The sequence below is a fragment of the Coffea arabica genome, chromosome 6e, assembly GCF_036785885.1.
Source record: "Coffea arabica cultivar ET-39 chromosome 6e, Coffea Arabica ET-39 HiFi, whole genome shotgun sequence".
Lineage (NCBI taxonomy): Eukaryota > Viridiplantae > Streptophyta > Magnoliopsida > Gentianales > Rubiaceae > Coffea > Coffea arabica.
The window spans coordinates 56,140,707-56,212,795 of record NC_092321.1 but is presented as its reverse complement, the minus strand read 5'-3'; the positions used below and the strand labels follow the sequence as shown (position 1 = coordinate 56,212,795).

The 72,089-nt window shown below is 34.9% G+C and overlaps 3 protein-coding genes and 1 long non-coding RNA gene across 15 annotated transcripts; 3 read left to right on the top strand and 1 right to left on the bottom strand.

Moving 5' to 3' along the window:
* The first annotated feature begins 24,117 nt into the window (after positions 1–24,117).
* On the top strand, positions 24,118–33,356 carry LOC113697054 (uncharacterized). Of its 2 annotated transcripts, XM_027216482.2 has the most exons (15): positions 24,119–24,407; positions 25,467–25,594; positions 25,735–25,806; positions 25,871–25,984; positions 26,083–26,151; positions 26,232–26,288; positions 27,637–27,690; positions 27,792–27,854; positions 27,990–28,052; positions 29,027–29,191; positions 29,272–29,427; positions 32,027–32,107; positions 32,216–32,277; positions 32,450–32,575; positions 33,018–33,356. In XM_027216482.2, exons 1-14 carry the CDS (start codon positions 24,239–24,241, stop codon positions 32,547–32,549), a joined length of 1,353 nt encoding a protein of 450 aa, XP_027072283.2. In that variant the 5' UTR covers positions 24,119–24,238; the 3' UTR covers positions 32,550–32,575; positions 33,018–33,356. The 2 variants fall into 2 exon arrangements, with proteins under 2 accessions (XP_027072284.2, XP_027072283.2); XM_027216483.2 differs by lacking the exon at positions 26,232–26,288 and having other exon boundaries at positions 24,118–24,407.
* A 1,078-nt stretch (positions 33,357–34,434) lies between these two features.
* Positions 34,435–56,742, top strand: LOC113697193 (pentatricopeptide repeat-containing protein At5g57250, mitochondrial). Of its 11 annotated transcripts, XM_072055867.1 has the most exons (7): positions 34,435–34,956; positions 35,335–37,888; positions 41,422–41,487; positions 42,841–42,909; positions 45,858–45,992; positions 55,246–55,644; positions 55,851–56,742. In XM_072055867.1, the coding sequence occupies exons 1-2, from the start codon at positions 34,599–34,601 to the stop codon at positions 37,794–37,796; spliced, it is 2,820 nt and encodes a 939-aa protein (XP_071911968.1). In that variant the 5' UTR covers positions 34,435–34,598; the 3' UTR covers positions 37,797–37,888; positions 41,422–41,487; positions 42,841–42,909; positions 45,858–45,992; positions 55,246–55,644; positions 55,851–56,742. The 11 variants fall into 11 exon arrangements, with proteins under 11 accessions (XP_071911968.1, XP_027072495.2, XP_027072496.2 ...); XM_027216694.2 differs by having other exon boundaries at positions 34,435–37,888; positions 42,864–42,909; XM_027216695.2 differs by having other exon boundaries at positions 34,435–37,888; positions 45,867–45,992.
* Positions 56,743–57,172: 430 nt separating this feature from the next.
* Positions 57,173–58,656, top strand: LOC140009540 (uncharacterized). Its single transcript, XR_011816971.1, has 2 exons — positions 57,173–57,437; positions 58,413–58,656. It is a non-coding gene; the product is annotated as an uncharacterized lncRNA (long non-coding RNA).
* Positions 58,657–62,776: 4,120 nt separating this feature from the next.
* On the bottom strand, positions 62,777–70,839 carry LOC113695881 (glycosyltransferase BC10-like). The gene is made up of 10 exons (XM_027215064.2): positions 70,321–70,839; positions 69,089–69,187; positions 67,754–67,854; positions 67,590–67,661; positions 67,278–67,368; positions 66,716–66,796; positions 64,013–64,072; positions 63,769–63,891; positions 63,555–63,593; positions 62,777–63,471 (listed from the first exon to the last, which is right to left on the bottom strand). The coding sequence occupies exons 1-10, from the start codon at positions 70,702–70,704 to the stop codon at positions 63,343–63,345; spliced, it is 1,179 nt and encodes a 392-aa protein (XP_027070865.1). The 5' UTR covers positions 70,705–70,839; the 3' UTR covers positions 62,777–63,342.
* Positions 70,840–72,089: the final 1,250 nt, after the last annotated feature.

Sequence of the window (72,089 nt, the reverse complement as noted above, 5' to 3'; positions counted from 1 at the left end):
CTTGGAATGGAACATTGATAAGAAGCTGACCTCTGTTGTTGTTGATAATGCATCTTCAAATGATTCAATGATTAAATGTTTGAAATCATGGCTATTGGATAAGTCATTGCTCAATTTAGGAGGTGATCTTTTTCATGTTCGATGTAGTGCACATATTCTTAATTTGATTGTGCAAGATGGGTTAGCTATTGTTGGAAAATTGCTTCATAAGATTCGGGAGACCTTAAAGTACTTGAAAAGGTCTACTTCATCTTATCAAAAGTTTGAGAATGCAATTAATCAATGCAAGCTGAAAAATAAAAAAAGAGTGGGTATGGATGTTCAAAATAGATGGAATTCTACATTCTTGATGCTTGAGACAGCTTTGCCTTTGAAGGAAGCTTTTTGTCGTTTAGAACAAATGGACAGAAATTACAAGTTGAATCCTTCAGAAAATGATTGGAAAGTGGCTAGTGTTGTTCATGGTTGTTTGAAAAAATTTTATGAAGCTACATGTCATTTTAGTGGTTCTAATTTTCCCACAGCAAATGTTTTCTTTCCCGATATATGTAATCTTCGTCTTAAGATGAGGCAATGGGAAGTTAGTGAGTATGATTTTATTCGAGAAATGGCTATTCCAATGAAAGCAAAATTTGAGAAATATTGGGAAGAATGTTCTTTGGTGCTAGCTATTGCTGTGGTACTTGATCCTAGATTTAAGTTGGCTCTAGTAGAGTATTATTACAATGAGCTTTATGGAGAAGGTGGTGAAAGATATGTGGATAGAGTTCGTAATGCTATTGCTGATTTGTTTGTTGAATATGGAGGTGACCTTGCTCCTTTTTCGAGTTATGTTGATAATATAGGAGAACGGACTTCTACTTGTGGAAATATAGATGTACAAGATGATGATGATGATAAGTTGTCTGATTTTGACAAATGGTATCAGCAATCATGTTCTTCTACTATTCTTGCTAGCCAAAAATCTGAATTGCAATCATACTTGGACGAGCCTGTATTTCCAAGAAAAGATGATTTTGACATACTAGGTTGGTGGAAGGTAAACAGTCCAAAATTGCCTATTCTTAGCAAGATGGCTCGTGATATTCTTGCAATTCCAGCTACTACTGTAGCATCGGAATCAGCATTTAGCGTTGGCGGAAGGGTAATTGATGAGACTCGTGCTTCTTTGCTTCCTGATGTGGTCGAAGCTTTGATAACAACCGGAGATTGGTTACCTTTGAAAAAGAAAAGAAGTAAGTCCATGTTTATGTTAAAATTTGTTGTTTTTTCTTTTTAAATCCATATTACTCTAGAAAGACTAACTACTTTCTTTCTCTTTGTTTTCTTAGAATTATTTGGAGAAGATTTGGGTGATTCTTCTAAAGTTATCAAGTTAGGGTGATGTATTTGAGTAAGGCCAATTTGATTTTTCTCTTACCTCATTTGTTTTTGTATTAATTAGTAATTAATTTACAAATATATTGTATCCTTGTTTTTGTTGCAGAAAATTGTGAAACTTGAGAGGCATGAAGACTATTGTAATGGACAGAACTTCATTTGTTGGTTGATGTATTTGATATTTATTGTTTGATTGTAATTTGTTAGATGTCATATTGGCTTTGTTGCTAATATATGACTTTGTTGGATTAGATTCAAGAAGCGGACTCAGTTTCTGAGTCCCCCGCCTTTGACACTAGAAGTTTATTGTATTAATGAATAGTTTGCTACATCTTCTATTTTGTTGTTGATGTTACTTTATATTATCTTTTATTTCCTTGTTGGCTGAAATCTTTTAAGTATTTAACTCTTGAGCATTTTGGCTCCTTGAAAATGCATTCTCAGGTGAAATCTGTTGGCTGAAACCTATTTTATATTATCTTTCTAGTCAGTCCTTGAGCATTTTCAGGTGTTATTTGACCAGGTTTTTGACGGGTCTTTCTTTGTTGGCTGAAATCTGTTAAATGTTTAACTCTTGAGCATTTTGAGTCCTTGAAAATGCATTTTCAGGTGAAATCTGTGGGTGAAATCTATTTTATATTATCTTTTAGTCAGTTCTTGAGCATTTGCAGATTTGTTATTTGAACAGATTTTGACGGGTCTCTTTGCCGGGTAGGCCCGGCCCGGACCCGGGACCCGTAGGATACGGGTCTGGTGAAGTATTAAAAGGCCCGTCGGGTATTCGGGCCGAATCCGGAATTAAGGCAGTATGACGGGTCCGGGTCCGGATTTAGTAATTCCGGCCCGGACCCGGCCCGTTGACACCCCTACTCTCCAGTGTCCATTGCCGAGGTACATATAAGACTGTTAACGTGTGGTATCATATCATATGTTCATGTCGAGTCATAATTATGTTCACGTTAAATGAGCCTAAACTCATTCATGGCACATTTGACTTTAGTGTTGTGTCACGTTTTAATCCAATTGACCGATTTAACTTTTTACATGAAAATTATAGGTGAAATATCTCCAAAAAATAAAGCATAGTTCTCTTGCAAGAAAGTATGTAACTTCTCTTAATTTGGAGGACGCCAAAGAGGACAATACGAGATATAATGAAAGATCAGGGAACAAAAATACTAAGCTAAAAATTTGAAGTACTAAAGGAACTTTTTTCCCGAACTTTTTTCCCATCTAAATTAGTTTATTTGCCAACCATTGTAACAACCGGCCAGGGAGATCTTGGTCTAATGTCTAAATTTGAGACTTCAAGATTTAGAAATCCTAGGGTCAAACGCTTGTTTCCTCTTCTCACTTCTCAAATCTTATCTGTCTCTTGCTAAAAAAATGAAAAAAGAAAATTAGTCAAAAATTGAATCCATAGGGACAAGATGTGGTTTCAGTGAAACCTTAGGAATAAAAACGATCCAACTTCCAAATATTAGAGATGAAAAATTGAAAATTGTCATTTAGGACATTTATCATATAACTATGAAATTCCTTATTTGACTCTTAAACCTTGTCCTTTTTCTCATCATTTGCCAAAAGCCTCAACGGAAAAATGAAAGTTAGAAAAAAAAAAAAGGGGCCTAATCCATAAGGGTAAGAGGTCCATCAGCAGTTCCATACTTGCCACCTAAAATCAATTTACTACTTTTCACTGTTCTAAAATTCGAACGGCACCTGCAGGTCCTTCCTGTTGAACAATATTGAACCCTAAAAATCAATCAAACTGGTTAAATTAGTCAAAACCGATAACAAGATGTACTTTTAAACCAGTTCCTACTAATATATTTTTCATTTTTCGTTTATGTTTCAACCTTATCCAAGTTATATTAAAATTAAAAAAATTTTAATCTTTTGGCCCGGGTTTGAATTTGTTGAATCGGAGCTTATCCTATTCACTTACTGATCCAGAATTTAAAATCATTGCTACTTTCTGGACAAGTCGTGAAGTTGAAAAGTGAATAATTTTACACATAAAAAACATTACTCTTTGTTCTTGTACATCAATTTATCATTCTACACCTACATTTGTATGTGAGCATGAACGTGCACTTGTCTATGCAGATTCTATATTCCTTTGAAGAAGATAACAATTATACAGCAGTGTCAACCATTCCAGACCTTTCTTGGGTCCACTAGTTAGCTGACCTCGAATAGAAACCTTTCCTACAGATGATAAGATTTCGTCAAAATTCCCATACTCAGCCATGCAAGTTTTATCCATCTCTCTTTTCTGAGGCATGGCATTCACATGCTTTCCTGACAATTTGTTCCCATTTTTTTTCTTTTGAGAAATGAGAGTGGATAATGATCACATCCCCACTTCCTTTATTTATTTATTTGTTTTTTATCTAATGACAATAATCTACACTACTCCTATACTATAAGAGAGAGAGAATCCAATTGAGTTCGTTTGAAAATTGGAGTGTGAACTTTCAGACAGACAAATGCACTGTCGCATTCTTTGAATTTTCTATATGAAGGAAGCATAATACTTCCTTGTAATGCATTAAGAACCCGTTACCTAATGTATGAAAGAGCTCTAAGGGGCCCTCCCTAGCCATTAGACGAATGCCCAATGTTCCATCCCCACTTCCATATCTCAACTTTGTTAAAGCCTATATATACCTCTTAGAATGACTGCTTTTCGATATCCAAAAGAAGCAAGCATATTTTTTCCATATTTGGAAAGTAGAGTGGCATCCGATTGAGATATTTATCCATGCTAGGCATTTCATGAGAAGGAAGGCAGTCCAATGCAGCCAAGGATGAATTGCCGGCATCAGTTTCATGCTCTATTGTGATAGATACGTACTACTTGAATTCTTTTGTCGGCAATTTGTCTCTTGGCTACATCGGGCTCCCTTCTTTTCATGTTATGCCATTCATGCATATGAAACCACAGCAGAAAGTCGATCAATGAGGTTGAGTTTGAGGTCACTAGCTAGACGGTCACTTGAGCAGCTGAATAATCTATGCTTTCTCATGCTTAGAGAAGTTCTACTTGTGGTTTGGGCTGTTTATAATCAACTGGTTTTTTCTTAGAAAGTGGAATTCCAAGAGCCTAAATAGTGATTTTGTTATTTGTACTTGATCTCCTCATTGAATCAGCTCCTTCTGTTTTGCTGCTTTAAGAGGAAATGTTAATCTTATATGGTAATGCAGAAAGCACTGGCATGGAAAAAAGACTTATCCTAGGTACGTCTCGAAGACAAATTATAGGACTGTCTCCATCCAGGAAGCTTATAGTACTGTCCCCATCCAGGAAGCAATCATACAACTGAATTAACCATCTTCACTTTGTATTATATATACGATGTTACAGGTGTTCATCTACCTCCAATTTCCTTCCTACACTATTGGTCCACAGGTAGAACCAGAAAATTTATTTTTGAGAGGGGCTAATTTTCACACACAAGTGTGTGTGTTTGTGTGTGTGTGTGTGTGTTTGTGTGTGTGTGTGTGTGTGTATACATAAATGTATGTATATGTAGAGTCCCCTAGAGAGTAGGTTAGAACTCTTGGATCGTTTTAAGTTAAAAATAACAAAAATCTCTTGCTTTCCTCTCTCGAAAGTACCCGTCCAAAATGAAAAGGAAAAAAAAAAAGAGACAGATTTATATCCTTCGAATTTAGGAACTTGCTAGTTATTTATGGGGTAGAAATTGAATGAAACTCGTTACAACCAGATCAGAGAAAGTGGCCCGGAAACTGGAAGGAGGGGGGAACTGGTAGAATCCATTGTCATTTAATGAGTTAATTCTTAGACATTTGTTGTTGCCAATTTCTGACTGTTGCCACCCTTGTAACAGGAAAGAAAGGAAAAGAAACAAGAAGGAGTCACCAAGGAAATTAAGAAAGGATTAGGTAATTCGCAATTAGAAAACAAAGAGTGTCAAATGAATAACTAAAAAGCCACCTATATCATCTACAAGATGTCATTCATATGTTTCCTGGTTTCTAGTTGTCCTTAAACATATTCGAGTTTTTGCCCTTGACATTCCAGAATAAATTCCTCTATGTATTTCAATAGCTATGATACTATTTACTGACCAATGTTTATATATTTGACTTGCTTTTACAAATTTGTCTTTATGAGTTTTAACCTCATCCCAAGGAATTAATGCCCGAAATTAATTTTTTTATAAAAAAGTTCCCTTTTTTCTTCCAGCCCTTGGGTGGTTGCTGATGCGGCCAAGTGACGCTGTGACTTTAGAAATTATTCGAGGCTTAACAATCACGGCAAACTCTGGCGATTGAGCATGGGCAATTGAATCTCTCAACTTTTAAAATTATGAATATGAGTAGTAAAAATTGTCGCCGAGCAGGCTCTGATCTAGTGGCTAAGGTTTAGATCCATGAATATAGAGGTTCTGAGTTCTAATTCTTCTACTCATCCCCGCGTTTCTTAAATCTCACCTTCCATTGTTAGAAAAAAAAAAAAAAAAGCAGTAAAAATTGTCAATTTATTAAATTTACCTCACCTTTGTAACCCCTGAATTTTCTAAAATTCTATTTGTTTTATTCATTGTTCCATAAATATTCGTTATTGACGACATGCATTTGTCAAAATGATTGCCCACCTTAACCTCTAACCTCTGGCTTCATCACTATCAATACTAAAGGAGCTGTATATGTGTGTAAAATATTTCCTAGACATTTCTCCAAACTAAATCTGTATTTATTTCTTCAACTTTACAACAGCAATTTCGAGTGCTTGCAGTTTTAGCCCCTAAATCCTGTGGGCCTTCCAGTTTTAGCCTTGATCTCCTTTCACAAATTTAACAATAATCGAATCAAATTTGTTTCATGATTTGCATCACTCCAATATATATTCTTATATTTAATTTTCATGCCCTTGGTAGTCACATATAATTACATGGATTAAATGTCCTAGCAACTTGTGATTTATGAAAATCTTAGAGACCCAAATAGGAGAAAACTGTGCTCTGGAGTGTAAGTAGAAATCAGTGAGAAACATAATAAAGACGGGAGACTTAATTAGAACATTTGTCCAATATGTGATGATCAAATCTAAAAAAATTTCTTTAGCAAGAACCAGTGGCATTTACTATTATGCATAATTTAACATGTAAACATGCAAGCTCACATTTTTATGTACTTTCCCTTTGCTTCGAGTCACTTTTTGAAATTATTCACGAACATTTAAAAATAAACATTTAAGGTTTTTCCACCCCCAAATTGTTAGATTCAGAATTTGAATCCTAAACCTAACAATGTAAAGATTTCTAAGAACTCTCCTCTAATCAAGAGGAAAAGTTCTTCATACTGAACTAGCATAAAAGGGAATAAAGAAAGGAAATGACAACCAAAATCTTGAATGTAAAACTAGGACTAGTGCTTATCCAGGGAAGGGAAAAAACAAAAAAAAAAAAGGTAAAAGATGAAAGAGATTCTTGGGAATCTAGCTAGTTTGCATATAGAGAGTTGATTTCTTCCTACATTTTTAATGATAGAATGACCAAGGGTTAAATAGTCCTACTTCTGATCCCTTGATAAGCATACAAATCTCAATATTTGGGTATAGATTCTTTATCCTTGCAATATGCAAATAATCTGCCCTCAATGTCAACCATTCCAAATTTTAGCATGGACCACCATAAGAGATGACCAGATTTAAAAGCGTTTGCATGAGAAGATAGTCTGATGATTTCTTATGATTCAAAAGTTCCTTAAGACAGAATTATTTCACCAACAATTTCAATTCTTGGATTACATTAAGCATATCATTTAATGCCGAAACACAGCAAAATAAGTAGTCCATACAAGATTGAATTATGCAAAGATACACGTTGCTATTCTTTAATTTATTGGTTAAAAATGGTTGTATCTCGCCGATGATCATTAGGCACTAATTCTGAAGTTTCGAAGTGTAAATATTGTGAAAATTAAAATGTGATTGGACAGAAAATTGTCTAAGTACAAAGGAAAGGGTAAATTGTAATTGTATGCTATATGACTATAGTCAAATGAATGTCTAATGAACACTTTAAAAAGATTTAAATTATCATGGAATCGCTTACGCCAATTTTACATTAATCTTCGACGGCAGCCTTGGAATGAAATTCGCACATAGATTGTGGCCAAGGCACCCACTAGGGCAACTTCCTGAAGTACCTTGGATACGATATGGCTCAATACCTTTTCAAATTTGGCAATCTTATCGCTGTATCACAGTCATATTAGCCAATTTCCCAGCCTATAAATTCATATCCACGGCTTGTACTCCTCAATCAAAGCAAAGTCCAGAAATCAATTAGAGCATTGCATGAATATGAAGTGAGGGTAATGCAGCCAAGGATGAATTGAATTGCCGGCAGTGATTCATTTTACGATCAATAACATAAATTATGTTATCTGTCGGCAGTCACTTTTTGGCTATGTCGGGCTCTCTTCCTTTCATGCCATGCATGCTAGTTTTCCAGGCCGAAACTATTCAATTTAGCAACCTAGTTTCAGCACTCTGCTGAATGTAATAAAGAGATGAAAATGCTCTTTTTTTTATATGGATCCAAATCTCAACTTTGTTAGCCCTTGTATACCTTGTAGAATGAGTACATTTCACGCCCAAAAGTAAGCACGTTTCACTATTTAGAAAGTAGACTGGCTTACTTTTGAGGAACTTATCAATGCTACGCATTTCATGAGAAGGAAAGGCAGTTCAATGCAGCCAAAAATGAATTGCTGGTATCAGTTTCATGATATATGGTACAACGGATACGTACTATATAGTTGTATGCTGTGGTCGGCAATTTGTCCTTTGGCTACATTGAGTTCCCTTCTTTTCATGTTATGCCATACATGCATACGAAAACACAGGCTCCCATCAATGAGGTCAACTCTCCAAAGTGACTTAAAGGTCAATTAAGAAGCTGGATATCTAAGATCTCTCATGTTTGATAACACTGACGCTGCATTTGATTCCAAAGAATTGGAATTGAGTTAGAATCAGAATTTTATAGAATTATAATTCTGAGTTCTAATTCCAAAACATTCTTTGATTTGGAAAATGTATAAAAATGACAAGGAATTCATTTACTAACTAATTGCCTTAGTCCTTTCTAATTGACCTGAATTGACAAAGAAAGGAGTAAGGTAATTAGAAAAATCAAAACAAAGTAACAGGTAAGACAAAAGAAACAGCGAACCATACTATCTACAAGATGTCTTTCATGTGTCCTGGTTTCTATTTGGCATTTTGCCCTTGATAATGGAGAAGAAATTCCGCTATGTCTTGCGCGCAATAGTTACGATACTATTTACTGACCAACGTGTATTTGACTTAGGCGCTGTTTTGATTGAAGGGAAGGGAGAGAGGAAATGAAAGGATTCTAGTGGAAAAGAAAGAAAAATAGAGTAGAGGAAAATGGATTTCATCCACCATCTTTGGATTAAATACAAAAGAAAAAGAAAGGAAACATTGAAATTATTATTTGGATTAGGGAAGAAAAGAAAGAAAAGGAAACTATCACACCTTAATTATATTTTTATTCATAATTTGAAAGTTTAACCTATAAATATAAAAGATTTTTTAGGAATTTTAAAATTTTCATTAATTTTATTTTCCTTTCGCTGCATTTTCACCTACTTTTGAACGAAATAACTAAACTTTCTCTCTACTTTTTCGTACCTATCCTTTCCTTTCCCTTCTTAGAAACCAATCCAAACATCAAAAACTTTTATCCATTCATTTCCTTTTGTTTCCTTTTCCTCCTATTTCTTCAAAATAAATAGTGCCTTAGTTTTGCAAGTTTGTCTTCCTGAGTTTCTAACATCATCCCAAAGGTGCCCCAAAAAAAATCATCTCGAAGGAATTAAAGTTTGAAGCAAGAAAATAGAAAAAGTTCCCTTTTTTCCTTCCAATCCTTAGGTGATTGCAGATAAGGGCCTTTACGGTTGCTAGTGGCAATTACACGATGCAGTATAGTAGATATTAACATAATAATATGCAAAAACACTACAAATTTTCTTACTTGTGAAAATTTGTACCCAGAAATTGTATGATTTTCTATATTTCTTGTTTCAATGTTTACATTTGTTGTTTGTCTCTACACCTACCAAGTGCAATTACCACTAACATCTGTAGAGATCTTTAGTCCAGTGGAGATCTTTAGTCCAGTCATTGTTGCTAAGTCAAGCCGCTAGCTCAGAGCCATTCAATGTTTGACAATCATGAGAAAGGGGGAAAAATCTCTCTGGGGTCTGTATTCAAGGATATAAGTCTGTATAAAATGTAATATTATGCAACTATACATAATATGTCTAATGCACCATTTGGTTTGAAGGAAAGGAAGGGAAAGGAAAGAAAAGGATGCCAATGAGAAAGAAAAGAAAAGAGAGAGAAGAGTGGTTCCCATCTTTCTTGTTTGGATTAAGTATGGATGGAAAAAATTGAAATACAAAATTTTTGTTTGGATTGAAGAAGGAAAAGAAAAGATCAAGTGTTAATTTACTAAAAAATTGGGAAAATGGTCTTTTAAAAGAATTTTAATCATTTCAATTAATTTAGTTTTATTTTCCTCCATTTCCGCCCTTTTTTGGGCTATAACCATAACTCAACAAAACAATTAGACCCTTTCCCTTTGTTTCCCTCCATATCCTTTCCTTTCCCTTCTCAAAAATCTATCCAAATGACAAAATCAAATCCCTCCAATTCCTCTCCTTTCGTTTCCCTCCTATTCCCTCAATCCAAACGATGACTAAGGCTATTTATCCAAACCAAGTTTGTATTTATTTCTTCAACTTTACTTGTCACAGCTGAATTTCGATTGGTTGCAATTTTAGTCCCTAAAACCTTGGACATGCTGGATTATCCCTTGATTTCCTTTCATAAATTTTACTTATAGAATCAATTTGTTTCATATTTTGCATTAATTAGTTCCAATATGTAGTTCCTTGTATTTCAATTTGGATGCTCTTAGGACTTTGTATTTTACATGTAATTACACTGCTAATAGCCCTACCATGTCCTAACAATTTGTGATTTTAGAACAGGGATGTTAATCGAATCGAACTCCTGAGCAGCTCAGTCAACAACTCAACTCAAACTCAAGTTGATCGAGTTTGAATCGAGTTCGAGTAGCTCAATTGCCTAAATGGGTCAAGTTCAAGTGTCCAACAATAAAGGTCGAAGGCTCGTCGAGCCTTATCAAGTTTTTATTCTTTTATTTCTTCAATATATATTATTATGAAATTACTCTTATGCCCACAGAAATGGTTAATTTTATGACGTTACTCTTCGTATGAAATTTGTGAAACGGAAGTAAAGTCTTTTCACTCCAAAAATAAGTGAAGAACGAAATTCCTCTGATCCTCATTCCTCTCCATTCAATTCAAGCGATGGCAGCGAGTAGAACTTCCAATTGGGGTTTCCATTCGATTCTCAATCTCCAATTAGGATTTCCAAGAACTACAATATTCTCTACTCTTCATCTCCAATTGAATCAAAATTATTGTCTTGCTCAAAACCTACTCAGAAATCAGGTGTGAGCGAAAGAGAGAGATAGAATACAACTTAGAAATTGAGCTTAGTCTTTGAGCTTGGTCCGAGACCTTACTGCTAGAGTTAGACAGCTAGAGTTCAAATTCATCTTGCGGTGAAGGCGACTGGAGAGCTAGCGACTGGACCTAGAGTTCATTTTGGTCATTCATCGATGAAGAATTGAGAATCAAAGAATAGAGCCTTGGAGAAGTAAGAATAGGAGTTGAAAATTTGAAGTCCCAAGTATAAAATCTTATCAAAATTAACTCAAAATGCTATTGATATGGGAAAGATTCTATTGATGTGGCTTGTATTATAATTTCTGCAATTTAACTCAAAATGGGTATTATAATTTGTTGGTTGTAATCGGGATTTTTTCTAGTAGGACCGTAGGATATTGGTTTCCTTCCAATATTTTTGGCTCCCTTAGTTTCTCATTATCCCTTGCATTAAGGTTACAATGATTTTTTTTTAAAAAAATTCAGGTCACTTATCTTAGCTCTTGCTTAATAATAAATAGAAAGGAAGCAATGCATACGGAATAATCATTTTTCTAGAAAAAAAAAAGGCAACTAATTTCAAATAGGAAAATTCATTGCACAATTGACTGCATTTTATCTCTGGTATAGCTTGTTAATCTATCACAAGAAATCAGGTGAGGTTATTGATTGATGAATTCCTGCAAAAACACGGGGTCGATCATAGTAATAAATTATCTGGAGTATTCCATGGTCGAACTCACATGGACAAATTAATTTTCTCTACTTTAATTATTCTAGATAAATAATAAAATTCAAATTCAAAGGGTATTTAGTCTATAAGTAGAAAAATGAACAAATAATCAAGGCAAATTAAATAGAGTTGAGAAAATAGTTGGCAAGAGTCTAGGATTTCAAATGTCAATCTAGAATTTGAATTAATTATATCAAGAATGTATCACACGCAAATACCTTAGATTATCTTTCGATACATTTAAGTTGTGTATAATTAAATCTCATGTCTCTCTTGAGATCATAAGTATTTAATTAAATCATTTAAGATCTTAGGTGATATAATTACGTCATACAAAACTCTAACCTACTCTCAAGATTTATCCATTTTATCTAGTGCACGATTGTATATCTCTTTTTAGTTCAATACAAACCTAAGAGTATACTTATGATGGCCAATTACAAACATATAATTAAATCAAGATAAATAAATCAAGGAAAAATTTAATAATTTAACTATGATAAATAATCAAATCTCCTTCACAAAACCCTAACCCTAGAAATAATTTAGTTTAACATATTCATAATTTGAAACCAAGAATTCAAAAAAAAAAGATACAAATAAGAAGATAAAAGTAAAGAAAACTTCTCAATTTCCCGTTCTTCGATTTCTGTCTTGATCTTTCTCTTTGATTCTTCCATGCTTCCCTCTTTGATCTCTCAAGAAAACAAGGTGTAAAAAGGATGAATTAATGCTAGCCTAATGTTTTCTACCCTTTAAAAATGACCTAGAACAACCCCATTTATAGTTTCTTAAAGTAATATCCCAAACATGAAAATTGTATTCCTTTGAATTAGCTTTCAAATGGCACAAGAATCATGTCATTTGGAGATCTAAACACTGAAATATATCCAAAATACTGAGAACTAGTTGGAAAGCATAGCAACGAAACTATACTTTAATAATTTGGACTTTTGACTATGGAAACGTGAGAACCAAACTTTAATGTCTCACAAGAATTGTAGAGCATTATCTTAACTTCAAAATGAATCAAAAATCATCTCAATTCAACTTTTTTAGCTCTAGTTATCATCAAAATAATGAAACATATCATTCCTATCAAACTCCTTCCTCTTCACTTCTTCTTCTTCTTCCATTGCTTCTTTGCACCACGTTTTTTGTCTATTCTCTCTCCAATTGAACTCTTCACCTTTTAAAACAATACAAGAGCAAAATTAAGTAGTTTCTACTCAAATAAAACTCAAAAAATATAGTTAACTAGTAAATTATTCATATAAATACACTATAATTTACACCCCTATCAGTTATATGCTAATGTCCATCTATTTTTTTCATTAAACTTATGGTAACTCTAGTAAGATTAGTTTTGGTGGCTTGCATTCTTATGTTTCAGAAGTTGGAGAATGAGTATTAGGTAGAAGTGAATTGATTATTTGACTTGGATTGGTAGGCATGTTGTAGCTCACTTGCCTGTGATTTTGTTACCTTAATTCTCCATGAACAAAAACTTATTTCCATCTTTAAGTCTAGTTTGAATTTGACATTACAAGGTTTGCATGGCAATGGGGATTTGATTCATTTGAATCTGATAAGTTCAAATACATACAAGTGTGTTCAATTTGGCAACACTTGTTCATTTTAGATGTTGTGATGAACTTAGGGCAACATTAATTATTTAAGTTGCAAATTGTTTCATAGCGGGAAACAATTGATATTGGAGGATGAAAATGAACAAGAAAATATGGAGAATGCCTCGGCCTCTTCGACAAGTGCTTCAGCATTACCCTTAATGGTAGGGAGAGTACGTACCGGTATCAGTCCACCTGAGGTATCTTTCATCTCACGTGCTTGCCTAGAGGCCGTTGATTCTACTACTCAAACACAAATAGACAGCCCTGTTGCGGAAGCCCTACCAAAGTTAAGGTATAACGAGTAAATTATTGTACCTAAAATTGCAAAATGGTAATTCCCAGGAAATATTTGGTGAGGCACACTGGCCTGCTTAAGTACCAATTTCCTAGACAGAATCACCTATATATGCACTTAATTGCACAATAACTCGCTACAAATATACCTACAAATATAGCTACTAAATAGACAATAAAATAGAACACCAGAATTTAACGAGGTTCGGCTAATTTGCCTACGTCCTCGGACACTACCGACAATTTAATATTTCACTAGAAGAAATATTACAAAGAGAGAGAAGAAAGCAAGTTATTGGCTCTTGCTTGGTGTACTTGAATTGGTTTGTTTGAGAGCTATTTATAGTTCTCAAACAACCTCTCAAATGTTAAACTTAACCGATGTGGGATTTAGAAATTTAGGCCAAAGAATTCAAAGTCCTCAATTTTGGCTTGAAAAAGTCATCAATTGAGGCTTGGCTTTGAATTCAACAAATCTCCACCTTGGCATAATTTCTAATCCCACCAAAAATACAAATTTTTTTTTCCCTCAAATTCGGTGGTGTCTTCAAATGCGTTGTCAAGCGCCAATCTTCAAGTCGTGCACAACATTTATCAAATTCAAACAATGTTGGAATTTGATAGTTGTCACAACCTTCGTAAGCATATCAGCAGGATTCTCCTTGGTCTGAATCTTTTGAAGTAGTATCGTACTATCTTCCAAAATCTTCCTCACAAAATGATACCGTACGTCGATATGCTTCGTCCTTGCATGATAAACTTGGTTCTTTGCTAAATGAATAGCACTCTGACTATCACAATGAACTTTGATAGACTTCTGTCCAATTTCCAATTCATCAAGCAATCCATGAAGCCAAATTGCTTCCTTAACAGCTTCCGTAACTGCCATATACTCCGCCTCTGTAGTAGACAAAGCAACTGTTGACTGTAAGGTAGACCTCCAACTGACTGGTGCCTTAGCAAGTGTAAAAACATACCCAGTCGTTGATCGACGTGTATCTTGATCTCCTGCGTAGTCGGAATCACAATATCCAACTACGCCTTGACCAATCTTCTCATCCCGCTCAAATACTAATCCAACATCTACGGTGTTCAAAATATACCGTAAAATCCATTTCACAGCTTGCCAATGCTCCTTGCCAGGATCATGCATGTACCTGCTCACAACTCTAACTGCTTGTGAAATGTCGGGCCTTGTACACACCATAGCATACATCAAGCTACCCACCGCATTTGCATACGGTACCTTTGCCATATATTCTCGTTCTGCATCATTCTTTGGAGATAACGATGCACTAAACTTGAAATGAGGAGCAAGTGGAGTACTAACAGGTTTAGTCTTTTCATTCATACCAAACCTCTTTAATACTTTACTAAGATACTCTTTCTGTGTCAAATAAAGCCTCCCCAATCTTCTATCTCTACTTATCTCCATGCCGAGAATTTTCTTGGCTTCGCCGAGATCCTTCATTTCAAACTCCCGACTCAAATGAGATTTCAATTTTTCAATCTCACCTTGATCCTTGGAAGCTATCAACATATCATCAACATAAAGAAGAAGATATATGTAGGATCCATCTCGTAGCTTGCGCAAATATACACAATCATCATATTTGCTTCTTGTGTACCTTTGCCCCATCATAAACTTGTCAAATCGCTTATACCACTGTCTTGGAGACTGCTTCAATCCATACAACGATTTGTCAAGCTTGCATACCATCTTTTCTTTACCAGCAACTTTGAATCCTTCTGGCTGAGTCATGTAGATTTCCTCTTCCAAGTCACCATGTAAAAACGCAGTTTTTACATCTAATTGGACAAGTTCCAGATCCAATTGTGCTACCAAAGCCAATAAAATTCTGATGGAGGAATGTTTCACGACTGGAGAAAACACTTCGTTGTAATCAATTCCCTCCTTCTGAGCGTAGCCTTTAGCCACCAATCTTGTTTTGTAGCGAACACCAGACTTGTCAGGAAATCCTTCCTTCTTTGCATATACCCACTTGCATCCGATTGCCTTCTTTCCCTTTGGAAGACTGGTTAGCCTCCATGTTTGATTCTTATGAAGGGAATGTACTTCTTCATCCATTGCAATCCTCCACTTTTCTTTATCCGAACTTTGAGCTGCTTCATTGAAAGTGGCAGGAATATCAACATTTATGGTTGGGGATGCATAGGCCACTATATCAGCAAAACGAGCAGGTTTTCTGATTGTCCTCTTTGGCCTACTGGTTGCAATTGATTCATGTTGCTGTGAAAGTTCTTCAACTGGAACATTTTCTTCAGTTGATTCTTCTTCTACCATAGGAGTCCTTTCATCTACTCCGATATCCACTGCTGGTCTGATAATGCTTCTTTCAAACTGCATCTGCTTAGGAGTGCTCTCCACCTGTTGGGGAGTACTATCATTCTGCTGTACATCTACCTTTGTTAACATGGTAGATTCATCAAAGGTGGCATCCCTGCTGAAAACTATCTTTTTCGTTTCGGGACACCAAAGGCGATAACCTTTAATGCCTGTTGTGATCCCCATAAAGAGCGCCTTCTTCGCCCTTGGATCCAACTTTGATTCTTTAACATGATAATATGCAGTAGAACCAAACACATGTAAGGAATCATAATCTGTAGCAGGTTTTCCCGACCATTTCTCTAATGGCGTTTTGCCGCCAATAGCAGTTGATGGTAAGCGATTAACGAGGTGATTTGCATATGCTAAAGCCTCAGCCCAAAATTGTCTGCCCAACTCAGCATTGGACAACATACACCGAACTTTCTCCACCAATGTCCGGTTCATACGCTCTGCCACCCCGTTTTGCTGTGGTGTATCTCTGACTGTGAAGTGCCGAACAATGCCTTCATTTTCACAGACCTCCATGAACGGATCACTAGTGTATTCACCTCCGTTGTCTGTTCGAAGGCGTTTGATCTTTCTTTCTGTTTGAGTTTCCACCATCTTTTTCCACTTGATGAAAATTCCCAATACTTCACTTTTCGCCTTCATAGTATACACCCATACTCTTCGAGAGAAGTCATCGACAAAGGTAACAAAATAATTCTTGCCTCCCAAAGAAGTTGTTTTGGAAGGTCCCCACACATCAGAGTGCACATAATCCAAAATACCCTTGGTATCGTGAATTGCAGTGCCAAATTTTACCCTTGTCTGCTTTCCTTTGACACAATGCTCGCAAAAATCTAACTTGCAAACACTGGCTCCTTTTAATAGTCCTTGATTCATCAGAAGATTCAAAGATTTTTCTCCGGCATGCCCTAAGCGCATATGTCATAATCTGGTTACTTTCAATTCTCGATCATCACTGGAAGCCACGGCCGCTACTCCAACAACTGCATTACCTTGATAGTAATACAAGTTATTATTTTTCCGGATTCCTTTCACCAGCACCAATGCACCTGAAATGATTTTCATCACTCCATTATATGCCGACACCTTGTAGCCCATTGATTCTAGTACTCCCACAGAAATGAGGTTCTTTTTCAATTCTGGCACATATCGGACATCAGTTAGAATCTTAATTGATCCATCCTGATTCCTCAGCCGAATTGAACCAACCCCATTTGTTGCTAATGTGGTCTCATCTGCCGTGTAAACGACTCCACCTTCTTTTTCCTTGAAATCAAAGAACCATTCTCTATTGGACGTCATATGATGGCTACAACCTGAGTCCAATAGCCATGTACTAGAATGACCAGTAGGCATGACAGCTAATGAAAAATCTGAGTTTTGATCAATGCACTCAGATACATTTGAATCCGCAACAGCTTTTTCTTTGTCAGGTCTACCCTTCAGTTTTGGACAGTCCTTCTTCCAGTGCCCTTTCTCTCTGCAAAAGGCACACTCATCTTTACTTAGTCTGGCTCTTGACTTGGATCTTCTTCTCGTCCCCTTTCTCTGGTTTTGTGAGCGTCCTCTAGTTACCAGAGCTTCTGCTGCTCCATCTCTGCTATTTTGCTTGTCTTTTCTTCTGAGCTCATAGCTGTACAGGGCAGAGCTAACTTCACTGAGGGACACCTCAGCTTTCCCATGGAGTAGAGTTGTTTCAAGATGCTCAAACTCCTCAGGAAGAGATCCCAACAACATGAGAGCCAAATCTTCGTCTTCAAATGTCACATCTAAATTCATCAGATCAGTGATTAACTGATTGAAATTAGTGATGTGATCACTTAGAGTTGTGCCAGGAACATAAGTGAAGCGAAATAAACGCTTCTTCATGTTGAGCCTGTTCTGACAATTTTTCTTCAAGAACTTCTCCTCCAATCCAGTCCATAATTTATTTGCAGAGGTTTCTTTTGAGAACACATATTTTTGTTCCCTTGAAAGACACGATCGAATTGTACCACACGCTAAACGATTTAGCGTCCTCCATTCCTTCTCTTCAATCTCTTCTGGTTTCTCTTTTTCGATGGCAATGTCTAGACCTTGATTAAAGAGCGCGTCTAGAATCTCACTTTGCCACATGCCGAAATGACCGGTACCATCAAATGTCTCCACATTTAATTTTGTATTCGTCATAACATTTCTCGCCATAATAGATAATGACGAGCTTGTTGATGCTTGCATTGTAGATGAAGATCTACTTTCGGCCATCTCTACAAATTATATTTAGTAGCTCCTAAATGTAGAGTAACAATAGCCCAAGAAATCTTTTCTGATGTGGAAGATCAGACCATGCTGCAACCACAGAGCATACTAAGAAACCTCGAGCTCTGATACCAATTGTTGCGGAAGCCCTACCAAAGTTAAGGTATAACGAGTAAATTATTGTACCTAAAATTGCAAAATGGTAATTCCCAGGAAATATTTGGTGAGGCACACTGGCCTGCTTAAGTACCAATTTCCTAGACAGAATCACCTATATATGCACTTAATTGCACAATAACTCACTACAAATATACCTACAAATATAGCTACTAAATAGACAATAAAATAGAACACCAGAATTTAACGAGGTTCGGCTAATTTGCCTACGTCCTCGGACACTACCGACAATTTAATATTTCACTAGAAGAAATATTACAAAGAGAGAGAAGAAAGCAAGTTATTGGCTCTTGCTTGGTGTACTTGAATTGGTTTGTTTGAGAGCTATTTATAGTTCTCAAACAACCTCTCAAATGTTAAACTTAACCGATGTGGGATTTAGAAATTTAGGCCAAAGAATTCAAAGTCCTCAATTTTGGCTTGAAAAAGTCATCAATTGAGGCTTGGCTTTGAATTCAACAAGCCCAAAATTTTTTTTTTGAGTACTAACAATGAGAGAGCTATGGGAGCTGTCAGAAATGCTTTATGTAATGAGGAAGCAAGTGTCGGAGCTACAGGAGGTGGAAATAATGTAGAATCAGTAGGCCAAACTGGGGGAGAGGATGAATTTCATATTCCTAAAAGAAGCAAGACATCCGAGGCTTGAAATGAAAACAAGGAATTTGATGAAATGGTCATTATTATGCAATATGCTTGCATTGTAACGAAAATTATCTCGAGGAAAATCTAAATAGACCATGAACATGTGAAGGCACCAGGACGCTTGCCCAACTAGAATAGCAAAGATTACGTAGGAACAGCAAACAAAGTTAAATTTCGAGCATTCTGATACTACTTTACAAACAGTTCCACCCTTGTATTTAGGTAAAGTGGACATGGAAAAATGCGGGAAGCAGTTGCACACTAGATTCTAGTGCACGAACATCTCTTCACTATTTTAGAGAAAGAAGGATTCAACTTGATGATAAATGGGCGATGCCTGAGTGGACTAAGATCTCGATAGTTACAGGAAGAAATGATTGTGTCCAGGTTCATGAGCTGGAGAAAAGAAGCTAAGGAACCTCTTGATGCATGCCAACAAAGTTAGCCTCACAACAGATATGTGAAAATCTAAAAATTAGAATATCGAGTATATGGTACGCACTAGCCATTGGATTGATCAAAGCTGGAAGTTACATAAGCGGGTCCTTAACTTTGCTCACATTCTTCCACCAAGAAGAAGAATAGAGATCACGGCTGCAATTTTTAAATGTGTCAAGAAATCAGGGATTGAGAACAAGACTTGTACAATTTCCATGGATAATGCATCCATCAATGATGTAGCTGTGATGTGTTTGACAGACGACTTTTTAAGGTCAAGGAACCTTGTATGTGGAGGTAAACAGTTCCATGTTCACTATTGTGCCCATATATTGAATCTGATGGTACGAGACGACCTAATTGAAATTGTTGATATCATTGAAAATGTTAGAGAAAGTGTTGATTTTGTCAACCGGTCTGATGAACAGATGCTACTATTTGCCAAGATAGCTATATAGTTGCAAGTACAATCAAAAATTTTGATCCATAACTGTAGGAGAGGTGAAATTCGACCTACAAAATGCTAAGTTGTGCTGTCAAGTTCAAGGAGGTCTTTCCACATTTTCAAGACAGAGAGCTGAGTTATGATTGTTGTCCTTCTACAGAAGATTGGAAAAAAAAGTAAAGAAAGTGTGCAATATCTAGAGCCCTTCTGTGACAAACACTAATGTAATCTCTGGCAGTGATTATCCCACGAGTAATTTATTCCTTCGAGAGGCTATTATGGTGAAAAGACTCTTGGATTCAAGACTGAATAATGAAGATGATTTCATCCGGGCCATGGTCCTGAAAATGAAGACCATATCGATAAAAATTGGGATGAATACAACTTATTAATGACAATTGATGCCATTTTGGCCTAATGCAGAAAATGCGATTTTTAGAGTTCTCCTTCCCCAAGATTTATTCGCCTTTTGATTAGAAGATAAACTCACCAAGGTCCGAAAAGTGCTTTTTGACACTTAGCTTGTTAAATGGTGAAAAGGGAAAGAGTCAATTAAACGTGCACAGCAATTGGAAATTGTGAAAATTTACAGTACTCGTAACTAACAATTTCCAATGGGTTGATTGTAGCAAAATTGTGGAACCAAATATTTATAAATAAAATAAATAAAAAATTCTAGCAAAAAAGGCATTGGAATTGTAGAGGCGTGTAGAGGCTTGTAATCAAAAACCATCCCTGCAATACATATACATATACATATAGATAATGTAATAGTACAATAGATAAACTCATAAAAAGCAGTGGGTGAAAAAATTCACATATAATGAGATTTGAATTCAAAACTTCTAAATGTTGGAAACAAATCTTAAAATTTCAACATTGACCACTAGAACAAAACCTCATTGGCTAACAAATAAAGTGTTAATAGTATTACAATGACTCCAAATTAATTAAACATTGATGTAACTTTAGTGATTAAATATAGGTTTAGACGTAATAAATACAAATATCTAGTGTATTTACCATAATAAATCTAAGGGAGAAAAACAAAGATAGGTCTCAACTCCAATCGATTACGTATAGAATCTCCGATTGCATGCCCAACTATGCATAGACTTCTGGTTCCAATCTAAACTAGCAGAAAACGATCAATTAAGAAAGAAAAGGAAATCCAATGCAAAACGAGTTGTCCTTATCCAGAAAGAGAAGCAAAAGACTGGAGATTCTTGAGAGTTAGCTGGTTTGCTTATCTGGAGTTCATTTTGTGCTTACTTTTCATATAATAGGGGACCGATGGATCTGAAACAGTCTTACCTCTAATCTCTTGATAAGCACATCAAATCTCAATGTCGGTATAGATTCTATATTCTTGCAATTGGGCAACAATCAGCCCTCAATGTCAACCATTCCATATCATCAGTATGGAGCCCCACATGTTTTGATCTGATTTGGAATTTTGGAAGGCTTTTGCATGAGAAGAGAATGTGATGATTTCTTATGGTTCAAAAGTTCCACAGGCAAAACTTAAACATTTTCGATTAAAGTTCTACATCTTCTTAATATATAATTTGACGTCAAAAGACAGCAAAATAAGTAGTACATCAACTGGCTGTGTCCATACATAATTGACATACACAATATACATTGCTATACAGTTACTAGCTAATAAGAGTCCCAAATGAGAGATATATTGGCAGAGTGAAGTTAAGGGTGTAAAGTGTCTCCAAAAAAAAAAAGGAATACTAATAAATATGAGTATATATACATTCAGATCATAAACTGTGTTTACACAGTTCGTTAAATTAGTCAACAACATTGGGCTCCGTCAGAAAAATATCGAAATCTTAAACACCTACTTAATTAATCTATCTCCTATCTATATTGTAGCTACAATAACCACTAGGGAAACTTCCTTAACTACCTTGAATGCAATTTGGCCTCAAATGCCTTTTCAAAGGCAATCCTATCACTGCATCATACTCAAATAGTCAACTTCCCAGCCTATGAATGCAGATCCATATCTTGCATTCCTCAATGGGAGCAAAATCAGGAATCAATCTGAGCATTGCATGAATACGAAGTGAGGGCAATGCAGCCAAGGATGAATTGCCCGCATTGGTACATTTTACCATCAATGTCATACAAGTCATGTTGTTTCACTTATTTGTTGGCAATCATGTCTTGGCTAGTTGGGCTCTCTTCTTTTCATATGATGCAAGATTTGCTAGGCCTAACCATTCAATCTAGCAGCCAGGTAACAGCACTGTGATTATGAGATGAAAAATTCACTATTCTATATATGTTCATCACCAATTTTTTTATAGTTCAATGAAACTGTTTTATCACTTCTTATCTTCTCGTGAATTTTTCTAGATTTATGTCAAAAGAGTTGTGAAATGAGTAGTATTATAGATCTCGTTTCACTACTATATGGATATATGATACCTATTCTTTTATTTTCTTTTCTCTAAGTTCTTTTGGTTTTTCATGGACATGCCTTTAGGCTAATTTCACTTTCAAATTCTCAACATTTTTTTTTTATTTCTTAATTTGTAAGGTTAAATTTAGTTTTAGTTCAGAAATTTCAGCCTAGCGAGGACAATATTGTTGTAGTAATAGGCCCAAGATCTTAATGGGTCCAATCCAATTGAGTTAATGAGAACGACAAAAATAAGGGTAGCAAATGAGACAAAAGCCAGTCTTGATTTTTCTGCGTAGATCTACAGGCCGCGAGGAGGTCAGCCCATGCTTGTCTTCATCCCTTCATTTTTTCCCTAGACAAGAAGCCCACCCATTTTTTCCCTGTGCGAAAGACCTCATTGGAAGACTAAACTCTAAAGTTTAGTCTAAAGTTTTAAAATTTCACATTAATGTTTGACAATATTGATGCATAAAGTTTAATTCAAACATTACGTGGTCAATCCTCTATACAACATATTAACGTGTGTGCACTACTCTTAATCTTGTAATCAAAAGTTCTTTGATCAACATTGACGGCGAACCATTTTGGACCATAGCCCCTTTTTTCTTTTTTAAAGTAAAAATGCTATTAGGTGATTGCAATTCTGGTTATTACTACAGGACATGCATTCAAAGGTTGTTTGATCATAGCAAAACATTTAGACCATTGTCCTTTTTCTTTCTTGGGATTAAAAAAAATAAAGTTTGAGTGACTTTACCTTCAATCACTACTATGAATTAAAGTATATTTGTAACCATAGATCGCTTATAGGAATATTTACGGACTCTTTATCAAAATATCATTTACATCAACAATAAATTTTGAACACATAACATTTTGTAAAAAAAGTGATCCGTTCTTACTAATATTGGCTTGGATAGTCCTTTGAGGTTAGGGTTGAATATTAAATGTTAAAAAAATAGCACTTTACTAGAATTCTAGAAATAAATCCAACATTAGTAAATAGAGGCAAATTGTTGATATGAATTTCCTAAGATAAAAAAATTAGATTTTGACCAAATTATGTGGAATTAACTAATGTTTTTTAAGATCTGGTGTGGATTGTCTGGTTCAATCGGTTAAACATGAAACTAGCTAGATGTTCTATCCGAGTAAATTAGTTGAATCTAATGGTATTTTTCGGGTCAAAATTGAAAAAAAAAAATCAAGTTTGACAAGTCAAAATTAGAAAAATTTGGATTTGATTGGTTAAGACTAAAAACAAAACTTGAAAAAAATATTGGTGGTTTCCTTATGTACATTTTTTTTAAAACTATTCCTTAATTTCTCTTGATGTGATCTTGCAATCCAAAGCTTATACAGGTAATTACATTTTATATTTGGAAATTTTAGACATATGTAAATATTCTTATACATTTTTTATTTTTATTTACAATCTTAGTTTCTCTATTTTGCCGCATAATCTTATGCATTTAGTTATTAACTCATCAAATTTTCACTTAAAATTCAAAAACACCATAAGAGATTTATTATCCACATATTTTTTATATTATCGTATCATACCAATAATTTAATATATTTACGACATGACCCCATTTTTTGGTTTTTTGACGCCTGTCCAAGCATAGCTGAGTCATCGAGTTTGAAAATACTGGAATTAACCGGAATTTAAGAAAAGAAAGTGAAAGAGGCCAGAAAAGGGCAAAAAAAAAAAAAGAGTAAAGATTACCATCCGTGTCAATTTCAAACCTCTCCGGGGTAAAAATGCAAATTTACATAAGGTAAGCAAAAAGTCATTATTGTATAATGTCCCAAATCTACACCGTTTCCCTCGTGCACAACACCACCTATATAAACAAAAACAAAGTGCCAAAAGACCTCTGAAAATCAGGGGAAAAAACCAACCTCCCAGTTGCTTCTCCGATTCTCTTCAATGGCTCTTCCAAAATTCCTAGTATTTTTCCTATTTCTATCCCTTATTTTCTCCGAAATTAAGTCAGCAACGTTGTCAGACTCAGAAGATGAAGTATCAGAATCTGAGGTTCCAGATTCTTCTCTGAAACTAGAACTGGACAAACTCAAGTCAAAGATTTCCCTCGCAGGTCTAACTCTCACTGTATTATCCAATTATGATTTCATAATTTGTTCTCGATTTTAAATTGTTTAAAGTAGAAAAGCACTGAGCTTTCGATTTTTTTTTTTTTTGGATTTTCTTGTTGTTATTTTTATGTGATTTGAATTTCTGCTAACTAGTCTGAGTTGTTGAGATGATGTTGAAGATTTGAACTTTATGTGCAAAAGGGTTTGATATAATGTACTTGTTTATTCTGGGTTTTCAGTGTTTTGTTGTGGTCAAGTGGAATATTTGACTTACATTTACTTTTCTTGGTGCGAAAGTTTTGATCATTCTAGAAAAATGTAAGCACAGCAGTCATGCGTAGATTGTTATTATGGTTGTTGTTTTTTCTGTTTCTATTATTATGATTTTTATTTATTTTTTATTTGGTTTGGAGAAAAATGTTTTCTGGTGGTGAATATAGGAACAATGAAGTAGATAAAGTTTTTTTTTTTTTTTAATTTTTCTTTGAAAATATGGCATTCTCTGTGAGCTCAACTGTAAACGTTATGCATGTTCACCCTGTATTGTTTAGGAATGTATGGGTAATTTAAAGCTTGTGACTAGAGTCAGAATCTGATTCTTCAGATTTTGGACTGTGTATCAGGATTCACTTTCTTTACTTTGGTGTGCTAGACAGTAGAAGAACTTCATCAAAAGAAGATTAAAAGTACTGCATTTTTGGTGTCTGGACTCTGTTTAGGTTGATTAGATGAAAATGGAAAAGAGATCTCAAAATTATGCTTACTAATTTCTTTTATTGTCCATCTTGTAATTGATGAGAAACAGAAGTCTACGGTCTGATAGGGTTGAAACATGGAGTTTTGCAATGTTTTAAAGAAACTCATTACTTTGAGCAAGCTTTCTGGTTTGATAGGGTTGTTTTAAGTGGTCAACTGGTCATAATGGAAGATTCTGAAAATAAAATGTGTTTTTTGATTTTTAACAAGGTTATTGTGTTTAGTAAACTGGATTTCTTGACGTCAATTATATGTGATAGGTTTGTGTGCTTGCTTTGTAACTCTTTTTTTTTTTTTGAATAAAGAGTCCAGCATAGAAGAGAGAACACAAGAAATTAAGAGCAAGGAGAGAACTATCAAAGAACTAGAGAAGATAATTGATGAGAAGTCGAGCAATTTAGCATCGCTTCAGAGTGAAGTACTATCGCTTAAGGTAAGGAGTTTGCAGTGCTTGAGGGTCTTTGAATCTTTTTCTCAGAGTAAAAATGTTTCAAGTGAATGAGAATGTGGAAGTGTAAAATAATGTATCTCGCTGCAGAAACTTCTATCTGATAAAGTTGATTTGTTTATCAGGAAAAAGAATTATCAAAAGCTAAGAAAAGGGAGGATGAGGCTGATGTGCGTGCCTCTCAACTTCAAGAACAGGTTGCTCACTCTAGAATAAATTGTTTTGACATATGGCTAGCCTCTAATATTCTCTTTGTGGCAGATAAACAATCTAAAGAAAGTGATAGAGGCCCAGAACGAGAAAAAGGTTGGCCTTGAGGCCAGAGCAAATGATGCTGAGAGCAGAATCAAGGATTTGAACTTAAAACTTGAAAATGTATTTGATATTTTTTCTTTTGGTGTTTCTATTTGTTATTTCTTGTGTTTTTCTGGAATGTTTTTGTGTTCATTTTAGTTTTGTCTGATCTTTGCCAGCTTCATCGGACAAATGAGGAACAAAAGTCTAGGATTCATAAAAGTCAGCGTGCCCTTGAAGTGGCAGAGGTTTGTTGCAACTTTTTTCGGCCCTTGTGACGTTTAATCTGGCTAAAACACATTGAGTGCTAACTTATTGTTGGCTATAGGAAGAATTGATGAAAGGAAAATTGGAGGCCTCTTCTCTTTCTAAACATCTGAGTGAGGTAATTAGACTGTTTTCTTTTCCTCCTTTTTAAGTACTTCTCATTGATTAACCACCTCACTCTAGATATCCTCTCTGTCTCTCTCTCTCTCTCGTGTACTGTCTCTTACTTTCTGGATATTGAGGGGCGAAGAGAAAGTTGTTGAAGATTGCACATTTGATAATTAGTTAGGAAGACAGGGAGGTTGGGGGATAGGATCTGGATTTGTATTGAAATCTGACAAGTCTGAATTTCTTCTTCAACCATGACTAGTGAAGTATGGTTCTTTAAGTAGTAGTTATCTGCACTACTGCTTTGAATGGATGTTGACCAAACCACAAACTTTGAGGTTAACTTGATGGTGGATTTATTTTTGGGATGTGTTCAGGTTAAGCTTTCACAAAAAATCAAGTTACTGTGAGCATGTAAGAGAGAAACGTTAATGACTTTTTTAGTTATTAGTTGTAGCTGAAAAATGAAGTTGTGTGCGATTTGTAGGAAGAGAAACAGAATTAAGAGCTTAGCGCAAGCAGTCGAAAGCTCTATGTCATGATGTAGGTGATTATGGGGCATATATATCTGCAGAGTGCTGGTTTAGTTTCTGTTGGTTTAAAGTTTTTGAAGTCCTGAAATGGAAATGGTAAGATGAAGATTGTAATGGAAAAATATTTTTAGGATTCAAAAGATTATTGATGGATAAGTTTGATTGATTCATTATGTGTTTTTAAAGACTAGAATATTCCTAAACAGCGTGAAGAGAGCTAGCTTCCAAGAGAAGATGTTATAATGCATATTGGCTGAGATATTGAAGTATAATGTTGACAATTTAGGAGTTATACATGGCTACAGTTGTTTATGTCAAGGGAGACAAATGTACAGTTTATTACCTACTCTTTGTTATTTGAAGGGTTTAGAGGACATGCATTTGGAAAGATCAAAGTGCACTATTAAATTTTGATAAGTAAAAGAAGTTTTGAGGATATTCTTGGAATAGCTCTAAAGCAAAAGGTGTGAGTCTAACTTAATCAAGATAATCAAATCATATCAAACACTTCCCTTCTCTTGATGTTAGGTATAGTTGGTTGTGGTGACATTTATTCCTTGTGTAAACATTTTAAGTCAAATATGACAGTACTTTGTTGGGAAAAGAGCGTGCTTTCCTAACTTTAGGACTAAGATGGTTTCTAACTTGCTTTTGCCGCAGAAATTTCAATCTATTGATGCTTGACTATAGGTTTTTCAATTTCTGTTGATGTTTCATTCCTCTGTGCTGCACTTCTTTCTCTCTGTCCTTTGTTATTTTGATTCATTTACATCATGTGTTTGCTATTCCCCAACAAGTAATGTGTTGGAGTCAATCAATGTGCAGGTTCGAGAAGCATGGATTCCACCGTGGCTCTCAGTTCATTTTGTTCATTTCCAGGTAAAATTTTCAGCTTAACACATATATTCCACGACCTTTCTAGGCATATTTTACTTTTCCTATATATTTGCTGTTCAATGCTTTCTCATTTGAACATGCAGTCCTTTGTCGTGACCCATTGGCATAAGCATGGAAAACCTACCTTGGATCTGACAGTTAAAAAGGTGCTGTTTTCTTGTTTTTTTCTGATTATTTGTGCATTTGCATTAGATTTAGCATGATATGCTGTGACTAGTTCTTTAAAGGACATTTGTTCCTGGTTTATTTTTGGTCTTATTATTGCTCTTCATCTTTTTCAGGCTTTGAAAAAGAAATCTGAACTTGAGAAGTGGGCTCAGCCTCATGTCCATACTGTTAAATCAGTATGTTGTTCTGCATTTTATCCATTGTTCACTCACAATGTGTTTTAGTTTTACGTTTAGTTTCAGTTTGGACTGATTGTTTAATGCTTTATTGACCTGTAATACTGGCTCTTTAATGTATTGCAATGCATTTGCTTGTTCTAGCATATTGAGCCTCTGGCTTATAGAAAATTGCAGTTTGAAAAGGGTTAACATCGCTTTTTTTCTTTTTTTTGTCTAAATTAGTATGACACCTCTTTTTTGTCCACAACCTATTCCGGCAATGCAGATAGCTTCTACAAGGAAGGTGTCACTGCCTTATCATGGGATTAATGGTAGCATCCTTTTTTTATTAGTCCTATTAATGGGTCAGAAGCAGATAAAAAGACATGAAGCCTTCTCTTGGTTTGCCGACTTTTTTAAATCTTTTCTTTCAGCTCGACCTTGATTGATATCCTACTATGAGAATCCAATTTTATGCTCTCCAACCTTTCAAAGGGCATATACATGTTTATGTCTCTGTATGCTACCTTTGCTCTACATAGCCTTCTGAAGGCTCATTGAAAGTGACTGCAAGGGTGGTTATATCTTTTGAAGTGTTATGTGGGAGATATGTGGACCTTCCCTAAACTAGAAGAATGAGATCTTCTAGGCTTATAATTGTTTCAACCTTTTACTTGGTTTCACCAGGAAATTTGCCCATTTTCTCATGGCGAAGTATTTTAAATGTCATTGAAAAGGTTTGTACACATTAGGCTATTTGAAGTTGAAATTGGTACCCGTTGAGACATAGAAAGTCAGCATGGCTAGATAGAGACTTTACTAAGGACAGAGGGACGAGTATCCTATTTAAACCATTTTAACAGTTATTTCTTCTGGTTAAACATGTTTCTGGAACATTTCTCAGCAAATGTTTAAGAATGTTCTCAAAGTTTTGAGTTCTTGTTTCTGCTGTTAATTTTTGAAGTTTTTTATGGATAGTTCATTGTTTGTAGAGATGGATGCCAATTGTAAAAGAACACTGCTCCACATTTGTCAATGATTTCAGTCTGCATCTGCGATCACTCACTAATAACGCTATCGACTTGTATCATATATCCAAAAAGTCGATGGAGCCTCATGTTGTAAGGTTACAAGAGGTTTCGAACCCATACTTTCAGGTACTCTTTCAGATGATTTTGATTATTTTGATGTCCTAGATGATATATATTTGGGACATCACCTTTTGCTGATTTGACAGGAAGCTAAGAAGTTTTCGAAGCCATATGTTGATCAAGTTTCGCTATTGATGAAGCCGCACGTGGATAAAGCTCGTGTCTATTTGAAGCCTTACACAAAGAAAGTAATTCGTAGCTACAAGAGGTTCATTAAATTTGTGACTGCATATCATCGCCAGGTATCACATGCTTTTACTCTCGCTCTTCTCTGCTTCTTGATTCCTTTCTTCTGTTCATGGCGTGACCAAGTATCCTTTTTTTTTGTGGTTGATTTTTCCGGCTCCAAAATCTTGTTCATATTAGGAACAGGGCAGGAGAAGCTCTGAGCTTCGTATTGTTGGAGCTTTATTTTGATGTGATTGTTTTATTTATCATACATTGTGAAGCTGGTAATTACGTAATTGTTTAATCTTATTTTGTCTGGCAAGATCCACATCTTGCTTGCTATGCTTATTCAGTGTCTTAACATTTTGCGTTATATATCTGTTTGAACTTCTTGGAGTTGTGCAAATGGATCTATTGACTAGCTAACCCTTTTGCCACATTATTTTTTTTCATTTAACTAGGGCTCTTAAATAAAATATCCTAGGCTTCGTTATCCCATGATTTTGAAATCTACTTTGCATAAGGTCGAATGATGATTGCTTGATTTTGGCTTTTGCTAGTGGACAACGACCAGAGAATGTATTTGTTTAATAATTCTCATTTTGATCTCATCCTAGGTGCAAACTTTTTCATTAGAAGGCATTCAAACTTACAGATTATGGCCGTAGCTAAAGGAAGAAGTTGATACTGGTGGTCAAACGCAAATCTTAGAAGGAATAGTATCCCCCAAAGAAAAAAAAAGCCTTACAAATTAAAAGAATAACAAAAGATGATAATGGTCTAAAGAGATGAAAATTTTAAAAGAAGATAGCAGAAAATAGAATCAGGGGGTGAAGGTGGAGAATTTGTGGTGGAGGCAATTAGGTGGTCTAACACAATATTGCATCAGAGTTCCTTTTTCTAGGGAGCACCAATTTTGTTGTGGATAAATCAGATTTCAATGACTAATAGCATATTATTCTGACCTTGTGAACAAATTGTTACATTGTGGTGCAATTTATGTTGTGGTAACCATCTACAGAATTTGGCATAATATCCAGAGACATGAGATAGCTTACCAACTAGTTTGCTAAACTAATCAGTTTGGGCAGTATCCCTAAGTCATCTAAGGAAAATGTTTAAAGAGAACATCATAGATTTATACTAGAGAGTTTCATGTTGTCCAGATGGTTAGGTAATTTTATTGGCTTGCTATCCTGGGCGTATTAAAACTTTTTCAAAATAATTTTTTAAAGCTCTTGTGCTATGCCGTTAGTGTCTTTTCTTTACCACTTGTTGTTGGATAGGTTTATAGTCTGCAAAACCCCTATGCCAAAGAATACAGAATTATCGAGCCTTCTTTTTCTGTGAGCCTTGCTTCTTTATATGTCATGCATGCCAATATATGATATAAATGATAACACACAGTGTGTGGTAGACCATTAACTTTAGGCAGCTTTTAAACCTTCTCAGGAAGGCTGTAGAAACATAAGTTTGTTTGTATTTGAAATATTGAAGTCATTGAAATGGCTGGTATATATAGTCTCTCTCTCTCTCTCTCTCTCTCTCTCTATACTTTAACATCAAAGAATACTAGAGCTTCCAATTCTTTTCCCGTTTGATAAACATAACCGTAACACTGAAAATCCAAACTAAGGCATGAGTTTGCTTGGTATTATGTCCCTAGAGGTTTGAATGAAGTTTGGAACTTAAGTTTGAACTGATTATGTATTCTTAAGCTCAACCTTTTTGGCAAGCTTGATAGGGTTTTTGTCAACTCCATGCTTGATATAGAATTGGCTCAATTTGACTTGATGCTGGATTTAAAAATTAAAGACATAAAAATTCTTATTTCAATTAAAGTGGATCTGTCCTTCTGGACTTGAAGTTTATGAGGCTGTGTGTGCTTGTGAGGAAAGAGAGAGAGATCCATTTCTGGCTCTAGCATCTGCTAACCACCGAAGGCGGTACTCCATCTTCTTGGTGGTCACAAAGTTGAGACACTGGATTCTTTTCTGATGGAGAAGGGAGTAAATGTGAAATTTTGGCACTGAGTGGCTGAAAAGGCTTTTTTTTGGGGATGATTTTGAAATGCTAGGTTGAAAGTTCATTTTTGTGCATTGTAGGTGATGTCCATAGAAATATATATATATACTAAAATATCTGAAAGACATGACTAAAACATGAAGAAAGGCTTGATTAATAAATGTTTAAGCGAAATGCTGGATACTTTAATTAGACTCAAATATCACTGAGCTCTATGAACTGATCTTTAGCCTGATTTGAAGGAACTGATCTTTAGCCTGATTTGAAGAGAGCTGATATTTGCTATTGTTAAGTTATGTCCATTTAGATGGAGCAAAGTGGAGCAGCTTATGCAAGCATGAGGCCTGGGTTCAACTTTTTGTTCTTTTGGATGAGATTATATGGGCAGACAGATTATGTAATAATCCACATGACAAATACTGATTGGAATAACATGTTAAGTAGGAGAATTATTAAATGCATTTCTCTATGTAAATTTTCGTTTAAAGTAATTGATGTTCCCTTTTTCTACTTTTATTGGGGGAGGCAGCTAGTTGGCCTCATGTCATCTTTTGATGTGATAAGTTGAACGTTCGTTGGGTGTTGTCCTTTGTAAAAATAGTTAACTTTTTACTTTGCATAATCATCTGGATATTTTCGTTTGTGAAGGTCCAAGCTACCGTTCTGGACTTGCTAAAGAATCATGAGCACACAAGACCTCTTGCTACCAATAAGTTGACTTGGTATATGGTATGCAATATCATCATAACAACATTCAAAATGTGTAGTAATTCAGGGCATTTTCTTTCATTTTCTCCTATATAACTACTACTTTTTCCTTTTTTTGGGTTATTGTAGGCCTCTGCTTTGATGGCTCTGCCTGTCTTTCTTGTGCTGAATATGATTGCTGAAGTTTTCAGGTTAGTCATCTTAAGGGATTGTTGGTCTTTAATTTTAAAAAGTGAAATGTGTTTGTGAAGAGCGCGTCCATGCACTAAATATCCATGTTGCAGAGTGTGCAATATAGCCTACGGTTACTATTTATTTGAACGCACATTTTATTCTTGCTGACAATTTGGTTTAATTTTGCAGTAAGAAACCTAAGACGCGTGTTCCTACTTCACATTCAAGCCATACTCGTCGGAGGGCTAGACGGGGTCATGCTGAAAGACGAATTGAACAAGACAACTAAAGGCCACGTGTCTTTGATAGTTCAAGGTATAGGTTCACTTATCCGAAATGTAATTGCAAGCGAAGACAGAAATTTTTATGTTCCACATTGTTTCAGTTGATGCAGTGACTTTCTTGCCCAACTTTCCTCTGATTTATTTGTGCAAGTCATAGTATATACACATGCACATAATTATCATGCAACAGGCTACTTCTACTAAGAGCTTCATTTTTGGTATGGTTGACAAGAGAGGATCTTCATCTCAAAAAGAGTGATGGTTGGGAACATTGTACTTTGGGACATCATTATGCATGCTGCTATCACTCATCCCTCATTGTGTGCATATGTGCTCAAAAATACGCATACATATCTGTGTGCATGTACATGTGTATGTTTGTTTCTATAGAGAGAGACAGAGAGATAGGTGGTTCCCTTATTACAGTACCAACATTGCGCCTTGCATTCATTTGACACTCTTATCTCGTGCAGATCAAACTGTAGTGCACGCTCAGCTGCTCGCTATTGCTCGGCTGAGGCATCTTTAATGGGTCTTCCCAGCGAATTAGATGCCTCATTTGGGTATGAGGAACAAAAGTTGGAACTGAATTTCCTGCTTGAGAGATCTGTGTTCAACGCTGTGAAGATTGATGTTTTAGAAAGTCGTCATTCTGTCCGATAAATTGTAGGTTACAAAACGTGTTACACGATTAGAAACTATAAAAGGACATGTTTTAAGCGAAAACTCAGAAATTGTCTTGAGAATTTAATGTTTTGTAATTGTATTCTGCTCCAGCAGTGAAGGAGATTCATCATTCACTTTTTTGGCTATTAGACTTTGTTTGCTTATTGATGTAGTGGTACAATGTACGATGGAAAGCTCAAGGTAAATAGTTTGGCTAAATAGATATACATCCTTGGAAACATGGTAAAAGTTTTAGCAACACTAACTTCAGAAGTTATGTATCAGCTTGGTTGCTGGAAAAGGCAAAGGCTATTATAAAAGTTACTCAATTGTCAAACTAACCGCTAATGTAGTAACTTTACTTCTGAAGGTTGTTATCGAACAGCAAAGAAGCCACTCTTGGAGCAAGAATACACCTTCATGAGTGATTATGGTTCTTTTACATCCAGGAGCTAAACAATGGTAAACAAGAAAGAACGTAAAGGAAAGATGTCACTTCTCCTTTCAGTATCAGTTGCTGGTGTAACTTATCCTTTTGGCACAATTGAGAATCGAAATGAATGAAAATAAGACACGTAAAAGTAAACAACTGACCCAAATACAAACAGTGTATGGTTGTCTTTAAGGTTTTGGTCTAGTGATTAAAGTTGAAATTTTAGAAATTAAGTCTTTAAATCTATTCCTCTCCTTTGATAAGAAGAAAAAAGTATATGAATTTTGTTTTTGCAGTAGACCTTTATGTTGTAGTAATGAAAGACTAATCAAAGTATTCAATACTTGAATCGATCTCAACTCAATTAGAATTTGCAATATATAAGGAAGAAGGTATAAGGAAGAATTTGCAATATATATATATATATATATATATATATATATAAGGAAGAAGGTATAATTTTCGTTTATTTGTATGAATGCCATATGTACTCATTTTTGTACGTAATTAGAGATTAATATATGTATGTAGAAAGGAGAGTGACATACACAAATGTCATTTTTTCAAAATTTTTAGTTTTCACTATTAATTATATAAAAATAAGTTAAACAAGTAAATCATAAATTAATAACCAACTCATTTAATAGATCCTTTGCATCATATTTTGTTGTAAAAGAAGTTGTTACTAGTATAAAAATTAAAATAACGTGTAAGATGCCTTTAAGGTGGAAAAAAAAAACCAAGGGGGGAAAGTGTAACTTGTTGAAAAGTCGAAGGGAATTTAGTGCAATTAACACATGGTCTAAACTCTAAACTTACAACACCAAGTAGCCCCACCAAGCCCCGGCTCCCCGCCGCTGCACCGCCCCTCCACTGCATCCGCAGCCCACTTTTCTCCGTCATCACCCCCACCACCACCACCACAACCAAGTCACGTTGAAGGGGGGGGGCTTCCATGACTCTATCACTCCTTTCTCTTCTAAAAAGTGGTTTCACTCCAACACTCAAGGACTTCAACAACTTCCTTTTCTTCCTCTCCCGAACCCAAAAATCAAAATTCATTCTTTATTTATTCTCCCAAATTAGCTCAAACAAAATCAAAGGAAACTCCCAAACATTGACAATCTTCACTAAAGCTTTACTCAAAGAGCAGAAATATGAAGAAGCTCTACATTTCTTGAGAACCCACATGGGGAAAACCAAGATTCTTGATCAAAATCGAATCTTTGAGACTTTAATTCAAGGTTTCTGCAGAAAGGAGAATGATCCTGAAAAGGGTCTTTACGTATTGCGAGATTTCTTGAAGATTGGTGGTATTTTGCCTTCTTCTTTTACTTTTTGTTGTTTGATTCATAGTTTTAGTTCTCAGGGGAAGATGGATAGAGTTATTGAAGTGTTAGAGTTGATGAGTAGTGGGGAAGTTAATTATCCTTTTGATAATTTTGTATGTAGTTCTGTAATTTATGGTTTTGTGAAGATTGGGAAGCCTGAACTTGCAGTCGGGTTTTATGAGAATGCTGTAAATTCAGGTGCTTTGAAGGCTAATATTGTTACTTATACAGCTCTTTTGAGTGCTTATTTTAGGCTTGGTAGGATTGAGGAGGCTTCTGAAATGGTAGCTAGAATGGAAAATGATGGATTGTCATTCGATGTTGTATTTTATAGTAATTGGATTTATGAATATTTTACAGAAGGAATAAGTGAGGAAGCATTTCGAAAATACAGAGAGATGGTTAATGCGAAAGTGAAAATGGATGTGGTAGCTTATACTGTGCTTATAGATGGGGTTTCGAAGCAAGGAAATGTAGAAAAGGCAGTTGGGTTCTTAAGTAAGATGATAAAGAATGGAGTGAAGCCGAATTTAATTACTTTTACTGCAATCATGTTTGGATTCTGCAAGAGAGGGAAATTGAAGGAGGCATTTGCTTTCTTCAAGATGGTTGAGTTTTTTGCCATAGAGGTGGATGAATTTACCTATGCAATATTAATTGATGGGGTTTGCAGGAAGGGCGATTTTGATTGTGCTTTCAGGCTTCTTGATGAGATGGACAACAAGGGTATAAAGCCTAGTATTGTCACATACAACACTATTATTAATGGATTGTGCAAAGCTGGAAGGACTTCTGAAGCAGATGATATCTCAAAGAGCATAGTTGGAGATGTTTTCACATATAGTACTCTATTACATGGTTATGTAGGAGAAAACAATGCCGCAGGCATGTTACAAACTAAAAAGAGATTTGAAGCAGCTGGAATATCTCCTGATGTTGCTATGTGCAACATACTTATCAAAGCCTTATTTATGATTGGCCTATTTGAGGATGCCCTTATCATTTACAAAGGAATGCCAGAAATGGACTTGACTGCAAATTCTGTTACTTATTGCACTATGATCGATGGCTACTGTAAAGCAGGAAGGATTGATCAGGCACTTGAGATGTTTGATGAATTTAGAAGGACGCCATATTCTTCGTCAACTGCATGTTATGATTGTATTATTCATGGGCTCTGCAAGAATGGTATGGTTGATATGGCAATTGAGGTGTTCATGGAGCTGGTTGAAAGAAACTTGTCAGTAGATATGATGCTGTTTATGAGGTTGGTGAATGTGACCTGTGATACTAAAGGTGCAGGAGAAGCTTCCTATTTGGTTCAAAGAATGACAAATATTGGTGGTGATTTAGTTGAAGTTTTATGTAACAATGCCATTAGTATCCTGTATTGGAAGGGTTCTTCTGACATAATGTTTGATGTCTTCATGGTGACAAGGACAAATGGACTCGTGCTGATGAGCAAGCCCTACTACCTAATCTTGAAAACTTTTTTAAGAGATGGCAAAAAATTTTTAACTCGAATCATATTGACTATGTTTCTTAAACAATGTGGCATGAATGAACCTAGGGTAGGCAGAATACTATTAGATTACATGTGCATGAATGATGTCAACAAGGCTCTTAAGTTTCTAAGACAGATGAATGAGAACTTGTCAAGTGTCACTCTTTCTGCAAGTGTTCTTGAGACGCTGAGGAAAAATGGTAGGGCTTTGGATGCATACAAGCTGATTGTGGGAGGACAAGACAAATTACCTGATATGGATATGTTTAGGTACACTAGCATAACTAGTGGACTCTGCAAAGAGGGACATCTTGGTGAGGCCTTAGATCTCTGTGATTTTGCAAGGAATAAGGGAATTTCTCTCAGCATTGCAACTTATAATGCAGTTATTAATGGACTGTGTCGTCAAGGGTGTCTTGTTGAAGCTCTAAGGTTATTTGATTCGTTTCAGGACATTAATTTGATTCCTACAGAAACCACATATGCTATACTCATAAACTCGCTCTCGAAAGAAGGACTCTTAGTGGATGCTAGAAGGCTATTTGATAGCATGTCATGTATGAACATTAAGCCCAATACTCGTGTTTATAACTCTCTGATCAATGGTTATTGCAAGTTAGGTCAAATACAGGAAGCTCTAAAACTGTTTTCTGATCTGGAAGTAGTAGACCTTAAGCCGGATGAGTTTACTGTCAGTGCAGTTATCTATGCATATTGCCAAAAGGGTGACAGTGAAGGAGCACTGTGGTTCTTTTCGGAGTTCAAGATAAAGGGGATATTACCAGATTTCCTAGGTTTCATGTATTTAATAAGAGGCCTTGTTGATAAAGGAAGGATGGAAGAATCTCGAACCATTTTAACGGAGATGCTTCAAGCAAAATCAGTGACTGATCTTCTGAATACAATTGACACGGAAGTTGACATGGAGCATGTGCAAAATTTTCTTGTTATTTTGTGTGAAAGAGGAAGTATACAGGAGGCTGTTGCCATCCTTGATGAAATTGGATCCATGTTTTTTCCTGTTGGAAAGAGATCTATTTCTAATGATGCATCTGCAAAACGTGAGCCACGTGATATGATATTGGCTAATACAACAAAATCTGAATCATTCACCTGCACTACTGAGAATTATTTGGACCATAGAGCACCCAATGATGAGAAACTAGAAAACGTTTCTGAGACTTGCAGTTGTCAGGATGAGAAAATATCTGGATTCCTGGACTTTGATTCTTCCTATGAGCTCACTGCTTCACTGTGCTCAAGAGGGGAGATCAGAAAAGCAAATAAATTGGTGGAAATGATCTCTGGTTTCTTGTAGAGACTATTTGAAAAAACTCTGGTGAAGTGATTTAAGCTGTGGGTGTATCTTCTTTCCCTCAGATGCTGGTTGAGAATAATGTGCAGCCAGAGGTATATCTATGTATATCCTTTTTCTGGTTTTCCAACGTTATTTTCAAATATTGGATAGTTTTCCTTTTGATCTTTTTTCTTGATTATGTAATTTCTAAGCTGTGATTTGGATCTTTATTGTCCTTGGTTTTGGTGAAGGTTTTGCGCAAGTTGTCTTGCAGAGTGTATTGCAATGTTACATTGTCAATAGCTGTACTTGCTACTTAGATTCTTATACCTTATGGTGATTGCAATCATATGATTAATCCTTCCCTGTTAGATGTGGATGGCATCCTTTCATGATTTTTCCTCTTTTCTGATCTTTAATGTGTGGAACATCGAGTTCAAGAACATCTGAGTGATTTTTCAAGGAAGTAGGAAAACCTTCTGTTTCCCTTTATATTTCTGCCATCATTAGGAATATGTGTATAATTTTTAGAAATTGAATATTCTGTTTCCATCTGCAATCTTTTGGACTTGATGATTGTTTGTTTCGTTCAGAGAACATTGGTGATTGTCTCTGGCCTTAACTCGTAACAATGGCATCTAATGAGTACTAATTTTGCTATGTTCTGGAGTGCCAAAGAATCAAGAAAGTATTTGTACGTTAGCTCAACAATATTTCAATATTTTAGTTTAAACTCTTGTTTTCTGCATATTCTGGAAGAGTTAAATTGTTTCTCATAATATAGGTGACGCAGCACGAAAACTTGGTAGGCACAACAGCTTTGTAGAAAAGCTTAGGTATTGAATGTCACCGAACTTATAATAGTAACTTGGAATAGGATGGCAGAATATGCTTAAGAAGGTGAAAACTGATTGGTAATTCTAGGAATCACTCCTAGGAATCTTTAGGCCTCACACCTAAAGTTGGGATGTATCACACAGCCCTAAGGAAGACGTTAAGTTTGCAGGAAAATTTTATTAATGACCAAAAACCGACTTCTCTTTGTGGAGAAGTGGTTATTTATAGACCTTAGAACAAAGCTCATTCCAATCCTAATTAGGACTCCTAACTAGAATAGAATTTTAGAAGAAAGCTAGAAAGCTAAGCTTTCTTATTCCCTATAACAACTAAAATACTAATTACCAAAAATAACTACTAAACAGAAAATTACCATAAACATAAAATTCCTGCAGCTAATTCAAATTACTAAAATACCCCTGCCGGCGAAAATCAGAAAATAAACTCCATAGAATTCAAACCAACTCCCAAGTTGGTTCCTTGTCATCAAAAGCATGCCAAATCAATGCTTGGGCATTCGACACATCCTTCGCACATCTCCTATAAACCTTAGTGGATTTTTGCCACCTATCTCTATCAATAGGACTGTAGAAGCATCCAGACACTTCCTCTTTTTCTCTTTGTCATTATTTCTAAATGTTCTCATCTGTTACTAAACTAACCAGGTCTCTTTTGTTGCTCCATGAACTCTTGTGAAGAATTCTAACTATTTTTTTCATGTTTAACTAAACCATGTTATAGTGTTACTCTTAGTGAGGAGATTTTTTTAGTAGTTTAGAAACATACAGGACGCACATGCTCATGAATTCAAAACTATCTAGATAAAATTGTATGTTCTTTATATACACACGCACACACATACATACATGTATATGCACACACACACACACAGACGCACATATATAAACATATTTTTGGTGAGTAAATAATACCACTTGGTCCATCTAGAAGGGGAGAAACTGTAGAGTTTCTGATGGGGACAAAAAAGAAACTTGTTCAAGTTACTTGGGTGCAGCCTACTTATTGCCTCATTCAGAAATCACTTGTCCAAAGAGTTGTTTTGTTCATAGACTGGGTTTTAAAAACATATAGAAAGAGGAGAGTACCAACCATTATCTTGCATTTGGAAGAGTTTTCATTTAGCAAAGGGTAAAATACAAGGAACCCCCTTGTGGTTTCCCGAAAAGACACCTTATCCCCCTATTGTTTAAAACCTCCACATAAACACCCTAACTTTCATAACTAAAGTGGAAATTACCTTTTGAACCGGCTGAGTTACCGGCAGCAGTTCAAATACCCTCATCTAACCCGTGGCCTGCTAAATTAGTAGGAATTGACAATCCAATGCATATCCAGAAACGTAAGCTTGAAAGCTTTGCCTTGGAACTTTGAATCAAATGCCAATGCAAGCATCAAAACTCTGCAGTCCACTGGCATGATAATGATGATGAATATATTGTAGCAATCAAACAAGGTACCGTCGGGTGTCAGATACACTATCATCAAGGAACGGAAATGGTCCCATGCATGATAATGATTAACCATAGTCTCGATTGCGGACATAGTTGATAGTACATATGCAAATAAATCATTGCAAAAGGAGACATCAAGAAGTGGGAGAGAGAGGAGTTGGAATCGGAATGAACTGCTGCTGCTGATCCCTTCTGACTGCATCAAGTACACATGGTCAAGAGCTTCTTCAACTTCAGCAATCAAGCGCTTGGTTTTTGTTGCACAATCAAGGGCTAATTCGTTTAGGAATTCTTACCATCATTTCTTCAGGGAAACGAATAAGTTTCTGGGCAATCTCCTCAGCTATAGCTTCAATCTCGAGGCAGAAGGCCATATTCTTCTCCTCATCTGTAGCGGCATGACCACTCCCCTTATGAGTGGATTCCCAAATTTTTCCCAAAAATCCCCAATCAATAATTGAGTGGGCGAATTCTGTGTTTACTACTACTACTACTGAAGAAAATTGCTGAAGAAAATTGATCCCTTGTTCTCTGAGATCCGATTCAGCAAATTGCTGAAGAAAATTGATCACCTTGTTCTCTGAGGTCCGATTTTCGAGTATCAAAATTGCTGAAGAAAATTGATATACGCCTTAGACATTCGGAAGACAGGCAACTCAATCATGGGGTTGTCAGATCTGAACAAGATTCAGCAATGGCCATTGTCTTCTTTTGGAGATCTTGTTTGTTGTCACCTATGAGTTTGTCTACCATTTTGCCATCTCTGAGGAAGAGAATCGTAGGAGTGGCTTTGATTTCCCACGAATTGCTGAGCTCCTGTTCCAAACTATATCAAATTTTATTAGTTTTTGATGGACGATATCCAGTGTATCAGAGAAAATGAAAGAAAACTAAAGGCAAAAAAGTTATAATTTATGGGAGAAGCGGCTTTTTCTTTCCCTAAGAATGAAACTCAAGATCTTTTCAAAGGAATCTCGCATACCCATCGTCACTAGGTCGCACGCCCGGTTACAGGTCAATTTCCGCTTTAGTTATGAAGTTTAGGGTGTTTATGTGGAGGTTTCTAAACGATAGGGGGTAAGATGTCTTTTCGCGAAACCACAAGGGGGTTCCTTTTATTTTACCCTTTAGCAAACTTCTAGTAGATGATGGTTATTCTAGCTGGCAACTCTTATGAAAAGTGTTTCCATTGTTTGTTCCCTCCTGCAAAAGACTGTTTCTGCTGGATATCTCATTCTGTAAACCTTTTAGTTGATCATCTTCTGATCAGATCACATTCTCTTGAGTTTATGCATTTAGAGTTTTCTATTTTAGTTCTTGGCCGGTTTCTTTTTCAGATTTTCATGTCTACATGCAATAGTGCTTGCATATCAGTTGAAGGCTTGAATCTAAATGATAATCAGGTATTCCCCATGTTTCCACATAATTTACGTTATTTTATTCAGTTTTATTTTGCTTTCCTTCTGTAGTTTGGTAATTAGGTCTTTACTTTAGTAAATAACATTAGTCCAACCATGTGATGGGGAAGTTTCTTTTGCCACTTTTTTGCGTAGATTATGGAACTCTTCTTTTTACTTGGGTAAGCTTTTGCATTCTAAATTGTACTCTATTTAATGTCTTTGTTCCAAAAATTTGTAGACTTAGCACTGCCTAAATACCAAAATATCATTTGACTATTCCAAGCTATTTCACTTAAAATGGATGTGGCCTCATCATCCTTTTTGAGTTTCATTACCATCTAATCACAAGTACCATGATTGGCTGCTTGTATCTGAAGGTCAGATATAGTCGTATTGAAAGCTATGAAGACTTAGAACCATACTCATTTGAATGTTATTAGTTTGATCTCTTAATGAGTGATGGTATCGGGTTCATTTTTTGGGTATCAAGTAGTTTCTGCATCAAGATAATAATTCTACATGATTCATACATTGTATAATGCTGCTGTGGCTGAAGGAGGGTAGGTGATATTAATTATAACAGTTTTCATTTCTGGTATTCAACATTTTTCTCTGAAGATCATACTAGTCATTTTTTAGTTATTACATAACTTGTTATGCAATTTTTTTCCCATGTATACTTGCAGCAAATGTGATGCCTACTTGCTTGAAAAAATTGCTATACAGTGCAGATAACTGCCTGAACTTTAGCTAGCAGCATTGAGTTACTAGAATTGGAGAGAAATTAGAAAAATTTGAATGAGTTAGCTTCTAGGCTATATGAGACCCGAAGAGAACTGATACAACTTTAGCCAAATAAACTGATTTGAAAGCTGCTGCTGCAGTACATAAAATGAGTATTCATAGGGCTCTAAACCTAAAAGTGGCCAAAGCACACAATGCCGTTGAGGCACATGCCTAGTGCATGTGCAACAGCTATATGTAACTGTTCCTAAAACTACTGCAGGACTTAGCAACAAAGCATAACTAACAACATACTAAACAGCACCAAATTAAAGATCGAGCATGCTCCATCATTACTACAATTACGTAAGCTCAGCCCCATCTCCTATGATTACAAGTATACACTCTGATTTGAATTAATCATGCAGTTAAAATTTTTATATTCCACCTAATATTATTCATAATTTTAGTGGTAAAAACAAAGAAAAAATGAAGGCTCTGTTGATCCTGTTTATTGAGGACATATCTTTCTTTAGTAATCTTTTTTGTGTACTTATATGTTTGTTGCATTTGAGTATTTTCAGTACGTATGGCTCTTGCAATTCTCTTCAAAAACTTGTTCTTCTGTCTCAGACTTTCTGCTGGTCTTTCCACAGTGAAGCAGAACAAGTCTTCTTCAGATTGCAGTTCTACCAATCTAAGGTGAGTTTCATGCCACAGTTAAAAAAAAAAAAAAATTTATCTTCATCTCATGACTAAAGATACCAAGCTTGTAACTGAAAAATTCAAGAGAAGTCAGTGCTGCATTTGTCAATCTGTGCTCCTGATTGTTAGACTGATGCAACAATGAATAATAGTTAGATATTATAGTAGCTAAGCTCAATGTTTTGTAGATTCAATGTGTTTCTTTATCTATTTTGCATCTGTGGAATACTTAAAGAGTTAGCTTTTCTAACTCTATTAAATGTCAAGGCTACAGGAATGCTATTAAGCCTCACTTCTACAGTAGAATCCTGATGCCACTGAGTGATTGGGACTAGTCATTAAAACCACAATAAATAGAAGTGAAAGATGACTACTAATTTCTATGTTCCTTTATTTGATTGCTTTATTAACCATATGTTAGATCTATTTAGTCATATATGGGACAACATTGCTACTTTTTTTTTTTGTCAAACGGCAATGTACAAAATTACTACTTTAGGATCAAAATATTGGATTAGACTTAATGCAGAATGCAAGCTAAACCTAAACGAGGACAAATGGAAATTAATTGGAACTTTTACGACATAATTTAAGATACTTTATGTTGGAAAAATTGTATCGACTTTTGAAGAAACCAATATTCCATTTTAAAAAATATCTTTTGTGTATAAAGTATGAGGCATGGATTGATTTGGTGTCAAAATTTTTTGTCTTCTTTTACTTTCCAATTTTACCCTCATAAAAGTAAAGATTTACTAAAGTAACTGCTAAAGTTCAGGAACTTCTAATAACTTCCACTATTTTAACTTCCAATAACTTTTTTTTTTTTTGCAACCAAAAAAAAAAACTGCTTTCTCTTTTTCTCGGCAACCAAAAAAAAAAAAAGAAAAGAAACTTCTAATAACTTCCATTTGTTTTAATAAAAATAACTTAAATTTTTTTTCTTAATTTGCACAGCCAAAGGGTGCACTTTTCCCACTAGTGTCTATTAAGTAAAAGGTCACCAAAAGGGTTTGAATTTTGGGTTTAAGTTTTTGTGGGAAGGTGTTCAGCACCCCATCAATTCAAATACTGACTACCAGTTTTGGGTTTCTTTTATCTGAAAGACAAACTATTTGACATGACTTAATAAAAACTCTGTTAAATGGCTGGAAACACATTGACTACTGAAGATGCTTAAGTGGAGAATGAGTTGTGATATTTACTTGAGAAAAGAAGAGTAGATCTCATCCAATCATTACATAGATATTTTTTCAAGTAAGGAAGAGGTTAAACTACGTGGATATCTACCTTTTTAAGTGGATTGAGTATTTTGAAAGCAATGTTTAGGAGCAATACTTGAGGGTAGAAAAAGGAGAACTGTAGGGTGAACATTTCCTGGTAAAAGAGTTAATTTCTAGTATGGAATATTTTTTAAGTGTAGAAAAGCCCTTAGATATCTGAATCAACTATTTAAGAGAACCCGTGCAGAATAAATTTTGAATACAAGGACAAATATGTGTTCCACGATTTTATGTGCCTCGTTAAATAGATGATACAAATGGTTACAGTAATTATTATATAATGATGTCATTTAAGTACACCCTTGAAATGAGAACATAAGATCTGGGATCTGTCTTCCATGTAGGGAATCATCACCTCATCTTACATTTTCAAGTGTGTCGATGCTTAAAATAAAGGTTTGGTACTATAGCCCTCTCCCTAAGAAACAAATTTTAAGCAATTTGGGTACCATGGAGGACTTTTGATGTGTTGATTATTTGGATCGAAATCTTGAAGCCTAGAAAGTGGTAAACTGTAGAATTCTCAATAACTTGAAAAATGCTTCAATCAATAAGTCACAGAACTTGAAACTAATAAATAGGTAGCACATCAGAATGCATTTTGATTCAGTTAGTGTTTGATCTAAAAGTTCTACTCCACTAAATGATGTCTCTTGAAAAGTATTGAGTGTTCCTCTGGATATGTCAGTTATTGGTTTAGTATCACCAATATGGCTTTCAAAAAATGAGCTGTGTGTTTTCAAACAGACATTTTTCATTTTTGTGCCTTTTTTCCTTAATAATAGCAGAAGCTCAAGCTTAGCCCTGCTCATAAATTTGCTAATAGAATGAGCTAAGTTTGTTAGGCTCCTTTAGAAAATGATCTAGAACTAGCTCATGTATGATAATTTTGATCTTGCTTTAGCATATAGGAAATTCCGATAAAACTAACTTGTTTTTGAAAATCTGCATATGTGGAACACTTTCTTACTTAAAACTCAAGTTGCTTGTTTAGTAGACTAATGAAGTTGAAATATACTGATCCAGTAAAATATACTGCTCCAGTAGGCTTGGATGTTTTTACAGCCATAGTCATTATGATTTATTAATAGTGTTAATGCTGAGTTATCTATTAAATCTGGTCAAGAAATTTCTTGAATAAAGCAAAAGTAGAGTGTGTTGGTTTAATCTCTCTCTAGTTTAGTAATACATTAAGAGTCTCTGTCCCGTCTAAACATAATGACTACATTATTTAATATCAGCATGGCTGACTTACACTAAGGCAATTAGAGACAAAATTAGTATGCAAAAAGCAACCAGCACCACTTGAGGTGATAATGCCCTTATTAACTGTGGTTTTGGCTCTTTACACTATTGTTGTTGACTGTTTTATCTCTAATATTTCGTGGTGTTTTCAATTTGACATGTTAAGCAGTTACATGCATTATTGAGCTACTTCCATCTCGATAAACCTTTCAAAGGTATTTGTTAAGCTGGATGCTTCCTCGGACGGCATCCAGATGATATTTATTGCCCAGTGCATGACTTACAGCTCACACCTGCCATATATAACCCAATTTTAATCCTTTTAGTTGTTAGATATAAAGATTGTGAATTTGCTACATTGTTATTGCTGCTAAGCTAATATCTTTTTGATGTTAATAATGGCTGTTTGATAATTAGGTATTGCAGATTGACCTGCAGGCAAGCTCAGTTTTTTGAATGTTCTTGTGTTCAAAGTGAGGTGCCAAAATTAAACTCTGCCTTCGATTGACTCTAGACGTGGAAACTTGAGCTGTGAAGGTGCGGGGAGCTGAGGTAAGCTCAGCTTTATGAAAAGGAAATATGACTTGACTAATCCTTGAAAGCCTGCAATCGTCAAACACATAATGTTTGAGGATTTTGATTCATGAATAAATGCCTGAAGTGAGATTTATAACCTTTCTTGATTATGGAAGAGTTTCAACTCAATTAGATTATATGTGGCATGATTTGGAACACCCAAATAAACCATAAAAGAGGTGCATTTTAAGGATCCCTACATTGGAGATTTGTGGGGTAATGTATCTGGATCAATCATACATTACCTGGAATACTTCATTTGCCAAAGTGATACTTTTGGAAATGAATAGTGGCAATTTATGTTCATTTTCCCGAAAGACATGTTTAGACATTTTCATATAAATTTTCTCATTTGAAAAGAGATGAGCATTTAGGCTACTTAATAGTCCATTGACAAAAATTGGCTAGGCATGTTCTCAATTTATCTTTTCAATGTGCCGCCCTTCATGGCCTTACGGTGTAGGGAGGAAGAGAGGGGGTGAGAGAGTTGATGCCAAAGGTATGGGTGCAGACAACTAAACCAACCAAGGCACTTCTATTTAATTTTGAGTTTGAAAAAGAAATGTCAGTTTTAGATAATTATAATGAAAAGCACCCAAGTTTCTTTGGGATCTTAAAAGGGGGAAAAAAAAGCTTCTGTGGGTAACTTCATAATTTGGTTATCTGTACTCTGTATTAGGTGGTAGGTCAAGTGAATCACATTTATGTCATTTTGTTTCTACCTAGTTTAGCAAGCCCTTTTTCTCTTCTCTTTTGTTGAAACCCTTGAACCTTATGTTACCCTTGATATCAAAGTTTTCGACAAAAGGCATTTCTTTGCCGTCATCATTGGTTTATTTTTAAGATTAATATTTCCTATACTGTTACGGTGTCAGTGTCTACACTGACAGGACTTGCTGCATGCCATACTACCTCAACTTGAATTTGAGCACCAAACTTTGCATGTATGGCATGCATCTAGACCCGTTAGTGTATGCACTGATAGTGCATATAAGATTTAGCCTCATTTTTCTAGTTGGCTGATAACAAGGAGGATGATGTTTCTCAGTATGTTCCTATTCTTCAAAAGCTTGATAAATGTAACTCGGGCATACATTTGTTTCCTATGAATCTTTTTATTCTGGGTTGTAGAAATTCTTCCTCCAAAACAACCAGATTTGGATAAAACGTATTTGTTCTTGTTCATTTTGACAACTCTGAAGTTTTATTCATGTCATTTGATAATTATTACTCATGCCAATAAAGATGGTGTTATCTTCATGAACTTTGAACTAATTTAGATCTAAATATCTGATGATTTCTGAAAACTAAGAAAAAAGGGAGAGAAAAATACTCTTCTTCATTTCATTCTTGGACTACACAATATACAAATATATATACACAAGTGGATACTATAATCATATGATACTATAATCAATCAAATCTAATCTTTCCTAATATTTACAATATCAAATCTTTCCATAATATCAGATTACATATATTCAACACTCCCCCTCAAGATGGAGCATAGATGTTAATCATGCCCATCTTGCCACAAATGTAATCAATTCTCGGACCATTTAGAGGCTTAGTGAAGATATCAGCTAACTGTTCTCCAGTTCTCACATGACTGGTGCAAAAATAATTTTGTATCTTCCCTTAGCCAAACCGTCTTCTCTTCCCCATCAACGGGTGGGTCATCAGTGAGATGATCATCTCTATCGATGCTGCGCAGATATATCCGAATAGTTTTGCTCCAATCCAAAAATTTTTTCCACTCAATTTGTGTTCATAATTTTTGATGTTGTAGGAATAACATCAGAAATTGTTGGTTTCATCTCTCTACTACTACCTTTCATATCTGCCATTATAATTCATACAAGAAAGACTTAAAAGTGACTCAATAGGGTCACGACCTAAAAGTGACTCAATAGGGTCACGTCAAAAGACAAACTGATAACAGAGATTCACACAAAATCCAAAAGTGATTCAATAGGGTCACGACCTAAAAGTGACTCACTAGGGTCACGTCAAAAGACAAACTGATAACAGAGATTCACACAAGAAAAATCCAAAAGTGACTCAATAGGGTCACGTCAAAAGACATACTAATAACAGAGCCTGAAGCTCTGATACCATGTAAACTAAGAAAAAAGGGAGAGAAAAATACTCTTCTTCATCTCATTCTTGGACTACACAATATACAAATATATATACACAAGTGGATACTATAATCATATGATACCATAATCATACTATTACCTAATTAATATATGATACTATAATCACATGATACTATAATCATATGATACTATAATCAATCAAATCTAATCTTTCCTAATATTTACAATATCAAATCTTTCCATAATATCAGATTACATATCTTTAACAATTTCAATGAATGAGACTGAATTTTGTCGTACTCGAGTCACTTAATAAATTTAAAGACGTAAATGCTAGTGAATTATGGAAGGAATAATATAATTTCATACAATTATCACCTTCACTTCAAGTAAATGATAAGTTTTCTAGAAGCATCTTTGTACTCTTTGTGTATCTCATGATTTAGATAGAGTTTTTGTTTCTCTTTTCCCCATTGAACCCATTTGGATTGCATTTTCTGAGGAGTTTTTGAGAAAAAATTTCTGTAGCAATTTTTTAGGGTGTGATATATATAAGGTAAAAAAAAAAGATAATTGAAAAATGGGTAGAAGGAATATTCACGAAAAATGCAAAAAATTTTCTCTAAAAAAATCACAATCCAAACAAGGTCAATTGTCACTGTGAACAATAAGGCTAGCAAATGTTTAAGCTGAAAAAAGATAGAAATTTTATGAAATAATTACTTTTGTTTGAGAAAAGACCGCTAAAGATTACTAAAGGGCCAAAAAGCCTGTTTAATAGCCAATTAATTGGGCTGTGCCAAATATGGTTCACACCGTGTCTACTAGAGGCCCACCGCAAGTCACGAGTCATTCTGGCAAGGCTGGATCTGTATATGGGCCTTTGGACTCTGCCTTTTTGTACTTTGCTTTCTTGGCTTTTTGGAACTTGATTCTTTGGATTTCTTTGATCCATAAATTAGTTTGTCTAAGCTCTAAAGAGCTGCAATTTAAAAATAAAGAGTTTTACAAATTAATGAGAATTTTAAATGTTTGTTGCCGTTTTGTTCCAACTCGCAAGAAACTTTATGTCTGAAACCAATATATTCGGATGGGCCTAAAACTTGGGTAGACCCGGTCTCTGGACCATTGGATCTTTGAAAATCGAGTCTATCAAGTGTGAGCCTTCGGATCCACTTTGTTTGGATAGATTATTTCTAGTTTATTAATTCCAAAAATCATTTAGCACGCAACTTTTGACGGTAGATATTACATGGACTTTTGTTGGAAAGTTATAATTTAAGGCATAATTCAGAAACGGGTTTAGATTAGACAGAATAAGAAAAAACTTCATTCATGAAAGAACAACACAAGTGACACCCTTAATACTGGTCAACACACTTGGTCTCTTGGATGTAGTGGACTTGGAGGCCTCATGTTTCATTTCTACACACTGAATCATTAGCCATGACATCAACAGCATACTAAGAACTTATTTTTTTTTGGTTTGGTTTGTGCCCTCCGTGCTTTTTATTTATTAATTTCGCAATTATATTAGAATCAAATAATTTTTATCATAGGAACCAAAGTAGCAATTGTTAGCCATTGTGAGATAATAGAAGACATGACGGATCTCTATTTTCAATCGCTATCATCGCCTATTTTTATAGGCTGCAAAACTTGTCTTCCTCCATTGTTTCACGCATTGTGAACTAATTCTGGACAATTTGTGAATTTGTGGGTAGTGATTGTCTCCTAGTATGGTGAAATTGCACTATTGACATCCAACTCCACCTCTTCAAGGTTGCAAAATAGGTATCATCTGCATGCTCATTTTGTATGCAGTTATGAAGTTCACAACATTCAATAACAGCATTAACGTGGGTTGTCATCATGTAGTTAAGCACAGCATTCTTTAATATGTAGTTAAGCCCAGCGTTCTTTAATATGGTGAATTTTTCTTTAGAACAATGAAGCATCGTTCAATTACATCACGCAGAGTAGATAATTAAAAAGTTTCTTTGCAGTAGTAAATGCTCTCGTCATCATCTGCTAATATTTGCTTGTTGTGTCATAAATGGAGATAAAAATTCAGGTAGAATGCAATAGGTAGAATCGAACAAGTAGGGCTTTCATGCAATATTATCAAAAAAAGGCTTAATGAAGAGTATGTGTCATTAAGACGTAACTCATAAGGGTATAACAGCATACCTAGGGGGACATTGGAAAGCAATTAGAACTCGTAAGGGCCCTAACCAATATCTGCACATGCACACTTTCTTCCCAACCTGCGTGCAAATACATGAATCCCATGTCATGATCGAACATATGTAACACATTTTGGAATTGTACCCATGCCTATTGGTATACATCAGCTGCTCGCCCTCAAAAACTGAAACAAGTATGTGTATCTTATCAATAGTATGACAACATTTTACAATGAGCACTATGATCACCATTTAAATATGCATGTGATATTTGGTATGACATAGAAATTTAAAAAAAATGTGTGTCAAATCGAACTATGTCATTTTGTATAGACGTTTTCAATTTATAGCAACTTACCTGGAACCATAGATAAACTTTGGGGTTGTTCAAAACTTTTGGATGGACGTCGTCTTGACGTTTTGGTTTGATAATGAACTATGCAAAACTACATAACCTTCTAAGTATCTCTTGAATGTTCCTATAGACAATTTTTGCAAAGTGGTTAAATCTGTCCTCTATTATCCATATGCAATGATTATACTAAGGTCATTGTCAAATGCTCATCTATCGTCACTTGTTTGTGGTGGCTTTGTTGTACAAACCCATATTCCATTAACAAATAGCATAATCTCATAAACGAGTTCACATTGAACCTACAAAGATGCAGACTCTGTCACTTGACGACGAGATCATCTAGGAAACCCTTGTTATAGGATCCCCGTATTCCTCAGCATATGGCCCGAACAAAAGAACAACATCGGCACCAAAGAGCAAGTTGTCTTTGTCGAACGAAGATTAGTCCCCATCTAAGTTATAGATATATGGTAGTCATCCATACAGCTCTCCAGTACTGAAAAGGTCTCCTGATAACTTGGGAAAAGGATGTTGTCAAGAGATGTTCGACATTTGTCCTACTACCAGTTGCAAGCATTTATAAGAGAGAAAATCAACACTTGGACCACATACTGTAGTGGGTAAATAGTGAAACTGGTCCATCAGATTTCCTATTAGTGGGCAAATAAGAGTTTTACTAAGCTCAGATTTAAAAAGTTCTACCCCCAATGGCATGTTTGGCCCGTCTCTTGCAGACACAAAAAATTGCCAATTCAAATGCATGTAAATCCTGTAGGACCTGGACATTAAGTGATTGACACTAAGTGGTTGAGTTGATATCCTAACACAGTACATGAATTATACATGAATTATAGAGGCTTGCAGGGCTAACATGTATTCGTTTATGATCTTATGCTCTTTGTCAACGCAATATGAATTTGTATGACAAAGTTATTATAAATGGGTGATGATAGAGGAGACTTTGGCAATGGCCTTGGTTATGCTTGGTCATAACCATTGTATGTGGACTATTAACGGGTAGATTCAATCATTCCACATAAACCATTCATAGGAACATTTGTGAGGTACCTAGAGAGTTATGCAGATTCTCATAGTTCATTATCAAACTGAGGCACTATGATGAAACTCATCCAAAAATTTTGAAATACTCGAGATTTTATTCATGGTTCCAGGTAAGCTATTGTAAATCAAAATGTTTGTACAAATTAACATAGTTCGATTTGACAAACTTACATTTTTCTTTTTTCTTTTGAATTTCTGTGTCATACCAAATATCACATGCATATTTTGATAGCATCCATTATGTTTTTGTAGAATGCTATTGATGGGACACGTATACTTGTTTCAATCCTTGAGAGCGAACAGGTGGCATATAACAATAAGCATGTGGTGCAATTCTAAAATGTATTAGGTTGTACAATTACAACATGCGACTCGTGTGTGTGCGCGCGCAATTGGAAGGATGTGCATGGGTTTTGGGTGGGTCCTAATCACTTTCTTATGCCTCCCAAGTATACGGCTACATTCTTGTGGGTCATGTCTTGATGAGACCTATACTATTCATTAAGTGTTTTTTTTTTTATAATATTGTAGGAAAGTACTACTTAATTGATTTCGCTATCACAATCTACTTGGATTTTGATCACCTTTTATGGGACATCAGGTAAATATTAGTGAACGATGATAGGGGGCATTTGCTATTATAAAAGAACTTTTTAATTACAGATTCTCAACTATGCATAATGTAATTGAGCAATTCTTCAATATTCTGAAGAAAAGGTTCACCATATTAAGAGATGTCGTGATCAACTACATGATGATACCAAATTAATGCCGTTATTACATGTTGTGCAATTCATGATTTCATATGGGATGAGCATCCAGATGATACTTTACACACCCTGGAGAAGGGGAGTTGGTTATCATTGGTGTAATTTTGCCATACCTGGAGATACAGCCGCTACACACAGATCTACAAGTTGTCCAAGGTTAATAGTTCACAATACGTAAAATAATGGTGGATGACATGTTTACAATCTACAAAAATAAGCGACGACAATAATTGGAAACAAAGATCTGTCACGTCTTCTATTCTCTGACAACCGCTGCTTTGATTTCTATGTTTGGAATTATTTGGCTTTAATGTAATTGCGAAATTGATAAATAAAAGTGTGAAGGACTCAAACAAAAAAAAATTAAGTCCTTAACATGTTGATGATATCATGGCTAATGAGTTAGCATGTAGAAATGAAACATAAGGTCTCCTAACCATTACCTTGAAGTCGTGTGTGTAATTAGTGTGGTCAACATTTGGAGAGCAAATGTATTGATCGACATTAAGTGTCCCACTTGTATTGTTGTTTCATGAATGAAACTTTTTCGTATTCTGCCTGATCCAAACACACTTCTATGTTATGACTTAAATTATAACTTTCTAACAAAAGTCAACTTAATACTTATTGGATCAAAAATTGTGTGCCAAATGATTTTTGAAAGTGATAATCTAGAAAAAACCTATCCAAACAGAGCATGTTTTTTGAACTTTTTAACATATGTTTTTGTAACTTTGTTATGTCTATTTATCTTTCTTGATTTTGCATTACTCAAAAATACTTTAAAATTTGAAAATTTTTTAATCTTACCCACATTCTGCAGTAAAATACATTGAGATAACAAGATCTTTTTTCTAATATGTGAATTCATTATATTCATAATCCTTTGACTTTAAATTCTCAAAAAACAATGACATCATCTAAGACAATCTTCAAATTTTCATCCTTCATTAATTTTTTTTTCCCGAAACGTTAGAAATTTTATATCATAACCAAACTGTACAATGTTGGAGCAAGGGCTCCTATTTTTACATCAGTGCATTTAGCACTCAGGGGTGGAGTAATTCCACTCCATGTCACGAAAGTTTAAAAGAGCAATTTTGCTCAAAATATAGCATAGGCTATCAATATCCACATTCAACCTATCAAAAGAGCACATTCGAAACCATGAGGTCATTTTTTGTATGTCCTCTATTATCGTGGCTGTCTCTAAGCTCCTGGCTTTTCCAGCTCGTATTTGGTCTAGCAGCTTCCTATCTTCAATTTGTATCTTGATGTCTCTCCATCCCTTCTTTGCTTCTTTGCTGCTTTCATCGTTCATTAGATCAGCCTAAAAATGTACGCACACACAAACATACAGAAATAAATAAAAAAATGTGTGTGTGTGTGGTGTATTTATTTATTTACATTTACGTTTGTATATATTGTTGATTTTCTACCAAGTATGAAGCGGAGGAAATGTTTGCACACTAAAAATGTTTATGAATGCAAAACGGTACTACATAAAAAGCGCACTTTCTGTACGAAATAAAATTAGAAGTACAAAAGCAAAATAGGAAGAAAGAGAAATGACGCGAGAGCAAGGCAACTTTAAAAAACCTGCACAATGCAGTCTTTGTTTAAAGGTGAAACTGAAGAATTAACTTGTCGACGTGTTAACTATACCATTTCTTTTTCAATAGTTAAAAAAAAAAATTACTTAGGTGATGAGTTAGAAATTAACGAGAAGCAAGAAGCTTATTTCTATAATCGTCGCAGTTTTCACTGAGAATTTGTTGATTGCAATGATAATATAGTAATCAAAATCAAGGTACTCACCATTAATCTCAAGTTGTTGCTACTGTTTACATGTATTATACCATGAATTGGTGAAGAAAGGAAACTGAGGGCAAGGATCAATTCTCTTTCTTCCTTTTTTATCTTTGGTGCAGATTATGAAGTAATAAAAGTCAGATTTATCGCTATTAGACCATGAAAACTGAGTAGTTGATACCTTGTCACCTTTAGAACAGTCGAGGTTTGGAGCAGACATTTCTGCATTTGTCCTCTAGCTAATCTTTGCTGGAGATGGCATCTTGCAAGTTTTGTTCTGTTTTTGGCTTGAATTTAATCCATATCTTAAAAGATTTGTAAAATTCCTGGAATCATGCTTGCTTTCTTTTTAGAGAAAATTAATACTTATCGAAAAATTGGAAAATGCACAGATTAATGAAAATAGGACTTCTTCCTTGAAACATGGAATTTTCAAAAATAGTCAATTGGAGGAGGATGAAACAAAACAAAAGTTGCTTAGGGACATGTAATAACAGAAATGTCAAGTAAAATTTTTCTTATACAATCTGGAATGTTATTAGTAGGGAGTCTCCAATTCTTTAGAACGTTTAACTTCGAAGAAAATTAAACAAGAAGAATTGATGAAAATTTATAAATGCTTGGGAATTACAATTCTTATTAGTGATTTTCTGGATATTGTGGGATTCCAATTACAATCATCTGTATTTCTCTTGCTAAGTATTAGCAATATCAAATAAAGGTACCTGCAAACTTCACCATCATCTTTGGAGAGCTAAATTAACAGATTGGGATTGTTCTACTTTTGGTGCAAATTGTGCTGAAAACAAGTTCAATTATTGTGCTTCTTTTTTCTAACTAAAATGGGAAAAGAATATATAAATTGATATATCCCTAAATTAACTTTATTCTTAATGACGAGTTCAGTACCATAACTATGGAGGATTTTTTTTTTTTTAACAGGGGGAATGAGTTCAGACTGAGTTCATCTCAGGAGTTTCTAGACATAATGAACGTGAAATCATAGCTCCAATTATTGAGAGGAAGTAGAAACAGAGCAACACGGTTTTCCATGAGAAAAGGGAATCAGATGATAACTAAACAGACCACAATTTAGCAATGAATAGTAACATTCGTGCGAGGAGTCTTTATAAAGTCCTCTTAGCATTCGAAGTTGAAGAAGCAAATTGAAGGAGCTCTGGATCACATTCAAACATGGACATGACTTGTTCTTCCAGAGCTACCATTGCTTCAAATCCATCCTCAGATGGAGTGTCCATCAACATAAATGTGTTCTTCTCAGGATGAGTGGCAACTGGCAACAGATACCCGTGAATGTCTTGCCATTCCAAAATCAATCTGGTAAAATGGAAAGCTACACCAGCTACTGCAATGATAGAGACCAGAATTGTTATGCTTGTATTGCTTTGCACGATCTCTAAGTATTGCAGTCATGTTTAAGGAAAAATCATTAGCTTCCATTTCTGTTCTGTACTGATTCTTGATCTTTATCTTTTCATTTCTTAACTTTCAAATCAACCCTGAAAATTTCATCTTATTTTCCTCAGATACAGGTATGAAGAAATTCAAAGCAAGGTTTCCAATGGAGTATTCTGGCATTGGTGGTATGATTAGTGGGTGCAAGTTTGTGAACCGAAACAGTGAAGAAGGCTGAAAAGAGTGGAGCCGTGACATTGCTGTAGACATTACAGGGTTTAAGAGAAGCACAACCACGACTAGTTTCTCCTCCCCATATCTGCTGCTATGGACCCTTGGAAAATCCTGCTAGCTTCAGAGGTTGATAATCCAATGGTGGAAAAAATTCTTTACCAATGAAATGTGGGGATGGGACATGGCCTGGTTGATGAGCAATCAAAGCCCAAACATCGAAGAAAGTGGCTGCTGTGGATGCATCCGCAACCTTGTGCGATATGCAAGCACTTATCGCCATTCCACTTTACTTGAAATAGCTGAGCTGAAGAACTGCTAGATGACCTTTGCTGGACTTACCCCAAGGTAAACCTTGGGGAGACACAAGATCTTCAGCATCAGGATAATCCACAATATTATTCATTCGGGTATTCAATTGAACTTCAAGAAACAGAAATCCTTCATTATTGCATTCGATGAAATCCTTATCAGTCAATTTTCCAGCAAATGGGAAGTAATAAGACTGTGTCTTTGATAAGGAATCTTTAAGTTTCAGAGACACTACTTAGGCTAGTATTCTGCTGGCTGGAGAAAAGGAAAGAAACTGCAATATGTACACTGATCCATGGACGAAAGCTTGAAGAATCGAAGTAAAGAAGGGGTTTCCGAAAAGTGTTTTATTTTTGTTCAGAAATTATTTCAAATTTTGGAGAAATCATTGCGAAAGCCTTGTATGATTTTGACTTCAGAATTGTTGGTGTTCATATTCTTGCCTTTGCTGGCGTTATATAGCAATGTTGCTTGGAATAAGCGGGAGAGAGAATAAATGGAGAAACACAAATTAATTGCTAAAACTAGTGTACTGCCAATTAATATTATGTGCCTTAAAATACATTGGTCCTGTCTAACCCAATGTTTTTTAGAACTGGACCGGACCGGCCGGTTGGATCGCGAATCGGACATGCCACCGGTCCGGTCTAGTATCAAACTCGGAAGTTAATGAAAAATTGCTAGAAATCGATCGAACCATATGAACCGTTAAAAATCGTGCAAATCGTAACCCAGCGGTTTTTAAATTTTCAAACAAAATGTCAAGAATGAAGCTACTCAAATTTGAACTGGGTCTCCATGTTCACGTAAGATAATCTTACCACTAGACCACAGTCATAGGACAAGTTCAATTTGTTGAGAATTCTACTTAACTTGACTAAAAAATAGATTAAAAAAATGAAACCCTAACATTAAAAAAAGAAACAGTAGACACACTTTTCTTTCAATCCATCACTTTCTCGGCTTCAGGCGGCCAATGGCTCCTCCAGTTCTCCTCTTGAATTTTTTTTTCAATTTTTTCTTCTTAACCCTTTCAAACCCAAATATCCACAACAAGATTTTCTCAAGCCTTCACCATTATCATCAGGCTATCATCTTTAGCAGAACAAGTTGGAAATTTCAACTTTCACAAGATATTTGAGACTCAAGAGCTTTTCCTTTTTTCCATCATCTTGGTAAGTTTAATTTTTCCCTTTTCAAGGTTTTTGTTTTCTATATTATTATCTTTAGCCGATTTTTTTGCATTTTCTTCTTTTTCCCCCCAATTTTCATCCATTTCCCCTAATTTTTATTTTATTTTTATTTGATTAATTAAGGATGAAATTATGAATCATTAATTACTTTTCAATCATATTTGGAGAAGCTATTTTTTGGATGAAGTATCAAATTAATAAAATTAGATATGGATGAAGTATCAAATTAATAAAATTTGTATCAATGATTGTTCTGTTTTTTCTATGCTGTTTATTGTGTTTTTATTGCTTATTCCATGCTGAAGTAATTAGTCTACCGAATGCTCATTCATCTTGAATTTTATAGGTTTCACTGAAGCAACAAAATTAAAGACATGTTAAAGGTGATTTGTGAAAGTTGTCAAACAAAAGCTTAAAAAAAAAACAGTGCCAAATCGGACCACATGTTTGTATGTCTTGGTGAATCCGTAAATGGTAACCTCAGGATCCCATCAATTGACCATTTATTTACACTTGCCGATAGGGTCGTTAGAACCATGAAATTTATTGGCACAAAATTGACTGTATCTCAATTGATGTTTGTTTCATTTAAAGCTGGTTAGAGTTATTCTTACTCGAAAGTTTCATTTATTCTGTATATTAGATTTTTTTTTTCTTTTTTAGCTCACAGCTTTTCTTATTTTACTACCACGTTACAAAGTCAACGTCCTTACAATGTATATATAGCACATTGCATTATGTAACAAGAGCGCACTTAAAATATGTAACCAGTCAACAACTTGTGGAAAAAAAATACTAGGTATGCAAAAAGTCAATTGATGGCAATTAATAAACAGCACAAAAAAGTATTGAGCTATTAATGTGACATCTTCTTATATTACTGAAAATTTGTTAATTTTATTTTCTTATTGTTATATTACAAGCAAGTATTGAGCTATAAAATTTTAACTTTTTCAGGTTAAGTTGATGAAATTGTGAAGGTGGTGTTATTGCTTATCATGCCACTGATGGAAGTATGTTATTCAAATGGTTTGTCTTGAATATGAGTTGGACTCTTTTATGGACTTTTTCAAGGATTGTAAAAGAATTTCAATATTTAGTTTATTTATTTTTGTGTTTTTATTTGTGATAATTGGTGAACATTTGGATTGTATCTATTTATGTTTGTAATGAATTTATGAAAACTTGTGGTGAATTATGATATTTTAATTATGTTTATCATTCCAGGTTTTATGTATAACTTTTAGGAAATTTGTTATTATCTCAATTTAAATTTAGTTATATTGGTGAATGCATTTTAGAAACTTAAGTTATCAATAACCATCTTAAATTGTACATTAACCATCAAATTCAAGTGTAGAATGAAGACCTGTGAAGTACTCAACACTAAAGTTGCAAAAAAAAGAGAGCAGAAAACCGGTGAACCGGCCGGTTGGACTGGTCTGACCGCGAACCGGCCCCCTCTCCGGTTCCCTGGCCGGTTTGAGTTTAAAAACATTGGTCTAACCAACTATGGCATCATATATATATACTCATTTGCAAAGACAAGTCTTCGTGCAGGTCGACATAAGCTCGCAGGTCTCAACAATTTAGAAAAATGAGAATGATTCTCTCATGTCAACTGTGGTTAGTTTTTTTTAAAATAAAAAATAAAAGCTTGAAAGAGAGTGCAATTCCTGCAAATTTTTATCATCTTTTCTTTTTATAATTACTATTGAAAAAAGCAAGCATTGAGAGCAGGTTGTAAAGAGTAAGTTTAATTTGAAAACATACTTCAAAATAGCAGTGTATGATTAATGAAAACATCTATCTTTCTGATGATAAAGTTCCCAGTTCCCATGTTCTTGATATGTCTATTTCTAATTTCCTAAATAAATTATAGCAGAATTATTTCTTCTTGACCAATTAGAACTTTACAAAATGGTATACTAGGGGTCTAAAAAGATCTCTTTTTTTAAGACAACTTCTCTCTACTGCTATTCTTGTCCAACTTCTCCCTACTGTTCCTTTTCTCTAAATCCCTTCCTCTTTGGTAGGGAGACCACCATGGTTTCACTGGTCTCTCTCCCATAGGTTTCGTTTTTGTTATTTTCCTAATAAAGTCTCTCCTAAATTTTCTTAGTGGGAGATCTTTGTTTCTCCTAGAGTTCCTAGTGAGAATTTTTGTTCCTCTCGAAGTTCCTAGTGAGATTTTGTGTTATTTTTCCTTATTTTATTGTTTAAATTTGAATTTACTTCAGATCTAGTTGTCAAATCTGAATTTATTTTAGATTTGGGTCTATGTCAGCAAATCTCATCATCTTTATTGGAACTTACAACTGTTGATTAGCAAATCTGACGATTGCAACATGCACAGAGTGCGATGCAACGATTTATTCTATGAGAAGATGATTTTAAAATTTATGGTACTTTTTAGATCTATTTTTAATTTCTCAAGTCTTTTGTATCTGTTAAATTGTAAATCTACAATTTTAGTGCATGTTTTATCTGCCATTAGGACAACTATGTATATCTATCGTACTAGACGATTTCCACCAATCCGTTAATAAAATATGTTTTGTTATAAAAAAAAAAATAGTATACCATATTGGGTGAGAAGTGTATCAGAAGGACATCGAGTGAAAATGAAAAAAAAATGGAACTATTTATCTTATGGCATCAACTATACCATATCATCTGCATAAGCCTATTAATTCACATTAATTATTATTCAACTATTTTCATTCAATCACTATATTAGTTACGCTTAAACGTGCTTTTTGTTCTATCCAATGTAAAAAGAGATAATAACTTTTTCTTTTATTTATGTTCTTTTCTATTTTTTTTTTACGATTCACGAGACATATGGGCATTACATGAAAAAAGAACATAAACTGTAATTAAAAGCCGAATCTCACTATTACATATCTAACGTCTCTTAACATTTTGAGATATATCTTAGAAACAAAGAGGTAGTACCTCAAATGCTCCCTACAACGTGTGTACTAATTGACGTTGTCCGTGATAATTAACCTTGGTTTTCCAACGTGGACTTGAAGGGAGCTAAAGAGATTATTTTATGAAGTTCTGAGACTGCAGCAATAGTTCAAGGACCTCTGGCTAAATTATTCAATGTGATGGGTATGTTCATGTTTCTAAATCGTCCAAACCATTGACTTCTCGTTAATGTGACGGAGCGTTAATCATTCTCTAAATCATCCACACCATTGACTTCTTGCTACGACTATGATTTAGCATTTTTTGTGGGTTTCTTTTTAAATTAGATATTAAAATTGGAGGCTCCAAACTTGTGGTATATTGCATTAGAACCCACAATAATTCGAGACTGGTGACATTTCTGTCACTAATTATTGATTCCAAACGCCAAAAAGGACAAGGTATAATCTAGCCAACAAAGGGAGGAAGGAATATTTACAAGAATCCTTTTCCTCACCCCAACAGTTATAGGAGGAAGAATTTCTAAATCAAGTAAGGGCTTTAATTACTCAATATTTATTTAATACTCATGGCATCATGATAAATTTAATGAACCTGAAACATACAATTAATATATAAAAAAAAGTACAATAAGTCAATGCATCGAACCATCCTAGCCCTTCACAAATTAAGTTTAATGGATGTAGTGTTCGTAAATCCTACTAATTGCCCCTAATGACTAAAAATCAAATTTATGCGGGTAGCAAAAAGACTATAATGCCAAAGTGATTGGAAAATTGTCTGAATACCCTTTTTCATTTTCTCTTTCTTGATCTTCTCCTTTTTTTATTATCTTTTTTGCTTTAAGTGAGAGGTTTTGAATTCAGCATCTTCTATTTATAATCCCTCTCACCTTACCATCCCATTTAATCCTCCATCCTCCTCTTCTTCTCCTTTTCTTTAATAAGTTTAGATTTCTTTTTCCCCCTCCTCCATTCTTATTATTATATACAAATTTCGACAATAATATGCAAAAGAATTTCATTAATGATTAAATACATTCTATTGTTTTCTTACTAAAATATTGGATTATCATAAGTTATCTTAAGAAATCAAAACACATATATATTAAAAAATATATAAAGTAACTTCTCTTCATATCAAAGAATTTCTTATTTACAATGCATCAATTGTTAATAGTAACAAAAATTATATAGAACATTTTGACTAAACATATCTTACAATGATTATAGTTTATGATAATTACATATATCACATAACAAAATAATTATTATTATTTAAGAACCAAAAGAATTTGTTGACAAGGATAAAGAAGACAAAAAAGAAGTGAAGTGTACTAAATCTGCAAGTTCCATATTTAAGTTCAATTGTTAAGAAAAATTGAAATTACTTAAATTATTTTTAATAAATGTATACTACATTTAGCTTCTTGTGATGATTTAGGATAATTAAATATTTTTCATAAGAATATATATATATATATTTAATCGAAAAAAGATACTTTCTCCATCCCATTGAAGGTATCATTATTTTCATTTTAAGATATTCCAAAATGTTTGTCATATTGAGAAATTTAAAACACATTTTAATATCCTCTTCCAATAGAGTCCCTCTTTTTAATCATATATATGTTACTACCATTCAAATTCAATTTTTGAATTTGTGAAAGTAAGATTGAAAAGAAAAGCACAAACATCATATAATTGAGACGGAAGAAACAGTACATTACCATAGAAATCTTTATACATAGTACATTTTTTCCTACAATGAGGGTCATAATTGTCTTTTAGCTACTCATGCATATTTGACTTCTCAGTCATCGGACAGTTTGTAATTTTCACAAATATAGGGTGTAATTAATTTTCAATTCCTATGCAATTAAAGCTTAGTTTTATTGAGTGTAATGCGTGTACAATAGGAGTTCTTTCATCAATACCATTTTTGCTTACATGACAACTATACAAATTTTGAATTTAAAATATAACTTTTAAATATATATATATCAGTGATAATGTATATATTATCAATATATATAAGATTTACTGTTAAGTAAACAAGCATGTAATCTTCTTGGACGCTTACCACATTGAGAGCTTATAGTGGTGTTTTAAGTTGCTTCTGTGAACAATTTGAAACCATTTGGCAGCATATTACGTGCGAAAAATAATACTAAAATATAGAGAATACATGTATGAAAGCAAACCGTCTAGCTAATGCCAAGAATTACGAGCAGCAAAAAAACTATTAAAAACCGACCAAAAGATGAAAATTAAAAATGAATAGAGAATATCAATGCATAGATATTAGTATCGAACCAGCAGATGCTTAAATAGAAAGGAAAATAATGTACAAAAAGCAAGTGGACTAGAGATACACTTGATCAATTTTCTAAAATGTAATATGTAACAACAAAAAAAAAAAGAAAGAAATTTTACGAACTTAGAGATCCTGTTACATGCATCAACTCTGTTCGAAGTACCATATTCCTGCTTCTGGGAACTTTGTTGAGAAAGTAGGAAACAACTAAAACAGATACCAAGGAAAATTTATCAAAATGTACTACTACTGGGACCGTAATTGCAACTTTAACATTTGCTACTTCTACAAAGGTCAAAACATACAAGTGTTGCAATATATCCCCAAAATTTGTCGTCCCAAATCTACTGTAAATAGCCCAAAATTGACAAAAGAATAAACAGTGGGTCATCCATCCCCAAGAAAGTAACACTAGCAGCAAGGCATTACCTTCCACGTACTGATTAGAGATCAGTCTTTAACTGCTGTGCCAGTCGCCCTTGCTCACAAAAAGAAGCCAGGTTGGGGAGCATTCAGTTCTTGTACAATGAGAGGCACTTTACAACACCGAAAGCCACAGGATAAATGGAGACAAAGGGGGGTCGGATGCAACTGTTGGATCGACCAAAGAATTAAGATAGCCGTATCAACCCTCTCAAATCCTTGTATAGTTTGGAAAAAGATGCAGCAATTTATCTAGCGTATCTGGTAAGAATTTCCTTCCAAATAAGTAGCACGGTTTTTCATTTCCATTCCACAAGCATTGTTGAATCTGAATTGCCTTCTGCAAATATCAAAGAAAGGAAAGAATGAATAGCTAACCAAACCAGAAAGCATTAGAGCATAGATTGACAAGTAAATACATACCCTTTCATCGCTTGTGACATGGATACTTTCTGTAATAGACTGCAACAGAATAAGAAGCTGTGTCACTACACATTGATGAGTCATTGAAATGAATTAGCTACTAACAAGCAATGAAAATTTATAATAGCCACCCTTTCAAAAAAAGCATTTTCAAAACAAGTATCCTCACAGAAAAATGTCCAGATGGTGCAAAGCAATAGGAATCCAAGAATACCGTGATATTTTTTATAAGCTCATATGTAACATCCCGAGCCCTGTATGACTTGGGATGCCACTTCCCCTCAGACCAGTCAACATGTGTTACAGACCAATTTGCTATTCCAGCTGGATCAAGCATCTGAATTTCCAAGACAAGATAAAAAAGAGAACATTAACTTATTACACAAAAAGAGGAGGCTGGAATTGCAGAAAAATCACACAAGGTAAAATCAGTTAAACGACGACATAAATATTCATACATGGAAGAATGTTGGTAGATAGTGTTCATCCGAATAGCAGTTCTTCCCATCCATGCCTGGCTGTTAAACCAGAAAAACAAATGTTAAAACCCAGTGCAGTGAACCAAGTTCAAAAGTAAAATCCAGTTTCACTGAACATTTCAGCTCATTGAAAACAACTCTGATCATCACTGTGTTTTTATAAATGGGCCAGCTCCAAGGCAGGATATGAAGAATTTAAGAAACATAGACTTCTTTGTGCAAATGCCTGACCAGAAGACCACAAGCAAGACAGTGACTTATTTTCATCAACACTTCAATAATCTCTCAAGTCTAGTTGAAGCAGATTATATTTAGTGTAATACATAGAAAACCTGTCTAGTACAAGGTTTTACTAACCATATAACAAATTATTTTCTCATCAGAGGATGCTGTGGTACTATACAGTAGAGAGGATGCAACACTACTTCCTTTTAGCAGCCCATCCTCAAGTCAGAACTGAATTTAAACTCATTTAAATTTAGAAGTGATAATTAAAGCATCAGTTTTAGCTACGAGATGCATATACACCAGATGTACCTAATATTCTTAGCAAGGCGTAGACAATTGCAAATCCCAACAACAAAAAAATGTCAAATGCATCTTTTCCCCAGTTAGATTTCTATGGCATTAAAGTTTTCCTAATAGAAAATATTACACATTAAACTTCTTCAAATAATCTCTAAATATGGTAGAAATAACGTAGTGGTAGTAGGTAAAAATATAAGCACATACTAAATTGGAAAATTTGGGGAGGAAACAGTTTAGTATGGTATTGGAAAAGGGGCAAGGAATATGATATTTAACGTCTACAACCTAGTTCTAACAGAATGATACAAGATGGAAAAGCGGTGAGGAATATGATATTTCATGTCTACAACCTAGTTTTAACAGAATAATACAAGATGGGGGGAGAGTGAGCTTCTATACATGCAAATTTAATATGAAGTCAATTTTGGACAATTGCCCTAACTACATTGGTTGCTAAATCGAGGTCCACCAACAGGATTCCAGTACCAGCCAAGGGCATGACAAACACAAATTTGGGCTCAATTTGTTGAAAATCAATGAGATATTCATCTTCTCAGCAACCAAATGACACGAGAGATACTACACATGAGAGAACAAAAACACTGCAAAAGAATATATCAATGGTAAAACCCATCATGATAATAGCAATGTCTATTTTCATAACTGGCAGAGCCACATTATGTTGAAGGTGAACAACTTCGAAGAAATTATGACTTAGCTCATGAACCTCCCAACTTCTTGAATATGGCTCACATTTGCACCCTCTAAACTTTGTAAGATTCCCACTACTCTTTTCCCCACACCCCACCAAAGCCACCCACAAAAGGGGAAGGATAAAGATTGTACCCCTGTTCTATTAGGATAACAAAAAGTACCACTAGGAAAATAAACTCATTTTTTGCTTTTCCATACAACCATCAAAACTTAAGCTACAAATTGTTGACTTCATTTATGATAGCCATTTGCCCCACTATCCAAAGGTTTCAAATCACACTTGGCATCCTCTATTCGTATGCTAAATTATGAACCGAGGTTCCAAATTTCACTTTGATCTTATCCATGATCACTATGCACAAGAAGAGGGAAGTGGGTGGTGAACAATTTTAAAACATTAAAAATACATATTCTCTTAGATGATAAGTAATGAGACATTGGAGAACTTTAAAATTTTCTGTTGTAACCATTCAGCCACATCAAAGTTCCTTTAAACTTGGGAGAATTTAGACAAAGCGTCACTTGGATCACTAACATCCAAAGGGGGGAAAAAAAAAAAAGCTGCCCAACTATGTTTACTATTAATTAAACAACAGTGGAGACGTGTTATTTTGCCACTCTATTGTAAACTCAAAGAGCAAAATGAGAATACCCACCACCACCACGGTGGCTGCACAAAAATATGAACCAGCAGAAAGCAATTAAGGAAGAAAGTTTAGAATTCAATGGCAAAGGACTAAGTATAAAATGTCACATGCAATTCTATCCTGTTGTTATTCTAGTAAATCAACAACCAGTCCACAAACATGCATCAAAAATAAATCTGCAGTTTTACACTCTTGGCAGATCCTATGCAAGTATGTTCTTAAGGCAGTGGATGATATACAATTATGACATAAAACATTAGAGAAAACATTAGGACCCGATAAGGAACCTAAACCCCTCCTCCTTTATCCGGGCTTGGGACCGGCAATGTTACCATAACACTGGCGGAGTTTTGATCACACCACCTAACTTTTAGAGTAAATCAAGCTTGATATTGGAGACGCAAAGAAAACTGTATGAAAATTTCAGCAGATGCATATGTACTGGTTCAAATCTCAGGTGAGACGTCTTATATAACACTGCATTTATTGGGCTCTGCTGATACCACTAATAATTCATTTTTGGGCAATCATATGATGATCAATATAGCACCATGCTACATAAACATTGCAGCTAATACACTATAATACATCACATAAAATAGCCAACAAGCATTCACGGTAACCGGACAACAAAACTATTGGTAACTAGAAAAGATTTTACCCCAAAAAGAGTAAAGAAATTGTTCAGAATAACAAAAAAATTGGAAGCAAATGCCATAGAATAAACTGTAAATCTGATGACAAAGCATATAAATTCCAATTCTCCAATGATCAGGATTAAAAATAAAACTACCTTACAGTAATCCCGGAACTTTGTGTAGTATAGACTGTCAGCCATGATTATGACAGCATGCTGTCGCTTCATTGTGAACCACTGCAAATATCGGAAATGATACACATTAAAAGATATTGAATAGCTTCAAATAGACAGAAACAGCTCAGTACGTCTAATGTCACATCACCAACTCCTCAAAATTAAACCTCTAGGACTCTATATAGATTCAAAGCATGACTAGAGAGCATCTTTTCCAACAAAATTAGTTCATGCAGAGCAGAACATTCAGGAGTATATTTTTTTAGCTTAATGTATTTTTCCTAATTTGTGGTAAAGATTTATTCCATAACACTCCCAGATGTGGAAGATGGGATGTGTTACTTTCTTCTATGGTATTCTTTGGATTCAAAGGATTTGGCATGTGGGCTTAAGGAACAAAATACAAGCGTAAAGTGCACTAGTTCATTCTGCTTCACAGAGTTCTTCCAGCAGTGAAGACAAAATTCTACACAGTTTAATGTCCTTCCATCCTTGCACACTTTTTTAGAAAACAAAGAACCTTCTTACTCAATTGTTATACCTGTGCACCCTTTCTGAAGTCTTTTTTCTCAACTTCTGGTAACATATGCTCAGAGTACCTGCCACTTCCATGCGGTCCAGGATCCTCAAAGCTGAAAAAAAATGATAACTTACTCTCAGAACTGAAGACAGACAGATGGAAATTACTCTCAGTATTAGATAACTTAATATCCTTTGCTTTAGAACAAAGACAATTGAAAAGAAAGCTTTAAGCACAGTTCAGTTCCACTCCAGGAGAAGAAAAAAGCAAAAAGAAATCATATAACCAAGATACTAATTCATAGGATGCCACTGTGCACGAACTTAGGCTTACCAGTCAACGAAACTGACATTTGTGTACATCAGATAGTTGTACACAAAATCAAAATTCCGCAATGGTATACAACTGCATTCAGGATAAGTCTTGGTCAGCAAATGAAAATAAGAGGTTGGTACTCAAAATTCAGCAAGAAAAGTAGTATTTTATCATCAAGCCACCTCTCTGACAGCAACACAAAATGGTGGTTATCGGGATCTTGAAGTGCATTTGACAAAAGACGTCTCTCTGCATCCACCATGGAGATTTTTCCCCAAACAACCTGCAGAAAAATCCACCAATTCCCTAACTTCGCTCCTCAAGAAAAGGCATGATACAGTTTCTATAATGATAAATATACTAGAAATTTGCTTCTTCACACAACAAGAATAAAATGACAATTCATAATAATAGTATCAGAAAAATAAAAGATACTAGAAATGCATACTGCACGCTAGCTTAAAACAGCACAACAGAACTTTCTTTGGCAAGTTAGATACAAGAGGCACAAGAAAGACCAACCACAAACTCGGTAGTTTTGGCTTCTGGCATGGACAACAATTCCTTTCAAGTCATGGGAGAATTAAAATTTTATTTACATGGATGATGACCAATTCAATCAGATTCTTCATTCTGCATGTACATGCTTAAATTGACTACAACTAATTTGAAGATTTATAAACTCATTTCAGTGTTTCTTTCACTAATAGAAAGCGGGAAGTATAAGTATAAACAAATAAAATAGTGCATCATTCAACCTAGATTCCAGAGTCCACCATCATTCCCCCTTCTCCCACCTCACTCCCAGCCAAAAGAAAAAGAAAAAGAATTAAAAAAAAGACTCAATAAACTGTTTGAGTCAGAATATGAATGACTTATTGTCAATATTCCAGTTTTAACCTCCAGACTGCATGTATATTTCAACAATAAAGTGCTCCCCTTAGTCAGTCTCTCTTTTTCATAATCCAAAAGAAATTTTTCCTACAATGTCATTGAGCCATTAAATAGTCCATACCATCTCACCATCATTCATGTCTTCTTCCTTCCTCTTTCCTTATTTTCCTTTTTCTTCTTGACATATAAGAACAAAACCAGAGTCTTCATGGTGAATTAATACACTATGATTAACATAGTAATCCATCTGCCAGCCCCAACAGATGATTAAAATTATTACAAGCAGAAGGAAACTAAAATTGACAAATTTGTCCCTGCCCCCGCTTTCCTTTCTTATTTGGTCTGTCAAAAGGATTGTTTCATACACAATTTAGCTAGCAACACATTAAACAGTTATTCACCACAAACAAAATTGCTATTCATCCTAAGCAAACTCATCATTTACGAATGTAAAACCACAAATGGATGTCAACAATCATGTTTATAACAATTAGCTGACTGGAAGAAGTACATTGAAGAAATGTAATTTAGTGAAGAATTGAAGATAAACTTCAAAGCAGGAATGATTGACCCATGCTGCAAAAGAATATTGCTAAATTAAGATTTGGCACAGAATATATGACCTTATCACTTCGGATTTCACGGTTAATAAAGTAACGGCTGAAATGTAGTGGTTTGTCCTTGGAAGCATGCACATAGACAGAGAATCTACCTTCATTGCCCTGGCAAAAGAAGTACAGGAACTTCATCACATACCTTGTATGAATATATATATATATATATATTTTTTGATTCAACATTGCAAAACATTCTTCATGACATGAAGGATTAAAACTAAGAAGTAAACTTCTTGGTATCCACCAAAGAACCAAATTCATCTTGCTTCAAAAGAGCAACAATAATTGGTCTAAACCAAGCTAAAAGTTTTAGTTCTCAAAGTTTTTGTGCAATGCTTTGGTTACTTAGCAAGTCTTCAGTTTTACATTTTGACCAAAAGATGCCTCATTCTTGAATTTCTGTGCATTCAACCTTTCAGAAAGGCTATGTACTTTTGTAAAGTCAACATTGGTGCATTAATGACCTAATTTTATAACCTATCAACATGTTTGAAGTATAAAGAAATACCATAAATGTCAAAAATAAGAAACACAAAACCATTTCTATATCTTAACTTCAAGAGTTCATACCTCCCAACACCACAAAGCCACTATGCTCAACAAAATACCAAAAAAGGTATGAAGCAGACCAGACACACAAGTCAATAAAAACCGCAATCAAACAATCATGTGGTATTCTATCTTTCCAAATGTGAAGCAAAACTGCGAAGAATATTCAGATTCATTTACATGTTGCACAAAAGAAAATCCCTATATCTCAAAGCCACATAAGCCTTTATTCTATAGGTACTTCTGATTTTTGCCAACTTTTCCAGCCAAAATTACGAAGCATAAACTGATGTAGGCTAACTTTTGGCTTTCATTTTTACCACTCTTGGGGTGTTAACATAAAACTTGGGGAAACGTCTCTATCCTTCACACAGAGTGAACCACTTTTGAACATGTTCTACTGCATTATGCTAATAGTTAAGGAATGCATTAAGCTTACAAACTAAAACTTGGACAATCCTTCAACTAAAGACCAACTAAAATATTACAACCCCTCAAGTAGATGGGACTCTATCATGTACATAAACATAAAGCAAAGTAAAATTTTGAGATAAATATAAGCTTTGATGTCAGTTTCTGAAAGACAAAAAAGACATAATTGCAAAGTAAAGGAAATAATTTGAATGGGTAAACAGAACAGTAAATACTCTACAGAAAAATATGAGTAATTGTAAAGGTTATGCAGATACCTGAAAAAATTTATCCCACAGTCTCTCAAAGGGTAATGGACCAGGGGTCAGGAACAAGAATGCAATTTTAGGGCTCTTGGATACAGTACGAGGCGTATTAAGAATGTCTTTAATTACAACACGAGAAGCAATCTCGTCATCTGTCAGTTCTCTAGCAGGAGCAGGTGGAAGCCAATTTGAAATCCCCTTGCAACCATGAGATGAAAATACATAGCATGCTGCAGAGTTGTGAGGTGGATAAACATAAGCGCAAACTAAGAACATACTGACTAAAGAAACCAACACTATTATCCATGTTGGCTTCTTCAAGTGGGCACGGTGGCGAGGCGCTGGCAATATCTGCATGTCCTTCATGCCCCCACGCCACGCCTGAGCTGACTTCATCTAGAAATAATGCATCACAAGTCTATCTTCCAAAAATAGTTCTTTAATCCTAAAACAGCGTCCAATCTACGGCACCCTTTGATTACCTACCTAGCAACCTAAGGGGTCCTTTGACAACTGTGATACAGGACAAGACTGAACCTGCAAAGTGAAGAGAATCTAATAAAGCTCAAGAAACTTTATGCAATCTTACAGCAATAGAATTCAGTTCAAATTGATTACACCAAGATTAAATATGCCATAATAATTGGTTGTACATAAAAAAAAAAAAGTATAGATCTGCAAAAATTGAACACTGGAGCAAAACCAGAAAAGGGATGATCCAAATTTTGACTTGGTTTACTTATATACTTGAAATTCTAACATTCAACACTACCAGTTCAAGGTGTTAACATCATGTACGCAAAAGGCAAACCCAATTCTCAAATCTGTCATCTAGATTTTGGGGAATCGAAAAAATTTTCCAGTGTAGGAGTTAAACCACTCCCTCCTTCACCAATTCACAAAAAATTAAAGAACAAAATGATAAGATTAGGATCTAACTGCAGAGATACACAGACAGCACAGGCTAATTATGCCATAAACCTTTGAAAATGCTCATCCTCATCTAAAATTGCGGAACATACCAAATCTAAAATTACTCTTCGAATTCAATCTCTTACTTCATAACAACCAATTCTGACTGCTTCCACTAATTTTGATACCAAACCGGCAAAATCAAATCCAAATCACATCCAACTTCGAGCTCAGGAAAAGTCAAGAATCCTCACAAGAAATGAGAGAAAGACAGGTAGAAAGAAAAAAAGGAAAGGGAAAAAGAAAAAACTAAGAACTGAAAAGTCAAACCAAACAAAATTCAACAGATTCAACCTTTTGAAGCTGCCCCGAAATTCCCCCACTTATGATTTAAATCCCCATTCTCAGATAAACAGATTTACCAATTCCCAACATTCTAGAACCAAAAGAATTTTTAAAAAAAAAAAGAACGAAAAAAAAAGAGTCAAACCTGCCCCATCCAAAATCAAATCCACCCAATCCCTGTTCTCCCAATTCCTAGATACACACGCTCAATTGCTCATACTTTTCCACTCATACTCGAGTACGTATACGTATCCCTCATATACGATACGCACGTATACGTGATCTCACAATGTAAACTCCGCCCAAGCACCAATTTCCACAAAATCACAAAAACCAAATGAAATTCAAATCACATCCACACTTTCCCCATCAAAATTGAGGGAAAATTCGGAAACATCCAACACTTCCACTCAAGTAAAATTAAATCAAGAAAAAAAAACAGTAGGAGAATTGGAGAAAATACCTGATCGAGGGGAACAAAAAAAACGTCAAATAGCTGAAGAAGTTTAGATCTCTCAACGAGG

Bases quoted from the DNA above. Each gene is read 5' to 3' on its own strand.
- LOC113697054 (XM_027216482.2), top strand. From the start codon at position 24,239: ATGGCTCTTCCAAAATTCCTAGTATTTTTCCTATTTCTATCCCTTATT. The intron at 26,289-27,636 runs GTAATTAGACTG...ATCAATGTGCAG, and splicing joins TTTCTAAACATCTGAGTGAG to GTTCGAGAAGCATGGATTCC. The intron at 29,428-32,026 runs GTATCACATGCT...TCGTTTGTGAAG, and splicing joins TGACTGCATATCATCGCCAG to GTCCAAGCTACCGTTCTGGA.
- LOC113697193 (XM_072055865.1), top strand. From the start codon at position 34,599: ATGACTCTATCACTCCTTTCTCTTCTAAAAAGTGGTTTCACTCCAACA.
- LOC113695881 (XM_027215064.2), bottom strand. From the start codon at position 70,704: ATGAAGTCAGCTCAGGCGTGGCGTGGGGGCATGAAGGACATGCAGATA. The intron at 64,073-66,715 runs GTAGTTTTATTT...CTGGTTTAACAG, and splicing joins AGTTCCGGGATTACTGTAAG to CCAGGCATGGATGGGAAGAA. The intron at 63,892-64,012 runs GTATGAATATTT...TTGGAAATTCAG, and splicing joins ATCTACCAACATTCTTCCAT to ATGCTTGATCCAGCTGGAAT.